Source organism: Populus trichocarpa, chromosome 15 (assembly GCF_000002775.5).
Source record: "Populus trichocarpa isolate Nisqually-1 chromosome 15, P.trichocarpa_v4.1, whole genome shotgun sequence".
In the NCBI taxonomy this organism is placed as follows: Eukaryota; Viridiplantae; Streptophyta; class Magnoliopsida; order Malpighiales; family Salicaceae; genus Populus; species Populus trichocarpa.
The window spans coordinates 12,317,780-12,387,102 of record NC_037299.2 but is presented as its reverse complement, the minus strand read 5'-3'; the positions used below and the strand labels follow the sequence as shown (position 1 = coordinate 12,387,102).

Sequence of the window (69,323 nt, the reverse complement as noted above, 5' to 3'; positions counted from 1 at the left end):
GATATTTCCAAAAAATGTGCGGTCCTACACGCTACAAGTTTCCCTTTTAAGAACCTTTATCACTCTATTTCTCTCCACAATTTACACATTTTTTTTAAGAACCTTATTTAGCTAATTAAAAAAGTTAATGAGATCTTGACTTGTAATTGTTTACCAATGTAATGTATACTCTTAATCAGAAATTAAATAATTTATTGCAAAAAAAAAAGAAATTTACCACATTACTTCAGGAATGAGAAGCTATTAAAACATCAAAGAGGTAAAGAATATTTACCAATTGTGTAATAAAATATTAAACAAGATAACGGAAAACTATATAAATATAAAAAAAGGGAAAAGAATATCAAGAGATCACTCCACGCCATTAAAAAAAGGAAAAAAAAATCAAGATATCAAGTCCCGTATGCAACTATGCTACAGTGACAGAAAAATCTAAACCAGTTTGACTTTTTGACCCTCGATAAGATTGTCTAGTACCTACTCTGACCCTCATCGACACCGATCACAACAAACCACGTGTAACCCATAGAAATAAACGGTGCAAAACCTGCAGTGAGATTAACTATCAAAAGACCGCTGTAATGTTAACTAGTCACGTAACCGAGGGGTCAAAAATCATATTCAGTCCCTCTACTTTGTGTATTTGGTTGACTTTAAAATGGATTGAATAATATCTTGTATTTTCAATTGAAGGCAACTTGAAATATCTCTATTCAACTATTTTATAAAAATACCATCTATTCAGTTATTTAATTACAAATAAAACTACATGAATAAACTAAATACCTGTTTGAAAATCAATAATTTATAGCTCTTAAAAAGTCACAATCACGAATAAAAGCTATAATTTTTTCAAATGAATACTTATTATTTGTAATTAAAAGTGTAAATAATGTTAACATTGAGTTCATCTGAATTTTAATGTTTCTATAATTAATTTATCAATTTTAAACAAGACTCAAGCTAAATCTGTAATTACAATGGATTTAAAATTAAAATGCATTCAATTGATCTAAATATAATTAGAAATCAATTTAAATTTGGGTCATTTATACTATTAGTAAGAAATATAAAATAAAATTACCAATAACATATAATTTTTACTTATTTAACTGAACTAAAATTTTAGCTTTTAAACATGATCATAGTATCGGTTTATCAATCTTAAAATCTCTAAGTTGAGCCTTTAGTGAGTGCATTTTGAAGCTCATTTCTATCTTCACAAGAGTTGAATCTAACCCAATATAAAAATAAAAGGATGTAACATGACCAAACTTAAAAATAAAGGGACCATAAGAAAATTAAAACAGTTCGATATTATTATATTATAATATAATATAATATAAAATAATATCTTATCATAAACCACATCCATCTATATTTCTATCCCCTCCTCCTCCTCCCACTTGTCGAGGGCCTTGTATCCCTCTCTTCTTCCATTTCTCTAAAGATAGACCCCTTCAGGTCTCTCTCTCTCTTCCCGTTTAATTTTGTTATCCTTCCGTTTAAGTTAATCTCGGTAAGCTTGATTGATTCTTTTGTTTCTTTGCTTGTTTGTTACATTTCAATCTGTCAAATATTAGTTTTTTTTGAGAAGTTGCTGTTCGTTGATTTTTGTTTCAATTTAACTACTTCGAATTTTTTTAGGGTTTTGCTAGATAGAGTAAATAGTTGATTGTTCTTCTATTTATTTAGTGCTTTTTGATTATATATATCTTGAATTGATCAGGTTTTAAGGTTATTATGGTTATTATTATTATAGTTAGTCTAAAACTGGTAGTTTTTTTTTTTGTAGATAGAAGAGATGCTTCGGTCTGTTTTATGGATAATTGTGCTGTTCGAGTTGATATTAGTTATTAGAAAAAAGATTGATTTTGGTAGATAGAGAGGAGAGTCTTCAGACAAGGTTTACTTACTTTTCTGGTTAGGTTCGAATGATGTTTTAATTTGTGAAATAGTAGGGAATGATGTTAGTCGCCTGTGTTTTCTGTTTTCGATGCTGGTTCTGCTAAATTTTAGTATTTTATTCTTTGTGAAATGAACTTTTTCAACAGGGGATTGCTTTATCCCTGAGAAATCTTGACCTGTTTTGATTTTCAAATCGTTACACGCTGCAGTTGCCGACAAATGATGTGGAAACAATGAATGGGTTTTTGCTTTTCATTGGATGATTTTATGATAAAATTCCTCTTTTCCTATCATTAGACTCTGGGTATTGATTTGTGATTAATTTCCTCAAGCTGGTATTAAGGAACTTTTTTTTTTGTCTCTTTGCTCCTTTGTTATAAGGTTTTCACTGACATATGCCATTGTGACTTGCAGACTCTTTCCCAAACATAACATGGCTAGGCTTCTAGTTCATTCTGCTAATATTCCTGCCGTAGCTCCTTGTCTAAGGCATTGTCAATTTGAAGAATCTAAAAAACGAAGAGATTCCTCTGCCAGAATGATGTCCAGCTCACCATCTCAGGGTTTGGTAATGAGTGGATACTCGGGATTGCGAAGTGCTAACTGTTTAGATACACTGTTGAGACATGGACAATCTTTCCATTCCAAGGTTGCAATTACAATCTCTCCCAGGCAGCAAAAGGCTAAGCGATTTGTACCTAGAGCTATGTTTGAACGTTTCACAGAAAAAGCAATCAAAGTAATCATGCTTGCCCAAGAGGAAGCGAGACGGCTTGGTCATAATTTTGTTGGAACAGAACAAATCCTGTTGGGTCTTATTGGTGAAGGGACTGGAATTGCTGCAAAGGTTCTCAAATCCATGGGAATTAATCTTAAAGATGCACGTGTAGAAGTAGAGAAGATTATTGGGAGGGGCAGTGGATTTGTTGCTGTGGAAATTCCATTCACTCCTCGTGCCAAGCGTGTCCTGGAACTATCATTGGAGGAAGCTCGCCAACTTGGTTAGATTCTTTTTCTTTCCCTTTTTCTGCCTTTGACCGGGCAAAACCTAGTTTCTGGGTATTGGCATAGGTGTATTTTGAACTAATTCCTCTTAAATTTGGGATGAATACTTTTGAAGAATACTGTAGAATTTCACATGGAACTGTTATTGCAATCATAACATAATGTGTTGTTGAGAGATACAACTCCAATGAGATATTGAACTATGCTAAATGAATGGAATCACAAGATTTGCCTTGTAATTCAAGTCCATTCCAGTTCTTGTGACTCAATTTTTTCCCTCTCAACTGGGCAGTGATTCTGTTATGTGTTTGTGTGTGATGCTTCAAGAAATGAAGCCTTCAATGTTTAACCAGATCTGACCTCCATGAATCTTTTCAGGTCATAACTACATTGGATCTGAGCACTTACTTCTCGGGCTACTTCGTGAAGGTGAGGGTGTAGCAGCCCGTGTTCTTGAGAATTTAGGCGCTGATCCTAGTAACATCCGAACTCAGGCAAGCAATGCATCTTTTGAACTTTGTCAACCTAATTTTCTGTGTCATTGAGCTACTTAATTTGTAATTTTAGAATCAATGAAGTGTTGACTGTTGTGATTAGGTCATTCGCATGGTGGGCGAGAGCACGGAGAACCTGGCTGGATCCACTGTTGGACCTGGAAGCAGTAACAACAAGATGCCTACACTTGAGGAATATGGAACTAATCTGACTAAGCTAGCAGAGGAGGTGATTTAATATTAAGGATTTTTATGGTTAATATGTTATATGTAGCTACTTCTCTTCTAGGTGCTTGTCTTAAGATGATTTCTTTCTCCTTCAGGGTAAATTGGATCCTGTTGTCGGTAGGCAGCCACAAATAGAACGTGTCATCCAAATCTTGGGCCGAAGAACTAAGAACAACCCTTGTCTTATTGGAGAACCAGGGGTTGGAAAAACAGCAATTGCTGAAGGTCTTGCTCAGAGGATAGCAAGTGGTGATGTTCCTGAGACAATTGAGGGAAAGAAGGTGCGTGTTGGTCCAGTTTCTTGACATGGTTTGGGTGGGCATCTGGGTTTTTTTCTCATCCTTTTGGCTTACTTAGTTGTGCTTATTGGTATAAATGGTTACAGCGTGGACCCTTCTGAAGCTATAAGGTTAAATTTTGACCTGAATACTTGCGCTTCTTTTTAAATAACAGATTGTGAAACGACTTTTTATTTAGGTGTTACAGGATGACTTTTGAACTTCGAAAGGTCTACTAACATTGGTATAACAATTGCACCGAATCATGTATTCTCAGGGCACACCTATTAATAAACAAAGCTTCCTCAATCATTTGTAATGTTAAAACCACAGTTTTAAATGGGAGATTCAATGATCTGATGGACATTTTTTATTTTGCTCATTCTAGTACTTATTCATAACTGTCAGAATTTGCAAGAAATTTGCATTGCTATGCTATATTTATGATAAATTTTTATAAAGGATTTCCATTTAAATTTTGAGTTGGTCAGGAGAATACTGTACTCTAGAAAGACTGATATTTTTTTTGGTGTAACCCAGGTTATCACCCTTGATATGGGCCTTCTTGTTGCTGGAACTAAATACCGTGGAGAGTTTGAGGAAAGATTAAAGAAGCTAATGGAGGAAATCAAGCAGAGTGATGAAATAATGCTCTTTATCGATGAGGTGCATACCCTGATAGGGGCAGGAGCTGCAGAAGGAGCTATTGATGCTGCTAATATCTTGAAACCAGCTCTTGCAAGAGGTGAATTGCAGGTAACTTTTTCTTGTCATGTACACATGATATTCACTGGCTATTTTTTTTTAAACCATCTGAGTTTTGGGGATAATTGGGGGTAATTGTTAAATGCTATGGCTGGAGGCCATTATCAGTTTGTTGCATGCAGTTTGAGTGTTACATCTACTATGCTGACTATTAAGCTTCACTTATTTTTTTCAAAAAAATGCTGACTATGAAAGTTGAGTTGATCATACCTTGATGAACCGTTCATTGAAGCCTATTGTGTGTTAAACTTTTGAGTTTTTTTTTTTTTAAATTTCTTTTGGTGCTTAAACTTGATTTGATCATACCTTCTCTCAATTTCTGGCTCAATTTTTTATATGGTTTGGAAACTCTGAAGCCTTTCCTGTGTTGAGTCTTCTTATTAGCTATGAATTTGTCTCTAAATTGTCATGGTTTGTGTTTCCTTGAATTATAGAGTCTTTATTGGACCTGATTATTATATGTTGTAATAACTGAAACTGTTATATCCAGCGTTTGGGGCTGGCCACTGTCCCTCTGTGTATGGTCAATATATGTTATTGTTTAGATTTGAAATTTGTGGCTCCACGTTTCAAATTCGACTTCGATTCTGATTCATCCTCCTTAATGCAGTGTATTGGAGCTACAACCCTAGATGAATACAGAAAGCACATTGAGAAGGACCCTGCTTTAGAAAGACGTTTCCAGCCAGTCAAAGTACCTGAGCCATCTGTAGATGAAACGATACAGATTTTGAAAGGACTTCGTGAGCGATATGAGATCCACCACAAGCTCCGTTACACAGATGAGTCCTTAGTAGCTGCTGCTCAGTTGTCATACCAGTACATCAGGTAAGTGAGCCATAAATAGACTCTTTTTTTTCTAGTTCACATTTCTGTTCTATAATTTCACATATCTGCGGCATTTGTCACACTTTTTGCTTCACAAATGCTTATTTATAGAGGAGAAAAGTCATTGTTTGTATATCTTAAGAAAACAAGTAATGTATTTCTGAAGTCCATTGTTAGGTCTTTTGAGCAAACCTTGAAGCTTACTTGAAACGTGAGATACCATATGATGGGCTACCCAAGATTATAAATGGAAAGAGATGAAAATACCCGGGATATCATTCCCTGTAGGGGTGCATTTTACATGCATCTTGGCAGAGCTAGTGGTAGCATTTCAAATTGCAATAGTTATTGATGCCATTTGACTACCTTGCAGACAGTCTCTGTTGGAGCTGATATTTTTGATCTGTGCATAATAAGTTTTTCCCTACTGTTTTTCTTTCCTTCCTGCTGTACCCTCCACAATACACCAGAAATGTACTTGGACCATTTCAGAAGCTTTACTCCACTTGGCTTTAATTGTATCAGATGCTCCCAAATTCACAATTTTTTCCTATGAGTTTCTGTTGTAATTCTATGAAGTACCTTTCTATAGAAGTTTTTTTTTTTTTCATTTTTTCCATGTCTGTCTGGTATAAGTAGTCCTTCAAAAGATCTACTCCCTCTCTATAATTACAGTCCTTTATAAGCTGTCCCTCCCTTGATATTTTTTTCTTGCATTCGTTTCAGTGACCGTTTTCTGCCTGATAAGGCAATTGATTTGATTGATGAAGCTGGTTCTCGGGTTCGGCTTCGTCATGCACAGGTACAGTCTTGTATCCAGTTACTCCATCATCATCCTTCAATATTCTGTCCTTTTCCCCTAACTTTATTCGTTTAGGTCCCCGAGGAAGCAAGAGAGCTTGAGAAAGAGGTCAGACAAATCACAAAGGAAAAGGATGAAGCTGTCCGTGGCCAAGACTTTGAAAAGGTACAAATTGCTTCTTTCTTTGTGCTTTCCAATTGTCTAATTGGGTTTTCTAGGACTACCCTGCTTGTTTCCATGAGATCAGACATTTTAATGAACTTCCAAAATATTGTGTTACGATTTCAAATTTTTTAGTTGTCTAATTATTGAACAGTGAAAAAGTTGTTTCAGAAGAGGTGCCACAGCCTGTGAGACTATAAGACCACCAATTGCTTGTGTCTTTTGTTTCTTAATGTTGATCTTTTTTCTCAATTTGTTGAGCTAACTCACTTCATTGGTAATCTTAAACAGGCTGGGGAATTGCGAGACAGAGAAATGGACCTTAGAGCACAGATTGCAGCTATTGTGGAGAAAGGCAAAGAGATGAGCAAAGCTGAGACAGAGGCAGGGGATGTAGGTCCCACTGTCACTGAATCAGACATTCAGCACATTGTTTCTTCTTGGACTGGAATTCCAGTAGAGAAAGTATCCACAGACGAATCTGACCGTCTCCTAAAGATGGAAGATACCCTTCACAAGCGAGTCGTTGGCCAGGATGAAGCTGTCAAGGCAATCAGCCGTGCCATCCGCCGAGCTCGTGTTGGACTCAAGAATCCCAATCGACCAATTGCTAGCTTCATATTTTCTGGTCCAACTGGTGTCGGGAAGTCAGAATTGGCAAAAGCACTAGCTGCCTATTACTTTGGCTCTGAAGAAGCCATGATCCGTCTTGATATGAGTGAGTACATGGAAAGACACACTGTTGCTAAGCTGATTGGTTCGCCTCCTGGTTATGTTGGTTACACTGAGGGTGGTCAGTTGACGGAGGCTGTTAGGCGTCGCCCTTACACTGTGGTACTCTTTGATGAGATTGAGAAGGCCCATCCTGATGTCTTTAACATTATGCTTCAAATTCTTGAAGATGGAAGGTTGACAGACAGCAAGGGCAGGACTGTAGACTTCAAAAACACCCTCCTGATAATGACTTCAAATGTTGGTAGCAGTGTTATTGAGAAGGGAGGACGCAAGATTGGATTTGATCTTGATTATGATGAGAAGGATAGCAGTTACAATCGGATTAAGAGCCTGGTGACAGAGGAGTTAAAGCAGTATTTTAGGCCGGAATTCTTAAATAGATTGGATGAGATGATTGTTTTCCGTCAACTTACCAAGCTGGAGGTCAAGGATATTGCTGATATAATGTTGAAGGAGGTCTTTGAGAGGTTGAAGGCCAAGGAAATAGAGCTTCAAGTGACAGAGAGATTTAGAGATAGGGTGGTAGATGAAGGGTATAACCCAGCCTATGGTGCAAGGCCTTTGAGAAGAGCTATAATGAGGCTTCTCGAGGACAGCATGGCTGAGAAAATGCTTTCAGCAGAGATCAAAGAAGGTGATTCTGTTATTATAGATGTTGATTCTGATGGGAATGTTATTGTTCTCAATGGTCAAAGTGGTGGTGCTCCCGACGCCTTGCCGGATGTGTTGAATGTTGCGTAGAGCTCGACTCCTTTCTCAGCAAACCTTTGCTAGTATGTTGTTTGTAACTCCGGTATTCATTCGAATTGGCAAATAGTTGTGTAGTCTGTTTTATTCGAAGGACTACTTGGCAGTGGAACTGGGAGCTGTTTCTTCATTGCTGGCAGGGTTTCAAGGCTGTATGTATTACACCATGATAGCTTGAATAGTTTAGGGGATATGGTGTTTGGTTTAGCTCTCTTAATGAAATGACCACTCGTGAAATATTGTTTTATGTAACCGTCTCGTAATACAAATTGTGATTTTACTTAGAAAATGGTGTTCATGCTCTCTATAATGGAGATTGTCCTTGCCATTAAAATTTCATGATGGCTACCCTCAAAATTGTGATCACAAGGAATCTTCAAGATTATTTTTTATTTGTGCCGCTCAGCATGCTTTATCATGAACTATCATTTTACCAGGCATACAAGAGATGGCAAGTGAAGGTTCTTCACGAAGTGTTCAATATGGAGCCTGGATACAGAAAAACCATTTATTGCAAATTTTTCCTTCGTGGAAGTGACGTTACAAACATCCCTTAGAAAAATATGAAAGGGCATGTTACACTCATTTCAGTCTTTACTTGAATCTAAAATCCAAAACGTATCAGCACTGCCGAGTCTATTTGATAACCTCTGTTGAAAATTTGCAGTGTTCAATTAATACAACAAATCATGTGGGCGGATGCAATTCATTGTCTTGATACTGCAAATTTTGCTGCTGAGTACAGATGCCGTGGTTTCACAGCTGGCCACAAGCGAAATGGGTTTGCTTCTTGATTTTCTTGCGCACTGAAATGAATTCCCTGTACCTAGTCATCTATAGCTGGTGAAGACTGCCTCAAAGTAGGGCTGACGCTGCCGCTTCTGGTCATTTTTAGTGCATCCAGAGCCTTCTGTATCTCCATGGTCATTGCACTGTCCACACTGCCTGATGATAGCTTCTTGTGTGCTTTCTGCAAGTGAAGCTTGAGCGAGCTGCTGCTCAGACCAGCATTCTTCCCACAGATGGGACAGACTTTCATTTCTGGCTTCCGCCTTTGCCATTCCATGGAAACCTTCCCATGCAGTCGCTGGTCAAGATCCAGTAAAATTCTTGCAAAACCATCATTGGGCTGAGCTCGCCGATGAACTTGTCTTAGAGCATTCCATGCTTCTAGTAGAGTGAATTTCCTGCATCAAGAAAGAAAAAGCTCAACATACAGAACTTATGATGCAGCAGTCTATCCACTGCAGAAATTCAATATCATTATGTGTGCTGATAGAGCTTCCATTGTGCAATTTTTCTACACCATGAAAAAGCTTGCGATTTTCACTTACTTCCTGAGCATTAAATAAGCAAGAACCAATGTGGCACTCCTACTTCTCCCTTCAAAGCAATGAACTAGAACCCTCCCTCCTACTGATTCAACATGATCAATAAAATCAGAGGCTTCTTCAAAGATACAGCTGATATTTGAATCCTCATCGTCAGTTATCTGTTCGAGTAGAAAGTAGTGTTATGAATATAGGACAGGTTCCAAGTATATGCTGGAAAAAGAAAAAAAAAATGACGAGCTCAAGATTGTTGATCAATAATGCTACAGAGTGTTTGCTGTTTAGAGATCAATATGTGTAAACTTGGCTAATAGAAACATCAAGAAAATCATCTCTAAATTTTATGATCATAGTATGCTGCAATATTAGGAGAAGACGACAAACAAAAACAAGTCGCAGAGAAAAACAGTTGGTTTTCTAAAATCTAATTACTTTTCTAGAAAGGAGCACACGTGAAGCTCTATCCATTGTTATAGTTGCAAACTAAAGAAGTTGCGAGACCACTGCAACTGCAACTGCTTCTACCATTATAATAAAATTTTCCTTTTTGTAGAGGTACCTTAACAAATTGATCCAGCTCTAGTCATTTGTATAAAACAAAACAGAGCATTGTTCCCAGAAGTATGGAACTAATGCAAATGGAGAAGAAAAACTCACAGAAAAATTTTTGTACTGAAATAGATCTGGGTGTTGCGACTCTGACTGTCCAATTTCATTGCCACACAAACACAAAATATGTGTGATTCCTAGATGTTGCAAAGTGTGCACAGATCTTGCAGCCAGGGCGCCACCAATAAACAGGCTATTTGTGATTGATGATGGTTTCTCTGTGTTTGCAGCTTCGGAGATCAATGATATCCTCTCAAGAATGTGCTCTAATCTTACCTGCAAGTTAAAATGGAAAAAAAAAAAACCTAAAATAAGGAAAATAGATTGTTCCATGGATCAGTCTTCTATAGTAGGAATTGATAAACAAAAATAAAAAACTTCATATTAGACATGCAACCTGAACATTGCATGGATCTATTACCTTTAACTCATATGCATCCACAACGCAGTTACTATCACTGCCCTCAAAAAACCCTGTTTGGAAATTGTTCTCCTGACAGAGTTTGATAACATCATTTCTCAGCATTTCATTCCATTGTTCAAGTTCTTTATTTGATTCATTATCCACCTGAGCATATAATTATGCATGTCAAACATTAAGATGTTAGAACAATGAAAAACATCTTTATTTTCTTCCCCTTACACAATGCAGTAACTAAAATTTTCAAACCTTTTCAAATGTATGCTTATTTGCTTGCTAATTAGCACATGTCATGGCATGCTTCTCTACATTTCTCACAAAATAGAGTTTCTAGTGAAGTAAGATGATTAAATACTAAACAGTTCCCCTGCTACATGACCTTCTATTCCAGTCAAGTTTCAGAGTTTATGATGTTTAATTATACTTCATGAGGTGGCGCCTGCTATTGATCCACATGGAAATTATGAAATCAAAGTATCAATAATTATCTATTCTCTTTTGATTCTTAACACATGAAGTTTTTTGGTTTTTTCCTCCTCACTTTAAAGGGGGCTATTTTGCAGAAGATTATTAGAAGTACGATGCATCAATGCAATAATTGTTTCTTCTTAAAACTATGTAAGAATGAGAAAAATCTGTAGAACATGAGCAAATTACTTCTCATCCAATTGATGGCTTAAAAAATTTGGACATTTTGCCTCTTGCATTCCTCGATCATGTTTCTACCCTTTTTTCACTGTGCCATCTTGTGCTATATATGCAGCGTGTCACATAAATTGGTTAAAAGAGCCAGCTACTGATTAACAACAAAGATGAGAACTTAACCAGTCCATTTTTTCAATTATGAAAATATGTCAGATATAGGAAAGTCGAGCATGGAATTGGAGAAAAAAGACATTTTTGGAACCAAGATTTTGCTTCATGGTTATTTGGTTTCCGATTTGTCATCTTTAAGCACCATAACCAGTAATCTTTGCCTAGTAAGCATGTGATTTTCATATCCATGTTAACTGACATGCTTACCTTGGCAAATTTATGAATGTCTCGGAGCTTTGTTGTCAGACGCAGGCAACGAAGGGGCTCTACACTCCCCTTGGAAAACTTTCCATGCCAGCTTTCTCTTGACATGGGAGAACTAGAATCTGAGCACTCTTTATTTCCTGAAGATGACCTTGGAGTTTGAGCAATTCGCTGCGAATCTGAATCACTAAACTCTGGATGGTTATCATTAAGAAACCGTTCCTTACTCGGTGGAGAAGGACAATGAACAACTACATGTGAAGGTGACTCAGGGACCACCAAATCATCTCTGTCACAGTCCCCTGATGTTTTATTTGTGATGTTCAAAAAAACTCGTAACACGCTATCTAGTTTTTGGTGAAGAGTGAGAAGGAATATATGGAAACCTTGCAGATCCCTGAGAGCAGCACGAAACCCACCACGAAATTCCTGAACAGCTGAAGTCATTTCGGTCACTCGTGTATCAGTGAAGTCAGTGCCTTCCAATGGAGGAGCTCCTAATTTCCCCCCAGTTATTTCATATAACAAATTAGAGGAGTAATCAGAACTGTTGATAAGCAACTCAATCAATTTAGGATAATTTGCCTGGTCATTTGTGCGTTTTCCAGCAGGAGGCCGACGAGGAACACCAGAATCAATAGCCACAGCATGAGAAATGAGGAGATCAGAAAACGATGATTCTCCTGATTTTCGAACTCTTAGCATTTTGTTAGACTTTGGAGCTTCTGTGATATCAAAAACATCTGAGCCCTGTGATTCCATTCCTGGTCCTCCTTGATTATGAGAGTTAAGCCTGCAATCCACTGAAGTTGCCCTTCTTTCTTTCTGTAGAGCTTTAATCACCCTTGGTCGGTATCGGTTAATTGCAGAGTCAAAAGCATCCTCCAAGGCATTGACATTTGACGGGGTCATTTTCTCAGCCAGCAACAGATTTGCGGGATTTCCGCGCCATCTGAGCTCACGGCAAGGTAGTCTATCTTCGTTTCTGATGACAAGGTCCAACAGGAAGACCCTACCAATTGCTGCTGCAATTCTTTCTGCAGTTTCACGTGACTCAAATGAATTTGAGCTCTCCAATAAAGGAGATCCATGAACATAGCTGCAAAAACAGGATGTTTTGGCCTTTGAAACACTAATGGAAAAGGTAATTTTGCAATGCTTGTGATATGAAAAACCGTGCATCCCCATCACTATAATATTAGAGTACAAGGAGTAGAGACCAGGGAATTGATTGAGTATCCTAGGAAAGAGGAATCAGCATATGATGATATCAAGTAATACTCTTTACTAGCTCAAACTTTTAGTTATGGTGTCCCTAAGTTTCTTGGTAAATGGGTGTGCGGTACTGCTCAGGTCAGTGTAGCCACCTCGAGATTCTAAAAAGCCAAATTTCATTACACACACGTGTGCACACACTCATGATATAGATTATAAAGAACATAAATCTCTTTTCCCAACCCTTCCCCTTTCAGCCTATTAGATAAGGAGACAGCATGAGAAGGAAGTTGAAAATTTTTATGATATCACTTTATAATATGTAATGCACAAATCAGGTTCTAGTTTCACCTCATCAGAATAAGGCATCGGCTAAGTTCAAGAGCTTCCAAAAGCTCAGAACATGTCACTTCACCTACTTCATCTCCTTCCAAAGCTGCTGCAACTCTTGCTTTCTCTCCAGCTTCCTTGATCTGGAGCCACTCTGGGCTGCAATTATGAATGACTCTAGCCTGTAACATTCCAGCAGAAATATTTACCATCATTAAGAAGGGAAGCAAAAGGCCAGGCAAGATTTTTTAAGAAGAGACTTCAATGCTGGTTGGTCTTAGAAAAATCAGTAACTACTGGGTTATAACAGTGTAACCTGAGGAGTTTGGACTCCTAACCACTTTGCAAATTCATAGCCAAGACGTTCTGATTGTGTGGCCATCCTGGAAGAAGAAAACTTTATGACAGCTGCGGCTTCCTTATGAAAAGCGTCAACATTTCCAGGTTGATTGAATAAGGCAAAGAAGACAACCCCCCCAGAATTTACAGTTACCTACATGCACACAGCTGAAGAGAATTTGAGATGGCCAATGAGAATAGAAACCGTGATGCACTGGTTTCTTCTCTAATTTCTGTTACATACAGGCAAAACTCAATATTCTTTAATGATACCCCTATAATGGAAAATATAGCAGTTCAACATTGTCTTACACAGAAATCCTAGCTTGTCAATAACCTGAGAACTCGTCTATGCTATTGAATAAATTAAACTCAGTTGGACAAATCCAAAACAACCCTTGATTCATAAGGTAGGTTAGTCAGTTACCTTGAAAAATAAGAATCAAGATGGTATTCATTTAAGAATAATGCCATCCCAAAGGCTTTGTGCTTTAGCTTTTAATAATATAAATTAGAAAGCAGATGCTGTTTAATCTATAGTAGTGTGAATTGGATACATACTTCAAGGGCTTTGCTCATTTCATCCTCGGAATTTTCATTGCTACTATTATGCTCAGTGTGGTGAAGGGAAGAAAGCATGTCCCAAGAAAAAGAGCTCAACTCGATATCCAATGCAGCAGCTTTACCAAGCCTGTCCCACAAACTGATCTCTGGAGATTGCTCAGGAGGTGGGCTTTTTGAATCAACAAGAGATTCTCCCCGACTGCATAGCAATCATGAAAACTAGGTGAAAGGAAAAATCACTCTGAGTATATATTAGAGAGAGAGAGAGAGAGCGCATGTGCATCATGCTTTAATGAACAAAAACAAAAAAACTAGTATGAAATGTTTGCAGTTTCATTTATATGATCATAGAACTACCCAAGATCTCCCCCTCATTCACTTGCTGTAATGAAACAGGCAGGTGGTTTATCACAGGCTTCTTGTCAATAGTTATAGTAGGTGCTTCTTGGCATGACAATAAGAAATGCAATTATGAGAGACAAATTTCACTTTATTTCTCTGCTGGTGATGCATTCCTATCGTTCCTAAGAGCATTTCCAATGATCATAAAATTATAAACATCTAAAGACAAAAACTAGATAACTTCTATCAACACTAGAATTACATACATGAATTAAGAAAAGTTCCCATTTGTGTTGAATGTCTAAGGTAGTTGTCCTTAAATTCCTGCACTCACATTTCTCACATCTCACTTCCCATATTATCGCAAATCTACTTCAAAGGTTCCCCTTATAAGCTCATTAACTATCTGCCTCACGAGTAAAATTAACAATAAATCATCAGCATTCAGTCTATCTGAACTAATCACCATAATTAGTTTGATGGTTGATATAAATAATGACATAGACAGAGCGAGATGGCAGACCTAGAGGGCATAGTTTCGAGCCTGTAAGGCCGGTGCGGGAACCCTGAGGCACGATACTTGCCACTTCTCTTACGAACCAACTCCAGCCATTGAGCAAACCTATACGCTGGGCCTGCTGTTATATCTCCCAACATATACAATACCTGAAATCAAATCCAAAATATTAAACTAGTCAAAATTACCTGTCTTCACATTTCCTCTCTTGGAGTAACAGAAAAAAAAAAAGGGGGGGGGGGGGGGGATCAACTACACAACAATCATTTCCCATTCCTTTATATTATCACATTCTACAATTTTCTCACGCAAATTAACAGGAAAAAGAAAAAGAAAAACTTCAATTTACCCATACAAAAATTATTTCCAATGCCTTTATACGATCACATTCTACCGCTTCCTCATTCAAAGTAACAGAAGAGATATAGAAAAAAGAACAGAAATTTCAATTTACCCTCAACAATAATTACATTGTAGCACCATTTCCACTCCCTCAAAAAACAGAAAGAAAAAAAGAACAGAAACCTAAAATGTTACCCGGGAGGTAACAGTGAGAGGTAAAGGAGGATCAAGCTCTTCGGATCCGAGGTCCAGTTCCCTCTCCTCCTCTTTCTCCTGCAATTTCCACATAAATAACCAACAAAAAAACAGGTCTTAATAGTGTTCAATATGTGATATTAATCACTGAGACAACCATGGATCCATAAAATCCATCTGAGTTCCTATCTATATTAACAACGAGAGAGAGTGAACGCATAAATCTTTATTCAATTATGTGCCCACCAATGCATATATATATAGAAAGAAAAAGAATGGTCTTTTGTTTTTTGTTTTTTTTTTTTTCCCTTTACCTGGACCTCGATTGTGTTGTTGATGACTGATAAAGAGGCTTCCTTTTCATCTTTTGACATCATTTTTTTATATTTAAATTGGCTTTGAAAATAAGATGGTGTATACACACATACACTATACTACTAGTGTAATGTAACAGTTATCAAAATTAAGAGAGAAAAATGATGAGCCAGTTGCTTTTATTGGACCAAGAAAGAGAAAAGGGAAAATATTTCCCGCCTTTTTAGGCGGGTTGGGCAGTTGACAGGTCAATGGAGAGTTGGAGGCTAGAGAGAGACAGCTACAGTAGTGTGCTGTAATGTAATGCTTTAGTTGCAAGAAAGGAAGGTGGTTTTTGATGATGACGACAACAATGTAGTTTGTCTGTAGATCATGATGACAGGATTAACACAAGATGGGACCATGGCAGCCATGGCTTCCAGCAAAGAGAGAAGAGATACCCTGTGATATGAGGTCATGGTCGGTGATGGGTCATATGTGCGGGACTTTTACTTATAATAGCGTATTTGTTTAATATAATAATGTTAAAAATAAATTTTAAAAAATAAAAAATATATTATTTTAATATATTTTCAAATAAAAAATATTTTAAAAATTAATTATTAACACAATATAAACTCCTAAAATATTTGTTTGGATTGCACTGAGTCGCTTTTCAAATGGATCCTAAAGTTAGCATCTAAATTTGAATTCTATATTTCTCCGTCAGACTCGACTTAACAGGTCATGGTTGGTTTAGGGCTGAAGTGAAGCTTTGAATTCTAGGTTTTTCGAGTGAATGCGTCAGATCAAGTTTACCAGGCCTGAACATTGTTTTTTATGTTATAAAAAATTTAGTTTGGCCAAGGCAGAACGTCAGCTATCTCTATAATTATATACTAATCAAAATTAAGTCTTTTTTAATATTATTAAAGATAAATCATCAAATTAAGATTAAAAAATTATAGAAAATTACAAGACTGGCATCTAGGAAGCATGAGTGAAACAACTCCTATAAGATGCGTCCGAGTTATGGACCTACTAGGTCCAATAAGAAAATTTTATTTAATTATATAATAGAAAAATTAACTATAAAAAATAAAACAAATTTTAAAAGAAAAAATGATAATGATAACTAGAAGAAAAAGAATACTTTTTGAAAGGGAATAAAATCACAAAGTTGAATTCCAAGATAATTCAATATTAAAGAATAAAATTAAAATAATAATAAAATAAAGCGTCTCAAGTCAACCCGAGTTAGCATGGTAAACTCATAACCCGGGTCGTAAGGCTGGACCAACCTCATAAAATGAAAATTGAGAAAAATAATGATGACTAATTCACAACAATCCAAATATGGAATGGTGAAATCGAAAAAAATGAGTTAACAAAGAGAAACTTGATAAAATAAAACACCTATAAAACCTGGTAAGGCCACTAAACCTTAAAGTCGGATCACAGGAACATAATGCCTAATAGAAGGCTAAACGGGAAAAACTAATGAAGCTTGGTTTTAAAAAGAATCTAATTTTAAAGGATGAAATAAAATATATATATAAAAAACGACCCCAAAAAATACTAGAGTTATTCGGCCAAACCTACTGTCTAAATCATGAGATCGAGATAACTTAGTTAAAAAAAATAAAAAAAATCATGAAGCCTATTTTTTCAAAATAAACGTTGAATAATGAAATTGAAGAAAAAACTAAGTAAATTTTTTTTTATGTCAATTTGTGTTAACTTTTCAAATCGTGAATTGAGTCACTAAATTGGAAGCACCCCATCTAGAAAAACCTCAAAGTCCAATCCTCAAAAAATCAAATGTTGATGAATGAAATTGAAAAAAAATTATACAAAAAGATTCAAAATAGGACCAAACTTGAAATAAAAAAATATATGAGAGGACATCATAGAATCTGAAATTGAAGGGGAAAACTGAAAAGAAAAATAAAAATCATAAAAGGATCCAAAAAAAAAAATCAAAATAAAAAGAATGAGAATCTAATTTGAAAAAAATTAACAAATCATGATTAGAAATAAGAAATTTTTTTTGACAAAAGAGCCAATAAGAAAAATTAGAAAAAAAAAATAAGGATCAAAGTTGAATTATCAATAAATAAAAAGACAATTTTGAATTTTTGAACAACCAACATGAATCTCAAGGATAAAAGAGAGAAGAGAGGGAAAAAAAAAGAGAGAAGAGATCGTCGGTGACACACTATTGTATAAATGACAACACACACTGTCATTTGGATGCTTCAACACTTCCAACATTGTCATGGAATTTGTCGTTTGAATGTCAAAAAATAAAACATGCGTTCCCAGAAGACCGTGAGTGTCTCCCATCTATTAGCGTAGCGTGTACATTATATACGCCAACCAAATTTGATTGTTAAATTATATTTTATATTTATTAAAATTCTAAATTATTCTTTAGTCAATTCCAATTTAATATATAGTAACTAAAAAACTATGATAAAAATATGAAATATATTTTAATACACTCCCTTCCTTCCCTGCAACACATTTCTTTTCATCGTTCCTTTTATTTTAACCTTCAAGTACATTGAAATTTACGAAGTGTTTCCTATAAGCCATGTAGGGAAGTAGAATTAAAAGGGGGGGAAATGGTGATGTGGGGGCCAAGGTAAAGAGAGTGGTAGTGAGCGTGAGGTATTTCTCTCCATTCATTTTTTCCATAAAATATTTGATAAGAAAATTGGCAAACATAAAAAAAATATTATAATCAATTTAAAAACTTAATTTTTTTTTAATATTCTCAACTCATAAAATTTAATAAAATATTTTACAGAATAATAAACTGACAATATCATCCAATTAATTCCTACCACCACCATGCACTCCTCTCATTACTGAATTTGAATCCTCTATGTTGTTAAAGAAACACATGACCACTAATCTTACCGTTGATTTTGAATTTAATGATTCAAATTATGTGATATATATAAATAAAATATTAAAGAATTAGGTTTTCATTTTTAATTATGCACTAAATCATGACCATTCAAATTAAATTTAATGATTTAGATTTAATAGACATGATGATTAATACCACTACTCACATTCCTCCATGATTGCCACCACCATAAGCAAAATCATTTTAATAACTACAAACATAATTGCTGTAATTAATCATTATCGTCATTTCATCACTATCATTTTCTTATCATTATTTATCAAATATTATAAAATATCATGTAAAGCAAATACCCTTAAAATATATAATTTCTTTGATTTGGAATCTTCTCCAATCTTTTCTTTGTGCAAATGATAATTTGATTATATTAGTTACCTCACCCTTAATTAATTTGTAACATATAAAAATATATATAGGCATGTTAATTTAACATTTTAACATAAAGAAATATTTGAATATGTGTTGATAAACATTAAAAATAGTTGTTAGTAATAATAGAAAATAAAATAATAAAGCTAAAAGGTAAATGCAAATTAAGATATATATATATGATATCAAGTTGTGTGGAGCTATTTAATTTTTCTCATTTTAGTTAGATATCAATATTTTTTTAACCAAAATAATAATTTATACTCTATTGAAACAAAATTTTAGCTATTTGAAATATAAAAGATGCATTTCTCCGATCTAAATTTTGTTTTTTTTATTAATGCATCTCTCAATTGTTTTAATGGAAACATGTTTTTTTAATTGCAAAACATTGTTTTCTAAACAAAAATCTATCATGGTCTTAAAAGAAAATAAAAAATATGTATATAGAAAATCTTAGTATTTTGTATATGATTAAAGACAAAAAAAATTGATAAATTTAATACAATTATGTAAAACATATATTAAAGTTTTAAAAATATAAATATAAATGTTCATGAGTTTTGTTTTTCATATTAGGTATATAATAATTGAAAAAACATATGTTAATATTTCCATAAAAACCTATAATATTATTTGAGAACCATGACAAAATTAAAATATAGTATTATGTTTTTTATATTGCATTTAAATCTAAATTCAATAAAATAAATAAATTAAAAAATAAAATAAAATACAAAGAGACTAGGGTCTGCTCGACCCAATAGACAAATGGCCAAACATGTGTGGGCTTGTGAGATCAAGTCCATATGGTTGGCCTTTATTAATTTTTAAAAGGCGAATGACGTGTAGTTCACTCTTTTTGTTGTTTTAAAAAAATGATGCATCGTTTGTTTGCTTAAATTCTGACCATTAGAGAGGTGGTTGGAAAATCAACTATGGTTTTCTTGTCTCGAAAATTCATTTTGACCTATATTGACCCTAAAACACTTAATAAACATTCTCAATAATCAATCTCTCAACTTAAAAAACTCCTAAATCAGTCCAAAAATACAATCAATTCAGGAAACAAAAATCTCTCTTAACCCTGATCTATTTTTTTGGGCAAGATAAAAATTAAAAAAACACATCAATAGAACTTCTCTTGTTGATTGGAATTCATTGACACCAACATTGACCTTTTTTGCCATTGAAATGTGATCAACCAATGATTTTCTTTTACTTTCATCATTTTCTAACGAGTCTTTCTCTTGTTTTTTAAACTCATATTGAAAAATAAATAAAATAAAATTTTGAATTAAAATTTGAAAAACTAAAGGGACTGCAATGGAAGAAAAAAAGAAAGTGAGTGGACCAAAAATAATTTTTTTGCGAGAATTTGAGTTTGGCCATGCAATTTATTTTTATTTTACACTTTGGTAATCTTTTGTTAAATTATATCTTTCTGCAATAAATTATAACATATTGGTCATAAAAGACTTCAATTGAACCAAAAAAAAAAAATTGAGAGAAAAGAAAAACTTACAGGTATAGTGGATTGCTGCAGCAAGAAACCTAATCATTTTATTATATTTTGTAATTGATTAAATTTAAATTATAGGTTTAAAAATGATGGATCCGTGAATTTATGATCATAGCACATATTAAAAAATTATCATTAAGAAACCCTAATATTATGGTAAAATCCACTCTAATATTATGCTCTTAGCACATATAACAACCTGTAGATATTTCAGAAGTTCTGGTAAGCCCTAACCTGTTTGATAATTTTAAATAATGTTTTACATACACGATAGCTTGGCTATTTTCTTATTTATAATAACCTAGATGGGGCACAATTACAATGAGTTTGTTTTTATATTTTAAAAGTATTTTTTTTAAATTATTTTTTTTATAATTTTAGATTATTTTAATGGGTTGATATTAAAAATAAATTTAAAAAAATAAAAAAATATTATTTTAATATTATTTTTAAATAAAAAAACTTTAAAAAATAACCAATTGCTTGAAACAAAAATATATGTGCAGAAAATAATTCAAATCCCAATGCTTGCAGGGATCATGTTTCTATCTACACTATTATTTCATTTATCACTTGGTGGTGTTCAAGACATTATAACGTAAAACGACAAACACCGACGAAGTTCAAGACAAGGTTGCCATCGTCACCGGAGGTGCAAGTGGCATTGGCGAGGCTACAGTGCTTGCCTTTGTTGAGAATGGCGCACTAGGAGTGGTGATCGCCGATATCCAAGATGAAATAGGCCAGAAGCTCGCGAATCCATCGGAACCATCAGATCCATATACATCCACTGCGACGCAACCGATGAAAACCAATATTTCAAATCCCTTGTGGAATCAACTGTTCAACTTTATGGTCATCTTGACATCATATTCTGCAGTGCGCGCAGGCATCCCGAGCTTTGGTAAGCAAACTGTTCTAGATTTCGACGACGTGCAAGGACTCATACGACAAACTCTTCTCAATAAACGTTCGTGGTGTAGCAGCATGCCTAATTAAAGCACTCGACACACTTGCCATGGTGAAAGGAGGTATAAAGGGATGCATCATGTACACAGCAAACACCGCTGCGAATCTTGTAGGGGACATGCTTACAGATTATATCATGTCTAAATGTGGGGTGTTGGCGCTGATGAAATGTGCAAGTTATCAGTTGGGTAAGCATGGAATACGAGTTCATTGTGTGTCGCCAGGGCCGGTGGCAACACCTATGGTGTGTAAGACATACGACATGGGAGTAGAGGAGGTAGAGAAGCTTTTTGAGTCGAGTTATTGCTTGAAAGGTGTGTTGAAAGCGAAGCATATAGCTGATGCTGTGTTGTTTGGGAATGAAAACAAATAAAAAGTTACAAATAAAAATACTGTTTTTAAGATATATATTTTTTTATATAGAAATAATATCCCTCAGCACAGGTTTCTGTTTATAGAATGAATAAAAAAAAATAGCGTTCTTGTTGCCTGCCTTTTGTATTCCCACAGCTACCAAGTGACCATTTTCGTTTTTTTAAACACCGCTTAACATATGATTTTAACATATATTAAAAAAAGTATCATTAAAAAACTCTAATACGGTAAAATTCATGATTTTTTTTTTAAATACAATAGTCAACAAAAATATTTTATAAAATAGCATAGCAGGGATAAAATTTTCAGGATATAGTACAATTTTATTGGTTGTGCTATCCCGCAACTTGTTAAAATAAAATACAAATTAAGGATTATGTTGATCTCATCAACATAACTACAAGAAAGTCATTAACATTGAATGTTATCATCAGAATAATTTAGATGTAATTTTAATAATAAATTAATAACAGATTATATATATATATATATATATATATATATTAATTTTTTAATATTAGCAACAAATTTAGTAATGCAAAATTAAATACTAAAAAATAAATTAATATATTAAGAATTAGTAACGGATTTACCGTTGCTAATATGGTTGTTGATAAAAAAAATTAAATTTTAATTTTTATAAAAAAATAATAAATAATAATTACGTGCTAATTATTTATTGGTCCATCTATACCTTGAAAATAAAAGAAAATCTCACACACACAAAATTCCTTCATTCTCCGGAAGAATCCATATGTCCTTTTCAATTCCCTCTCTAGAAACCTATCTCTGTCACGCATCATTTTTCAAAAACATAATTTTTATTTTCTTAACTTCTTCTCCAGTTAATCTACGCTTCCAAGAATTCCATCTTGCAGGGAACAAACATGGTGTGAAAAATTAAGATAGCAGGTATAATAAAAAAAACCCATATTTGAGAGATTATGTTTGTAATTTAGAGAGAATATATATTGTTTTATTAACTAATTTTATAGAATAATTTTGTAGATCTATTGCAAATTATTTATTAAATATGGCTGTCATCACATGCTAATGTTTCTAATTCTTAATGTAGTGTTCTTGATCTTCATAGTTCTATAATGATTCCATTGTTGCTTGGTTAAGTAGTGAGACTTTTTCCAGGGTTTTTGTTTTTTGTTTTGTTTTACTAGGTGTATGTATCTTGTTTTTCAGAGGAGAAATATGAGTAATGTGTCATAGAAAGGATGGTAGAGTTTGTGCATGATCCATGGTAAAAACTATGACAGCCGGCTTCCCAGCAAAGCTTCCCAACTTCTTCCATACAAAGTTTGGAAAGTTTACTTTTGCATGCCAAACTTCTTCTATACAAGTGGTTGAGAGAGATTGGGGATGTTTTTGGCTTTGATTTGGGATTATAATAGAAATCGATGAGAGATAAGAACAAAGTTTTCCTGGGACAGATTGTGGGAATGTAGGTTTGATTTTGGATTAATAAAAATATTAATATTTTAACTATTTTTTTATATTAGATTTAATTTTGGCTGAATCAATTTTAAAATTTTGAAATTGAAATTGAACTGGATAAGAATTTTTTTAGATTTTATAATCAGTTAATTTGATTTTTTTTTTTGTTTAATTAATTTTTGAAGGTTTTTTTTTAACCGGTACGTAGTTATGTTGATTTTCATCATTTGAAACAAATGGAGACAAGAACGATGCATTTTAATATTTTGTTTCTTCATGGTGCATTATCTGAGCAATTTTACCAATTATGAAGGCAATTTGAGAAGTGAAAGAAAACATGACCTGTAGGGTTTTACTTGATCCAAGTAAGCCTATGGCTGGTAAATTATACGACACATTATAAATTATATTAAAAAAACTAAAACAACTGGGTGTTTCATGGTATACCCATATTGTACACACGCTCAAAAACATTATTCAATACACTATACATTTTTTTTTTCATTGTTCAGGAGGCATGTCATTGTACGCTTTGGTCCTTGTAATTTTAGGTACTTATATTTAAGTCATGAAACTTTATTTTCTTATGTTTAAATCCTAGTAATAAGCCCATGAAACATTATTGATCAATGCTATTCTTGCTAATTACATGCTAATTTACTTTTTTAATTTCTTAACACTATTATTCTTACTCATTTTATTTTTATTTTTCTAATTTCAGATTGTTGAACCCATCATCATCACATTACTTATTTGCATTTGGAGTTGCCAAGTTTTTGAGTTATGCATATTGGTCCTCCAGGTTTGTCAATGAAGCTTAAAACTTTTTATTAATTTTAGAAGATAACTTGATTTGTAGAAAATTACATGGTAATTAAATCTTAGCCTCTGTTTGCTAATAATGGTGTAATTTGTCTCTAAAGTGTTTTTAGTTTGTCAATATTTCTTTGTTTAATGTGACGATCTTAAGTAATAAATTATTGATGAAATAAATATTTAATAGTTGGTTAAAAAAAATAATTGTGGCATATGTTTGCATGCAAACTTCATTTCTACAATATTACTTGACAATGCAAACGATTATATTTTTTTTTTCAATAGAATAGTCTAGATTACTAAAGTTGAAGAAAAAAAATGATGGTGAGAAATAATAAATCGATCAATTGCTTGGTGTATCCTATTTAGCTAGCTATTTCTGCCTACATCATTTTACTAATCTAATGGACAATCAAAACAACGTATGATCTTTCCCTTTGATAACTTATAAGGTAGTTATTAATGAAGTTATTTTGATAATTTATTATATAAAGTTTTAAATATAGATTAAGAAATATATTAAATAATATTCTAATTTTTTTCAGTTTCAATTATGTTAATTAATTAGATTAATATGGATGATTGATTATGGATGTATCGTCGTTGTAGGGATGATCATATTTGTCTGGAATTTATTATTTTTTGTTTGTTGATAGCAAGAAAAAGCAAGTGGAAAAGAACCTCTATAAGATGATGTGTTTTCGGTGTTGCATCAGAGTGCCAAGCAACCTGAAACCCTCATAGATAACAAATCTAAAAAAGTTGTTGTAAGTATTTTTTTTATGTAATTTAATTATTATTTAAAATTAAAATGAATTTATTATTATATTTAATTTTATTGTAGGAGAATTACAAAAAAAAAGTGATTTCAAGATATGGAACTGATTAGAAAAACCATCATTCATTTGATAGAGCAGCTTGGTGTGTGGCTATATAAGAAGTTACAAAGGGTAGAATATATGGTGCACTTGGTATGTCGAAATCCATGGTTAGGATGAGTGCTTCATCACAATCCTATACGATGGAGTCAACACCTCCTAGCTCATCAATTCATGCATTGAAAGAGCCAATAAAGGAAAAAGATGGTCATATTTTATCACTACAACAGAAGAAGACTTCAATAAAAAAATTTCTTAGTAATATGGGATACCAAGCTTAGGCATCAAATATGTACCAAGGTATGCCGACACCTATGGCTTCATCTATGCCGTTACATGTGGCTCCACAGATGACGACATCTATGTATCCCATGTCTACTCCAGTATATTGACCTAGGTCTCGACCACCATATACCAGTCCCACCTTATGATGGTCAGCATTGCTTTGGTTCATTTCCACCACCACCCCCAACACCACTTTTATGATAGAACATATTTATTAAATTGTGACTTATCTATTTTGACGTAAGTTTGATGAGATTTAGAAATTTATTGTGAAATTTATTTTTATTTGACTTATTATTTTTGATAAAATAATTTCTACTATTAATTTATGTTCTTTATATATTTATCTATAATTTTTGAAATATCCACAAATAATTAAAAAAATGCAATAGATGGGAAAAATAATTTAAAAAATTCATGTTTTAAAAAATAGTCATTGGATAAATCAGCAACGGATTAGCAATAAAGTTTCCATTGCTAATCAACAACGAATTAGCAACGCAATATCCGTTGCTGAGATCCGTTACTGATCAGCAATGATGATTAGCAATGGAATATCAGTTGCTGATTTACACATTCAGCAACGAATAATTTGTTACTAAACAAATCAGCAATTGATAATCCGTTGCTAAAAAATTAGCATTTATTATTTGCATATGAAATTATCTGCTGCTAATTTCATTGTTGAGTTTTATCATTAACAGATTGTAATATTATTTGCAACGAACTAGTTAGTTACTAATATGCTACTTTTTTAGTAGACCTATATAAAAAAAAGGAGAGATTTAAAGGGTTGCATTTTTTAATTTTGAAAGGTTGTGTTATTGAGAGTTGCATAACCAACAACAAAAAAAAAAACTATGTTATATCTCAAAATGTTTTATTAATTCTACTAGTTTGAAAATATTTTTACTGATTGTGGCATTTGAAAAAAAAAAACTCTAAAATTCACCCTCAAAATTTAAATGATCAAATGACAACGACTTCCTCCAACTAAAATAAAAGGAATCTTGTTTTTCCAAAAGAGAAACTAGTAAAAAGAAAAGGTAGAGTAGAAAAAAAATAAAAAAATAAAGCGCATTTTTTCAATGACTTGAAGTGAATATTATTTTAGTCAAATTTATTTTATTTTTTATAATTGAATTATGTAAACCTTTATTTATTTATTTTTACAAGGAAAATAAAAATAACTAATAATTTAATCATAACAGTAAAAACAGATACCAGTATAAGAAGGAAAAAACCTCTAGCTTGACTATTTTTATTTAAAATTTAACAAAATATATAGGGTAGGGTAGTAGTAAACACAAATTATTGTAGATTGCTTTAATAAAATAATTATTTTCCCCTTGGGTGGAAAAATAAAAATAAAAGCCTCGGTTGTGGGGGTGCTTTGGTCTTTGGCATTGGCTCATTAGTTATTAAAATATTGTTCAAGGGTTTATAAGTTTTTTTTATTTTTTGCACAGTAAAAATATACTTTATCCCCGAAGTCAATGAAATTTAAAGTTGTTGAATAAGGATTTTTTTTACTTTTTATAAATGTTTTTTTTACTTTTTATAAATGTTTAAACAATAAAAATACTTCTTTACTCCAGGATTTAAAAAAAAAATGGACAAGAGTTTTTTTGGTTTTTAACTTCTTCATGTACAATTAAAATATGAATTTCACTTTAGAAAAGACAAAAAAATAAGGCTTGCTTTCTAGGGTATTTTTGTACTTTCACACAAGTTTTTGGGTAATTACTAAGGTTATAGGGGTGTTTTGATATTTTCATGTTGACCTTTTAATTTTCTAATCAAGAAAGCTGTTGGCGCGTGTTAATCACTCATCTACGTAGTGGGTGGCGTCTGTGCTATTTAGACAGTGCGTTCGATGTCACCTGATGACAAAACCTGGCCTTCTGTAAGCTCTTTGGAATGAACTATTGTGTCCTCTTCTACATGGTGTCGCACGCAACGATATATGGTAGTCAGATTGTTATTTTTTTTCCTTTTCTTTTCTCTCTCTCCTGCAATATAAAGTAAATGGTTGTCCTCTATTTTTTATGTTTTTTTTTATTTTTAATTTTTTTCTTTGGCCTTTTTGTTAAAGTTTTTTTAACTTTCATTTTCATCTTCATTCAAAGTTTTTGTTGCTCTATTTTTTACAATTTGACCATCATTCTTTTGAATTATTTTTTCTTTTGTTAAAGATATTTTTCAATTCAATTTAACCCTCCAACTGAAAATTTTTGTTTTCCCTCTAATTATTTTTTTTATTTTTCACCCTCATTTTTTAATTAAATTTTTTAGATCTTTTGTGTAATTAATTTTTTTTTCCTGGTTTCATCTTTCAATATTTGATTTGTTGGGGAATCAACTTCGTACGATCTTATCGTTCTGCATTAGTTTTTTTTTAATATTGGTTTTATAATTATCTTCAATTTATTTTTTATAGGTTTATCTTGGTCTCATGATTCAGGTCACGAGTTTGTATGCCTTTTTTGAATACATATATTTTTAAATTTTTTTTTTTGTGTTTTATTTTTCAAGATATTATTCTAATTCATCTATAATTTTTTTTATACAAATAAACTTTATTTCTTAAAATAAAAAATATTTATTTTTAAATAATATTTCTGATATGTTCAGCCTTACGTAATATTTTTTGGGGTGTGAGTTTATTCAATCAGTTTCATTTGCATTTCTATTATTTTTTATTGATTTAAATAGACAAGTTCAGTAAACATAATTAATTAAATATCTCATTTTGTGTGATTGAATATCTTGATACACATTCATCTCTTAATTTTTTCGATTTCTTTTTTTTGTTATTGTTAACAAATGTTTTTTCATTTATTTACATAGATTGTTATCAATTTATTAAATGAAATGCTTGTATAGACTTTTTAATTCACAATTTGAATTTTTTATATATAAAAACACATTAAAATAGTCTTTATATATCCAGTATTGTTTTGAATTTTTTTTTATAACCATGATAGAGCAGACAAGTAAGAATAAATAGGGTATATATAAATCAAAATAAATTGGGTGCAAAAATAAGACAAAACTCAATAGGGTTAATAAATATACTGGTCCCAATGGTAGCTAGTGTTAGAATACTGGTATGCAAACCCAACAAGATAAAAGGCAAGGGATATGATAAAATAAAAAATGAGATATATAAGAATTTACGTGATTCGTCCAATTTGGCTATGTTCACAGGCAAGTATAGAAGTATTTTAACAAGTAATGTGAAAATGACAACCTCTCTCTATTAATAGAAAAAAACTAAAATCTCTCTGTTATAAAAAAAAACATCTCACTTATTCTTTTCTTGTATTTTTATGGATTACTTTTCTTCTCTTACTCTTTTTTTTTTTCCTATCTTGTGGTGGTGTGTATTAAGACTTGAATGCATTGAATATTTAATTGGCAAGCACCTTGCCTTTGTCTTGCAAAAGACAAGTGGGACTAATTAATGCTGCACGTGGCACTAAAAGACACCAATTAGTGCTGCAACTGCTGCAAGTGTCACTAATTAACACCAATTTATGTTGGAAGTGGCACTAATTGACACCAATTAGCTGCAAGTTGGACCAAATTATTGCTTGCCTAGCTGGTTTCACAGCTGGGAGTCATCTATATTCTATCTACACTTTTCTCGAGATAAACAGACTTAATTTGGAGCTCTCGTGTTCAAGATATTATTGCAACGGTCAGTTTCATTTTGGCTACAATGGCGAACGCCAAACCTTGCAAGAGCAAAGTTCAAGATAAGGTTGCCATCGTCACCGGAGGTGCCAGTGGCATTGGCGAGGCTACAGTGCTTGCCTTTGTTGAGAATGGCGCCCGAGGAGTGGTGATCGCTGATATCCAAGATGAAAAAGGCCAGAAGCTCGCAGAATCCATCGGAACCAACAGATCCACTTACATCCACTGCGACGTAACCGATGAAAACCAGGTCAAATCCCTTGTAGAATCTACTGTTCAACTATATGGTCAGCTTGATATCGTATTCTGCAATGCAGGCATCATGAGCTTTGGTAAGCAAACTGTTCTAGACTTCGACCTGGACTCATACGACAAACTCTTCGTAATAAACGTTCGTGGCGTAGCAGCATGCCTAAAGCACGCGGCGCGTGCTATGGTGGAAGGAGGTATAAAGGGCAGCATCATTTGCACAGCAAGTGTCATTGCAAATCTTGCAAGGGGCATGCATACAGACTATATCATGTCCAAGAGTGGGGTGCTAGCGTTGATGAAATGCGCAAGTTATCAATTGAGTGAGCATGGGATACGTGTGAATTGTGTGTCTCCAGGGCCGGTGGCAACACCTCTGGCGTGCAAGAAAATGAACATGGGAGTGGAGGAGGCGGAGAAGGCTTTTGAGCCGCATTACTGCTTGAAAGGGGTGTTGAAAGCGAAGCATGTAGCGGATGCTGTGTTGTTTCTTGCTTCTGAGGATTCTGAGTTCGTGACTGGCCATAATCTGGTGGTAGATGGTGGGTATAATTTTCGAGGTATTGTCAAAATATGATCATGGAGGAGAGATCACAAACACTTGAGCAATCGCGTTCCGAATCTGGTGGAAGCTTCGGTCATGTCAGATTTAGTTTTCTGGGAAAAATCAAATGTACCTCCTAATTGATGTGGGATTTGTACTAGCTCTTAATTATGTGTATGACCCCGTATTGTTGGAATGGTTGGTATTCGATCAGGAGGTAGATATTGTTAAGCTTCCAATCGAGATTTAATAACATGTTATTTAATTATGGTTAGAATGTTTGAAATCTTTTTTGAATTTAAAATTTAATACATAAAAAATGATAAAAAGGAGAGATTTTCAATCTTAATTGGTATTGAGAATTATTTTCTAAAAGCGACCAAACCCTAACTTATGTCGCTTCTTTTCCTCCCTGTCTCTTCTTCTTCAACCAAAAAGTTTTGGCCTAAGAATATCTAAAATGGAAAAGTGTTGGCAAGGTTGTCTTCTTCGCCTACAAAGGCTTATGGGCATGGCCATATACATGTGGTCAGGATATATGGCTTCCTTTAGTTGTTTCCAGTGTATTAGTAGAGGAGCTTCATCTGAAAACAACAGGCTACATGCAAGTGCATCAGTTTTATCCATTGGCATGCCGTAAGTGATGAGCTTCTTTCCCTTGTTGCCCCCTTTTTGACCTGGACAACATCCATGAATGGCATCTGGATAACAAAATTGCATTTGCCGATTGCAGCATTACCTGCGTTTGAATGCTTGATCACCAGAACTGTCATTGTGTTCAAAACAGTTGCATAATGTTTGTAAACAGGCAGGTTAGCAACTAAAGGTTGTGTTGTAAAGACAACAATTTAATTTTGTTCGTCATAAAGTCTTTTTAATCACTAACTGATCTTCAACTTCTACTCAACGAAAGACACACTATTGTATTTAGGATTCCATCTGCAATGAAGCTCTCGAACAGGATAATCTCGAGTCTGTGAGCGTTCAATTGAGGAGCCCCAATTGATAACAAGTTAAAACAAATTAAAGATACACCATCTTGCAATTGGAAAACAATTGTTTTTTTACTGAGAGTAAGGAGGTCCTGATTTGAATACAGGGCGAAAATTGTGAAGAAAAGAAAATGAAAGAAAGGCAATTTTTATTCTTGTGAGGAAAAAAACACAGAAGTAAACAAATTTAGGTGGAGATAATTACTTTCGCTTCCAGTTCAGAACTTAATTTTCACTCCTTTTTTCTCCACTCACATATGGTTTTTTGTTGGCATTCAAGAACAAAAGGGAACAATTATTCTTGAAATGGCAGCAAGAACCTCTGTTGCTCTTCTGAATTAATTAGTGATCATAACAGAAGATTAAGATTGCAGTGGTATTTTTTTTTTTTTTGTCTAAATGAATAATGACTAGCAACACTGCAAATACTCAAAATGCTTGTGCATATTGATAGGATTTGAACCCATGTATTTCTCAAGATATACATATCTTTTTTATCACAAGAAAGATAAATAAACTGTACTTTGTCCATATGACTGTTAACAGCACCTCACTTCTTCAAAATCCTTGAGAAATACTGAGGTAGGAGATTTCTCTGTCTCACATCAGATTCAAACTCATGTTACACGAATTTTTTCAGTAAAATATTTTATGTTTTTGTATACATCAATGGAATTTGAATCCAAAATCTCCCTTTCATTGCCGTTGAACATTGCTATGCAACAACTGATATGAATGATCATTCATATCAATTTACAGAAGAATTGTTCAAATTACTTTGAAGTTTCTTCCGTTGCCAGTTTACAGCAGAATGATTCATGCAAGCAAGGCTGGTTAGTGGTTATTACTCAGTATACTCCGTCGCAGCCAACTCTGATCATCCATGGTGAGAATGGGAAGGTATTCACGTTCTTTCTCTGAACACACTTCTTACAAAATTTCTCCAACAAAGATATTTTGCATTGAGAAAACCAGATTTACAAACTAATGGATGCTTAAGTTTCTTTGGCAGGAACAAACAATGCTGCCGTGAATTAATAGTCACATCACATGTATACATGCAATCTCAATATTATCACTTTGGAGTCTGAACATTTAGTACCTTAATTAGTAGCTCATCAGAAAACTTCAGGTAAGTGTTTACCTTCCAGGAACGACTTAAATAACATCAGTGATCTTTCAGGCTGTGAGAATGGAGCTTCATGAGAAGCGCCTCTGATGGTAGCAAATGAGAGGATGTTACCATAAACCTGAGTCAAACCACCAACTGAAAGGAAGTATGAAATAAGTATTCTGATATGATTGCTCAAAGAAAGTAAATAACATCAGTGATCTTTCAGGCTGTGAGAATGGAGCTTCATGAGAAGCGCCTCTGATGGTAGCAAATGAGAGGATGTTACCATAAACCTGAGTCCAACCACCAACCTGAAAGGAAGTATGAAATAAGTATTCTGATATGATTGCTCAAAGAAAGCTCACTTAGCAAGCTGCCTATTGACAAGAATTTACCTGCTTTCCTGCAAACCAAACTCTGTAAGGGACGGTCGTGTTGAGTCCCAGCTCTTTTGCTACCCTATGGACAAGCGTGCGGCTACCGGTCAACGGAATAACAGAATCTTGATCTCCACTGTAAGATTTAAATGCTTATTATAAACTTGAACACTCACTAATCTTATTCAAGAACTTTTTAGTGTTCTTTTACCTGTAAACGAGAACTGGAATTTCAGCCTTGATAAGTGATCCAACAATATTGAATGTTGGTTTCTCTATGTTAAGAAACTCATAATCTAGAATGCTGCATTTGAAAAAGTAGTGATTTCAGTTGAAGACAAAGAAAGATTTATAGGACCATATTTGCAATATATGGAATGTGAATAATTCAAGGCATGGCTATTGCAAACCATATTTGCAATTACTTGCTGCAAACTTCCCATCTGCGAACTCCAATAAGCCGAGCATGGAGAGCCCTCCGGACATCCTTCCGATTCAGATAATTCACGGTTTCGTCTTCTATACAAACATCAATCCTCTCAGATACTTGCTATCAAAGGAAAATTAGGAGCAGAAATTTTCAGGCACACCTGACAATAATGCAGGCAAGGGGAAATAGGAGATTGATTTTGCTGAGAAGACTTACCTTAGGACTTATAAACTTTGATTGTGAGAAGACTGATGAAACACAAACATCAAGGGTAACATCATATTTGTCCACAAACCTACTGGTTTCTGTGTTAACCTGTTTCATAACTATTGAACAAATAGATGAAACCGAGTCTCTATAATATTCGCTCACATATCTTGAATAGTTACAAGCTGAAGTGAACATTTTATATGTTGAGTCTGATATCAATCCATGAGACCAGAAGTACTCAGCCCTTGAATTCAAGTCTGTAGCAAAATCTAGAACAGGATTACCTAGCTGCAATGGAAAAAAAAAAAATTCTGTCACAGAAAGGACTTATCACATGTGCAATCCTACTTGATTGGCTCAATTGTCAACACTTTTCAACTAGTTCAATTCTGGAAAAAGGTTACAATCTCTTTGTCACACAAATGTGATGTAAGAGTCCTTACTGCAATTCCTTTCAAATTGAATAACTTCTCCTTCTTGTTAACTTCAATCATAAGCTTTGCAAGTTGAGGAATATAGTGGCCTGGAATCGATGAGAAAGATGAGGCGCAGTAATAGTAAAAATGTTTGCTGTTTATAGTTGAATTAAAAGAGATGGAAATTGGTGCACACAAGAGCATATAGTACCTGCATAACTTTCCCCTGCTATAAACAAATCTGTGCTCCTGTATCGAGGGAACTTGTGGAACCAGCCTTGCAAGAACAAAAGATTGTCCCTGGCTTAAGAAAGCAAAAGTAAAAGCAGCTTCAGAAGATAGCACCATAGTTATCAGACCCGGAGGTTGACCCGATCAAGAAGGCGGGTCCGGGATTGTATAGATCAGGGTCAATCCGGAAAAATTAAAAAAAATATTTGAAATTTTAATATTTCATATGAAAAAAAATTAAGAAACAATCCATATGAATATAGGCTATACATGTTATAAATAATGGAGTTTAAAAGATTATTTCAAAAGGTTTTGTATTCCACATTGAAAAAATACTATGTTAATATGTTATTCTTTTAAGTTGAAGTATTTAAACCAAAAATGTTTTTTATTCTACATTGAAAAAACATAACTTTTTTTCCTGTGAATATAGAGTATATATACTAAAGGGTTTCAAATTTCACATCGAAAAAATAATTTTTTTTCCTGTGAACATAGAGTATATATACTAAAGGGCTTCAAATCCAACATTTAAAAAATAAAACTAGTATTTATATAGTAAACTTTGAAAATGGTTAATAACCAACTAAAAAATATAAAAAAAGAGGGGTCTCTAGCTAGGAGAAAAACACATTTTAAAAAAAAAGATCTCAATCAGGTTTTGCCTGGTTTTTTATCTTACCCGGACCAATCCAACCACCAAATCAACCTACTAAGAGCGTGTTTGGCAGTGTGGTTGCGGGTGCTTTTCAAATAACTTTTCATGCCAAAATGCATGCCAATGATGTTTTTTTATTTTTTAAAAATCATTTTTGACATCAGCACATCAAAACGATCCAAAACATACAAATCATATTAAATTTTAGTAAAAAAAAAATTTCAAAATTTTTGGGAACGCAGCCGCAGCCGTGTTCCCAAACGTTCCCTAAACCGGTCCAAGTCTAATAACTATGGATAGCACAACACTATAGAGTGCTTTATAAAGCTAATAATAATACTTCAAGGAGATTAATAATGCATCTCAACAAACTAAAGCCAAAAAACCTATCATTACCAGTAATGATAAAAAATATATATTTTTTATTTTCATTTTTTTTTCCAGTTTTTTCTTTTAAGTGAAAAATAAAAAATGTATTAACTCATTTCTTAAAATTTCAGAACGTATCACATAAATCTTGAATAACATGTTGCTTCATACAAAAACTCTTATTACATCTAGTTGGATTTTCAACCAATACTTCCAAGTATATATTACTTTCCATTAAACATGGATGTCCTAAAAGGAATTTTTTGTGCATATTGTCCTAAGTTTGGTTAATTTATATGTACGGTATCATCTTAATGAATTTTGTACTCGGAGTGGAAGAATAAGAAGTAAGTATGAATCTTTTACCTACGGACATTCATCATTATGATAATTAAAATGTGTTTAATTTGGTGTATTGAATGCTAGGTTTAATATCTTAAATGTTATTCTAAGTTTTCCACTACGGAAATAAAAATTAATTTCAATTGCTTGTTACAATTTTAAATAATTTTATTTTAATACAACATAGAGTTGATCGATTATTTATAAAATATGATAAAAAAAAGATTGGAATTTCTCATTGTTTATAATACTAATGCGGTGCAAGAAGATATTCAAACAAATATGTCTCAACAACAACAAATGAGTTTGGTTATAGAAATCAACTTTGAAAGGATTATAATAATTGTTAAATTAAAAATTTATTGTATCTTAATTAATATTATTAATGGGTGTCAAACTTTATTATTAATAGATATGAAAATAGTGAAAATTAATATTTTATTTTAATTAATTCAATTTAAATGTGCCATATCCTTAAGATGAGGAAAAAAATATTTATGTAAGTCAAAATGTAAAGAATATCATAGAAAATAGGTTTGATTTCAACATGATTTTCATTTTATCTAAATGAAAAATGGTTTAATACTAACACATTTTTTTAGTTTTTTGATTTGGAAAAATGTTATGATAATAGATATATTTTCTGGTTTTTTATTAAAAATTAAGAAAAACTTGGAAAAGAGAAAAAAAACTGAAAATAAAAAGGAGGAAAATTGTTTTTTCTGTTAAGAGATGCGGCCTATACTTCTATCTTAGAGATTGATACTCTAGGCTACAGTTTGGCGATAAAGCTTCCGTGACAATGAGTTCATTCGTGCCACTCAACAAAAGGAATGAGAGAAATTTTGAAGTTAAAGTTGATGGACTGTACCTGTTGCCTCATCATCTACTGCTACAAAAGAGGAGCTATTTGTAGCATAAGAAAACCCCACGCCTACTGGTGTCTCCAAATATAACATATTTGCTTCTGCAATACATTTTGGACATGAAAATGTTCTTCAACTCTATGATCATGTTTGAATTTTCAAGAGAGAGAACCAAAGAGGAGACTGTGTTAGTGTACCTCTATTCCAGCTATGCTCATTTCTAATCAGAACTCTTCCCTCTGGCCTAAAAGGTCCATTCTCAGAGAATGCCCCTAATCCCAGAGAAGAACAGCCAGGCCCTACAAAATACAGATATGGCACATCAATTTACAACTCCCATTTTCAAATCAAAGAATGTAGCTCAATTTTCTTTCTAAACATTGCACATTAGTCATTTGATTCATTTGTCTAGCCTTGAATGTGAAGCAAAGTGAGTAGCAACAAACCTCCGTTCAACCAGAGAACCAAGGGCTTGGATTCTGGATCTATTTCTGCTTCAACAAAGTAATAGAAAAGAGCTCTATGCTTGTTATTATCCACAGTGACATAACCTGAAAATTGTTGGAACCCCACATGGGGTTGTCCGGGAAGCCTGGCAATCTTATCAGGATGAGGTAAAGAAGAATCTACACCCATGGAAATGCTCAGCTGAACCACTAGTGCAGCCATTGCCATGGATTTCCATGTTTGAGAGTGCATAATTTCAGAAAGTGAAAATGACTTGGAGACAAAGTGTTCCAAGAGAATGGCCTGTTTAAAATGCTGTCCAGTGTAGGACATAGAGTCGAGGGTGGGGTATTAAATAATAAATAACTAGGCTTGTTTTATAGTATCATTACGTCTCTAGCTTTTTGCCTGCAGGCCTGAAAATGGTGTGGTTGAAAGAGATGTGAGAGAGACTCAAATAACTAGAGAGAGTTGTACTAGTGCTTACTACTAGGGCTGAGTCAGTACATATGGTTGGCATTTTGAAAAGGAAAAGAGAGTATGGAATCTCTTCTGCTTTAAAGATTGGATCCTTGAACTCTCTCACACAAATTACAGTCAACTTTGTTTTGGTTTCGTTTTTCATCAGTGCTATACTGACCAGGCAAGTAGGCATCCACAAAAGTATCCTGTATCCTTCTAAACTATCGTAAAAAGATAGGGTATGTTCCCTTAGAAAGTGGCTTTCCTGGATTACTTTTCGATTCTCAGAAAATAAGTGGAACTGAACAATATTTACCACTTTCTCAAGAAAGTCCAGAGAGAATAGTATGGCAGTATTTTCAAGGCATTGGCAGGACTTATCAGCCTTGACAGTTTCTTTTTTGTTTTTCCAGAAAATGGCTCGATCGATCTACTTTTCTTGAGCTACAAGTACAATACTAAATCTAGTTCTCTAGTGTTGAGAAGACTTAGGAGATGTTCACATGCATGATCCTGTTTTGGTATTTCAAAAAATTGATACATTCCCCGTAAGTAAAAGCATCTTGGTGGTAGCACTTCATCAAACCAGAACCATTGGTTGTTTCAAAGTCCTGCATTTTCTTAGATTATATAATCTCAATGTCTAAAAACTCATGGATCTCAATGATGAGAGTGATTTGTGAAGATGGGAACTGGTCCTTTAACATGATGTTTCTTCCAAAAAGTTCAGTTAGCACAAGCATACACTCCCCAGTCCCCAGTCTTTGCTTTCTCCTACTGCTATTTTCACATGTTCTTTTTGTACTTGTACACGATTAGGACTTTATATTAATGAGGTCTCCATCCTTTTTGTTTTTTTAGGAGAAAAAAAGAAGTTTTCTTCTTAGATACAAAGGTTGGTCGACTCCAAACACACCACATGTTCATCATCATAGCTCCAAAACATGTCATTATAGCTTCTAATGGGTCCTCACTCTCTTAATTATATCAATAAATGAGTTTAGCCTATGGTCTAAAATTCACCACCACACCAGTACTGTTATGTGTCGCATATCATGGCTATAGAGAAGGGTAATCGATGCTAGTCATGGAGTGCCTACAATAATGGGCAAAAGACCAGTGCTTTATGCAACTTGTGTACCAATCGCAACTACACAAACAAGATAACCTAGGGAAGATGAGACTGGCTGGCATTGAGAAATCTCGAACACAAATACTATGATGCCTGGAGTTTGGACCCCTCTTAGGAAAAGCTATAGAGCGTGGGGCACTACTGGAGATAAGAAGGGAAGGAAACTCGTTTTGGAGACAAACAAACAGAAACATGACAAAATCCCATCCCTTGTATGATGGCTGGCATTGCTATGTTGCTGTCCAGTTTGAAAGAAATGGACCCAAGTTAATGAGATTTTAACCAGAGCATCATCATTTCTATCGGTGATTTATAGGAATTTTTCTTCATCATCCCCACCCCAAATGTGTTTGTTTAAGACGCAATTTCAAGAGAAAATCCTACCACAGTAATCGACACCAACAATCAGAGGTTGGCTAAAACAGAGTTGGAAAGTGTGACTGCGAAGAGTGGTTACGTTGACCCTCAAACTCTTGCAATGAAAGCAGCGAAGGGTCACCTTTTCCCTTTCTTTCTTTGCTTCCTCTTTTCACTGTGCAGCAAAGGTTCACCTTTTCCCTTTCTTTCTTTGCTTCCTCTTTTCACTGAGCTCCTTTCCGTGTTAATTTATTGTTACGCAGCGACGAAAAGCTCATCAACTTCTTTTTTATTTCTTTTTTTTTTTTAAGTCTTCTGCCCATTAATTTATAGGAGTGTAAGGTAAGTTTCGATTCTGCCCTTGTCTTATTAAATGAATACTACTTGCCCTATATTAAGAGTTTAAGACAATTTTAGGTTTTTAAAAAACATTAGCTCATGCATTATCTTCCTGATAAAACTTAGATAATATTGATATTATAGTGGATCAAAAAATCTATAAAACAGATATTATGAGTCAGTTAACGAGTTAAGATTTTTAAGACTCAATCAACCCAACCCATATAGCCTATACTCTTTTTATCTTTAGTTTTGATAATTTATAAATTAAGTTTTTGTTTCTATTTATGTTTCAACTCCAAAGTTTTTGTTAATAGATTTCTTATTAAAAAAATTTAACATAACAAAATAAAAACTTGTCTTTTATTTAAAGAGAAAAAGAACATGACTAGAATTTAATAATGATGCAAGATAAATATCATTATAGCTACAGTCCATGCTGTAAATTCATCTTTAAATATAAACCCATGAAAATAAACCAACTCATGAATATTTGTAATATTCACGAAAAACTTAGCTAAACTTTGAGTCTCAAAAAAATTAAATAAATCAGATTTACAATTTGTAAAAATATTAAAAATTAAATTAGATACAATTACAAACCCAAACTTGACCAACTATATATATTTTTATGAACACCCCTCGACAATATATACAAAAGGTCTTGTGGCAACGTGGGAGCCATTAGGCCCGTTATAGACCTTGGGCTGACAAAGTAGAAAAAGAAAAGAAACTGAAAAGGTCACCACAAACAATTTTGATGCCAAATCATATTTAATCGGCAGGAAACTTGCTGATTTTTTAGGACCGGCACCTTGTTTCATCTTGGGCCAAAATAAAATTGGCAGAATAAATGGAAGAACCTGCCCAGTAAAATACAAGCCTACTCTCTATTACACTCGCAAAGTTGCTGCCCTATGCTCTACATAAGGAGAAAAATCAGCGGGGACCCATGGGCAAGATCTATGCCTTTGTAGAGGGAAACCCTGCAGGTAAAGGCCTCGTGAAATTTGAAGATGATACATTCTGAAAATTTTCAAACGAATTAGATGAACAGGGAAAAAAATTTAATTACCGTATACTGAACAGTTTATTGAATTAATATTTCCATGTAGATGCGCAAAGTGACATTAAACAACGGTTTTTGCCTTTTTCATATGAATGGCATAAATACAAAATTTAAGTAGTAAAGGAATCCCTAATTTCACACACTTGACTCATCTACACAAATTCTGTTGTGTAAGAGTTTGAAGGGGATTTGTAGCGATAATTGAATGTGGAGAAGAAAAATATATACAAAAATGAAAATTGCATGTATTAAAATTGACACCAACAACTTACAAGAGAGAATGGAAGGAAAGAATGTGGCTATTTAAACTGCAAACCGTTACGAAGAGAGCTCTGAATCTGTGCGTTTATGGTTAGCAACTGGGGCAAAAGAAGACTGGTCAATTTCTCTCCGAGATGCTTCCCATAGCTGTTGCTCTATGCTCAACTTCCTTAGCTCCACTACGCCTCGCTCAACTGCCACAAGGACACCATGTGAAAACATCATTGAGGCAAAATGTAGATAAGATTGCACTACCAAGTCTTCCAACATAAGATATATATATATATATATATATATATATATATATATAACATAATTTAACAAAAAAATTTATTTCACATCATTTTACAATTTCATAACAACCATTAACACAAGGATTTCCAAGTCATTCAGGATGGTGGAGGGACTTTATGACTGACTATTTGAACAATAGGTAAGCTGGCCCAATCAATATTGGATCTGAAATACCTACAAGTTATCAACTCAAGCAATATTGGATCTGAAATACCAACAAGTTACCAACTCAAGCAACCACGTGCATAATGTAAAGCACTTTTACTTTAATTAATCCCCATCAATAGTCCTATTGTAAATGAGATTGAAGCAAAAAGAAAAGAAAAACATTCTTGGATATAGATATGTCATCAATGGACCACAAGGACTGTTTTTTAAATAGGTTTTTGCAAATGATACCTTGGACCATAAATAACTAAATAAAGCATAAAGGAAAAGAAAGAGGCACATAATTAGTGCCTGTTTACTAGAATTTTTGCTATATTTTGTTATAAGAGCATTTAAATTACCATCCACAGCATCATGTGAAGTTGGTGCCTGCTCACTACGGCTAATCCAAAACTGAAGCCGGTCTTCTGCAATATCCTCTTCCACACCATGAACCAAGGCTCTTCTCCAATAATAAGTTAGCCAAGCCTGCACATAAAAATTGAAGCATTCTTTAATCAACATAAAAATAAATTCTGGTACTAACCAAATGTCACAATAAGCAGATAACTAGAAGCTAGCCATGCTCATTATGAACCACATATTTGCAAACTCGATCATTTCAAATGCTATGAGCACATAATATTAAAAAAGTTCAGAATGAACAAACAAACAAGGCAGCCTTCCATGAAATGAAAACATGAGAAATAAGAGAGACTTAAGAGAATTTAGGTAAATGGTTTTGATGGTTATCAAATTCAAGTGTGCCCAAGACCATAATTTATTAGCTCACCCCATGCATGGAAGAGCAAATAGAAAGTTAAAATGTAGGGAAACACGTCTAGAAAGGCCTAATCCCAAAGGGTAATATTGAGTGTCCAAATAGGTTATGGAAAGTTTGGTATGGCCTTGTGGAAGAAAACGACCTGAGAGCACAACATTGTTTCGTAGGTATTGTTGTTGTTGTTGTTGTTGTTATCCCAACATATAAAACCGGTCAGTGGTGGTTATAGAGTACATCATATTTATTTAGAATTCTTTTAGGCTTAGGTTAAACTTTCAAGTTTGGATGCTTTAACAGTTGGAAGACATAAATACATTGATGGATTGAGGTCTAGGATTCCACTCTAGCCTGAAATAATTTATCCGAACTAATAAAAGTATAATACAGACCTCATGCATGCGGACCTACAATGGCGTTGCAATACTAAACTAGATGTAGAAGATGAGATCATGAAAAGGTACAGTATACGAGAGAAGGAACATCTTTCCTCTCTATGCACATGATGACAGAAGAAAATATATGATGGCTTTGTATTGTAACAAAGACCTGTAGCATGACTAAAATTGTAAAAATGAAATACAGCAACGACAAATAAAAGGACAAATAAGACAGCAGCTGACCTCTTTGAAAAGAACATCGTCTGCCTCTGCTTCACTTAATTCTGCAGTGAAAACAAGGGGGGGCTTGTAAATTTTATTTCACGAAACACAACTTATTTGACAGATGAGTTACACCACTTACCAATGGCCTCAGTAAACTTGGGATCACCTGGTGGTCTCGAATCTGGAATCCAAGAAAAAAAGAGAGGAGAGATAAACGCCAGGATATCATTTTTTTTTTATAAGAATTGCTTCAAAAGGTAACATACATTAACAAACATGAGTCCAAAAATTAGATCTAGGATGGGTAAAAACTTTCAGCAAACTCAGAGCAACTTTTATTGGATACCGGATCTTTGTATTCCAAATCAAAAGACTATCATAACACTCATCACAAAGACTAAAAAAAAATGCTAGGAAAATTCATACCACACAAAGGAAATGCACTATATTGAAATGCCATACACATGCCATTAGCAGAGAAATTCAACCAACACAATTGATTAGTACACAAACTAATCTGCAGAAGACAGAGGAAAATATACCTGAGAAGGTTTGTCGAACCGTACTTGGTCGTCTGTGTTGAGCCAGAGCAAGTACAACTGCATCCTCAACCTTAAAACAGGGTGAGGTGGGACATTAACAGAATAAAAAAAAATTAATTCAATAAATTGCACATTATTTCAAAAGTACTAGAGGTAAAAGATATCATTACAAGCAATTCTTAAAATTCACGTCCAACTGATGAAAATGCAAGCAAAAAATATGCACATAAAAGAAAATGAAGCTAAAATAACTGACAATAAGGTTCAAGAATTATTCAATGAGCAAATTTGGTACGTGAACACTATTTCATAAGTGCATGACAGTAAAAAAAATTACCACAAACAATTCTTGAAATTCATGTCAAATGAAGAAACAAACACATCGTAAACTACAAAATATATAGTTTTACAAAATGCAATTGACAAACAAGTACATCAAGGAAAATAAAACTAAGTAACTGACAATGAGGTTAAAGAATAGTTTGTTTGTGAAAAATACCTTTAAAGAAGCTAATTCCCGCAATCCCATTTCAACTGAAAGCATACTCTCAATATTTCCTTCTCCAGTAAGATCACTCAAATCACGAACTATTTTACTCCTATCTGAATCACGACCACCTGTTCCGTTTATACAACATAATAGATTATAGGACTAATGAATGGCAAGTGATGAAAATATTAAACAAAGAGAACTGCAAATAAGCTAATAAGCAAACTAACCTCTATCTGACTCCTCCTTAGCCTTTTGTCCAGCAGAAATGACAACTTCAAATGGAAGAGGAGCTAGAGCAGACCAATGCTCGTGCTTAGACACTGCTACATCTGCACAAATCCCTGAAGGAATAGAACAAACAGAAGAAAAGGCAGTTCAGCAGTAACCAAAGGACTCGGTTCAAAGCTTGGGCATGTGTAGGAAACAATAATGTTAATGTTTTTGCTCTTAGTCAAGCCTGAAGAATGAAGAGATGGATAGTGCCCGGGATAGAAAGCATAACCATCAAGTGACTAACAGGTCTGTCATGGTGTATAGATCACAGATGAACACCAAATAGACCCAAAATAACAATAATGTACATATTAGGAGTGTTTAAAGCATCTGATCCATCTACATCATCTGACCCAACCTGACCTACCTATGATTATTGAAAGGTTATCCAACCTGTCTCATCCAACCCATTCAGGTTTTGTATGGATTATAATCTTGGAGAAAATCGAGAAGTCAGCTTGTATACAAAATATGGCCAAACCCAACAAGACAGATGCACACCCCTAGTACATACCAAAGATGTGGGCAATAGAGTGATGACAACCACAATCCACTAACAAAGAAAGGTTTAAGAAAGGTCTTGTATGATTGCTATCCAGTGTTAAACTAACTAGCTTAATGCAACGCCATCTGGATATGCCCTTACAAACAAATACATGTAATTCAAAGCATGCAACCATTTTGCCTTTTAAGCAGGAAAAGATTATATCAAGTTGATTACCATGTTGTACAGCTAAACCCCAGTAACGCGCAAGCCAACATCTCTTCAAGACAACCTCCTCCTAAATGATATGTGCAGCAAACAGTTAACGTCTATAAGGCTAAATATAAACATCAACCTCAATTTAATGTACACACCATCTCTTCCTGAGTCAAAATCATTCTTTGTGTCATCGTGCGAAGAGATTTCGTTTCAGATTCAGCTTCTTGGAGCTGTTCAGCAGCTGCTGCAGCCTCATCTTTCAAGTTCTGGTTTGAAAAACAAGGTTATGCTTTACAACTCAAGGTAACCGATGACAACAAACACCAAATAGCAGAATTATCATACCCTACCTCAAGTTCTGTACGAAGGGTTGCAATTTCTGCATCTCTCCCATCTGTCGATTGTTTGGCAGCTTTAAGAGCAGCCTGCAGCAAGAAATTTCTCAGTAATAAAACAGAAACTGTGGAAAGAAAAAGATTCAGCAGCCCTCAAAAAAAGACAAGAAAAGCAGGAGAGCACTTCAATAAAAGCAGTAGGTTTAATTGATACTGTTATCCCAATCCCAAAAAAAAGATCAAAATAGGTATTCAAAAAAGGCTCAATGGACCAGCGACAGGTTTACATTCCTGAAGAACATGGGAAATCAAAAATCAAGTAAAACTACTCCACTGTCAAAATCATATCTGCTCCACTGGCATGTAGTACCCAAACTCACCTCTCTTTGACGCAATGCAGCTTCCTTCCTAAAGATTAAAAGGGGAAAAAAAAATCAGAAACAGGAAATTAAATAAACCGCAGAACAGACAAAACCAACCAGGCTTACCGGCTCAACAGTTTAGCTTCTAAGGATACACCTTCACCAAGAGCAGCAACCTATTAATAGAGAATCAGAAAGGGAATGATCTCCAAATCATTGGCAAAAACACAACCAAGCAGGAAAATTTAGGGTGCTTTCAACCACCAAACTGGTTTAAGCTATAATACCAACCAAATTTGAGCATTTGCAGCAACCAAAGGAATCAAGTGGTGAATTACAAACATGCTGAGGCATGTTAAACAGTGTCACATGAATATTGAATTTGAGAACAAATGAAGAATAACCTTCACATGAATTTATGGCAAATAACCTAGAGCGGCCAGACATGAGAAGGCAATTGGATCAACAACCATAGCCATATAAATGACTACATAAAGAGTTGTATACAAGCATATAACTGGATATTGCAAGATAAAAACCATGCAGATCTTAAAGCACTCAATTACATGCTCAGAAAAAAAGCAGTATACACTGGTTCACAATTGTTACGCGATTAACAGAAGTTTCAGACATGAGGAAAAAGGAAATACAGTCAAAAAATCAAAGTCATGCAGTACATATGAGATTTTGAATGTTAGATATGTTTCCTAAAAGCTGCACAGCCCTCGTTCCACAGATAAGCCCAATCCACATGTCATCTGAAATAAAATATCCATGCTTCATAGAAACTTCCTGAAACATATTCTAGACTTCTTAATTGTAACGAGTACCAGCAATGAAATAGTAGTATATTATCTTGTGAGTTACTGAACAGAAAGAGCACAGCTCAGCTTGCTTGCTTTCCTAGCACACACACCAATTAGATAATAGACACAGTCCCCTAGGAACTCATCAAACTGAACTGGTAGAGTGAGACCTTCACTCAATATGGCTTTTTTCAGTGCTCTTCTCTAGGTGTGCTTCAAAACACCCCTTTGTACTGTAGAGCCATTTCTTTTTTTCTTCTTTTTTCCCTTTTCCCATCAAAGGGTACTGTCTTTTTCTCCAGTCAACCAAGCATATAAACAATTTTGTAAACTGGTCCAGAAAAAGACAAAAGCAAGAACATATGCTTGACACTGATAAGAGACTAAGACTGCTTTGCAACTTAAATCAAAGTCAACATACTGAACAAGAGATTACAAATAAAAAAGCAAAAGGCTAAAATGATAAAACTTGCCTGTTTCTCGAGCTCCCTAGCTCTAGCCTCTGCCTCCTCACGTTTTTCTTCAGCACTCCGAAGCTGCATTGAAAACTCAGGTATAAATGTTAAAACATCAAAGGACAAGGGCATAACAAAAATTTAATTTTTGGGGGGTGATTGCAGACCTTGTCATGTATAACTTCATTTTCTTCTTGTAGCATATCAAGCTGCAAAATTTAACTCATTTTAGCTTCAAAACAACTTGGTTCAAACTATTCTATAGCTTCGTTCAAAAAATAAAAGACATTGTATGTCTGTTATCAACTATTGGTCAGAATGACATACTTCATCACGAAGTGCTGATGCTTCACGCTGATCTCCTGCATCAGTCTTAAGCTGTCCCATATCTGATGTGAACCTGCAGTAATTGGCAGCGATGATATTCAAGTAATCAGATGCAAAGCATTAATTCAGTGCAAACAAATAGAAGTCCACACTCAAGTTGCCAATTGATAAATGGATGAACTTATACACCCATAAGCTCTTCATTAAGCAGATCCATAGTCTTCACACAAAATATTAAAAGCTAAGCCTATAGCTTACAGGTGCCAAAAAGCAAGAAAAAGAAAACGAAAAATTACATTAAGAGCCAATAAGTTCACTGACCTCTTATTATCTCTACTCCTACTGGATGGAGGATCGATGGGAGGTATAGAAATGGGAGTTCTTAGTGACTGTTTGCTAGGTGGCACTACTGTCACTGTACGAACTGACATTGATGACCTTCCAGCTGATGTAGACCGAGCTGAAGGCACATTCTCCATAAAGTTCCGACCTAGCTAATTAAAGTTACCAATCTCCAATTAGACTAAATCATTCAAACCCTAACACACATGCGTGCGCGTATAAATACATATATAACCTAAAAAACCAAAAATGATCTCCAAACTCAACTTTAACAGAATTGAAATCTGATAATTGAAATTAAAAATGAGCGTAATTGACACTTAATTATCCATATAAAAGCATTAAATATCGAAATTGCCACTACAAGCAGAGATCTGTATATCAATATAGCAACTACAACTAGCACTAGTTCTCATAAACACTTTCAATCAAGAAATTCAAATTCAAATCGAATTATTGTTTTAAATTTTGAAAACGCATCTTGCAAGCCATTAAGCGCTCGAAATTACCGCAGGAGACGGAGATCTATTAGGTCTTATAACCGAAACACCATTATTACTCCCTCTATGGTTTACACTACTAAACCCCGACGAAGCAGAAACCGGATTCGGTGGAGCAGGGAATCGGAACCCTAGATCGTCGTCGTCTTCGTCGTCATCCGCCGTCTGCGATGACGCCATCACCTGAGCTAGCCGCTGTGCAGCGGCCTTAGCTGCAACGTTTTGTGTGCGCTTGATTGTTGACATGCTTGAACCTAGCCGTGAGTTCGGGTGTGCCGGTGACATCCGCGCCGGCGATGACGATCCCGTACCGCTTGAACCACGAGAATCGCTGCTCCACTGCCGTGCATACACCGGACTTTCAGTCCTCCTCCGATCCATTTGCGTGCAAGGAATCTCTTTTTGTATTTATATGTATTCGTATGTTTATAGGTGTAAGTATTTTTTTGTGTCTGTTAGAGAAGTGAGGAATTTGAGAGAGCTGGATTTTTTGTCGAGGAAATCGAGGGTGAGAGAGAGAGCTAGAGGAGGAGGAGGAGGCGGCGGTTGCATGATTTCGGAGCTGAGTCCATTAGTTGTTGCTTGAAAATGAAAACGAAATAATTGTGTTTTCATTTTAATGAAACAAGAAATCAGTACCTTAAGTATCAAAATATTTCAATTGGAGTATCCAAAATTCAAATTTAAGAAAATCCTATATATATGTGTGTGTGTATTTTAATAAATTGTTTTTGATTATGCATAATGATAAGTAGAAACTAGAGGTGTTTGGGGGGTAATTTTACTTCAATTGAAACTTTAGTAACCTATTTGAAACTACATATTAACTGAGAAAATTATAGTTTTATCGAATTTAGGCTAAAACGACGTGCCGTTTGAACTTCGAAGGGGGTTGTCGCTGTTGCGAGTTTCGTGGGAGACGATTTGTTGTGGATTGTGAGTGGAATCCAATATAATTGATGGATCTTGAAGCGATAAGCGCGGGGGTGACTTGTCCGATATTTTTACTCTCTACTCGTATATCGGTGATCTGTCAGTGGGTTTCGGACAGAGTATGTTTTGGCGGCGCAGTAGATTTTTCTTTATTCGGTCAAGTTTTTCTTTATTCGGTCAACTTTGTCTCTGTTTTTTTTTAAATCAGAAACGGAAAGGTGCACGCTATGTATTTAAATCAGTATAGTGTCTCTATTTTTACACCGTGCATTCGCATCTTGTTTTTCTTTCCTTTTTTGATCTTTCATTTTTTAATTGGTTAATAAATTTTATTTTCTATTTTATTCTTTTTTAAATCAGAAAAAGATTTGTAGCTGGAATTTTATTGACAAAAATAACACAATTTGATATCAAAGAGTTTCTCTGTATGAGAGAGTGTCTCTCAAGTGTTTTTAAGCTTTTATGTGACTAGAAAAACGTACTTAGGGAATGTTTGGGAACGTGGCTGAGGCTGCGTTCTTAAAAAATTTGAAAATTTATTTTTTTATTAAAATTTAATATGATTTGTATGTTTTGGATTGTTTTGATGTGCTGATGTCAAAAATAATTTTTAAAAAATAAAAAAAATCATTAGCATGTATTTTGACATAAAAAACTATTTAAAAAACACTCATAATCACACTGTCAAACACGCTCTTAATGTTATGCCAAAGTGCTAATTGAGCTTGCAAGAACGGGAAAGACGAGAGAAGAAAGGAAGTGGTGGGCGGCTAGTGCATCGCATTGCGATTATGGGTTCATAGTAAAGAAATGAAAGCCGAGTGACTCATCGGTTGTTATGCCCCTGTTCGTTTACTACAAAATATTCTTTTTTTTTGGAAAATAATTTTTTTAAAAGTAAATTTATGGAAAGTAAATAATTTTGTAATATTTGATATGTCATGAAAAATAATTTAAAAAATATTTTTCAGTATTAAAAATAAGTTGAAAAATAACTTATTAATATTTTATTTTTAAAAAAATTTATTAAAAGAAAGAAGAAACAAATTTAAAAAAAAAATTAAATGAGAATGAAATTTTTTAAAAAAAAAACTAATTTCATAAATTATCTCAAATAAAATGATTAACAATCAAAATAATGAACATTAAATTTGATATATAAAAAGTTGAAAGATAAATGAAATTAAAAAAAAATAATTTCAATTTTATAAATTATTTTAAATAAAATAAATATCAATCAAAATAATAAGGATCAAATTTGATAAATAAAAAATTTTGATTAAAAAAAGATAAGAGAAAAAAAATAATAATTAAAAAAAATAAGGACCAAAGTTGATACATAAATCAAATTCTAAGGGATGAAATTGAAAAACAAATTCAAAACAAAATATATAACAATCAAAAGTTTGAGAATCAAATTTGATATAATCAATAAATAACATGATATTTCTATGTTTTTTTATAACTTCTAAAAAATATTTTCTGCCCAAAATAAAAGAAAAATACGAATCAATATTTTTCATTGACTTATTTTTTTTAATAACAAACATACATGAAAATTTTAAAAAATTATTTTAAAAAAATTATTTTTCATGAATGGCTAAATCTTATCTGTGGCAATCACACTCTAATCTATCACGGGCCAAAAACATGTGTTTGCATCACAAAAATATAATATGGCATGGAAGCTTATCAAGAAAATCCTAACACTATCAATCCTGGCAAACTGATGATTCTTGGGCTCAGCTTTCACCTTCAGCTTTCTTCTGAACAAGTTTCTCAATCATGTCAGCTACTTCCTGGACTGTTGTTATATTTTGAGAGCTCTCCTCTTCTACATTAATGTCAAATTCTTCTTCCAATGTCATTACTATCTCCACCTGCAATAACATTGTATGATCACATCTCTCTTTAAATTGCTCGATCAAGAAGTAAATCCCCTTGATTTTATTTAAATGGTTTTGATCAAGTGAATGACACAACAGAACCTATAGTATAGCAGGCAGCAAAAAATGGCTTACCGTGTCAAGAGAATCAGCACCAAGCTCAACGAACTCTGTTTCATTGGTGAGCACTGTCTCAGGTTTTAAAGCCAGTTGTTTCTTCACAATCTCAATAACTTTCTCCACTGTCTCTGGCTTTGCCTATCAAACCATGAACATTATTAAGTTATAGCCTCACATTTTTGTATTTGTTAGGTTCCGTAGCAAAATGAAAAGAATAGCTAGGTGCTGAAGCCTAATCCACAAGGTAAAGGATGGTGGAGTTACCGAACAAGAGACACGAAATCGAGAGGCCTTCAAGGGAGGGAAGCCGGTACACTTTGCCCAACCTACTGAATCCAGCTTTAAACCAGCTGCCTGCACCAGTAAAGAACCACAACAATGGTGGAGACACGAAATCGAGAGGCCTTGTAGGAGAATGTCACGTCAAACTACTTCTTTCTTACCATTAATTAGATGGGCTTATGAAGGAGGGAACGTGTTTAAAGCACGGTATCCCCTCCAAATATATACGTTGAAGAAAACCAGGAAAGAAGCATAGAAACATAGTTTTCAAGAATTAATATCAGCGAGATCGAGCAACAACAAGAACAAATAAGTGACGCGCAAACTTTTTCAAGAGATGCAATATTGAAAAGCTGGTGTTAAGTAATTGTAATTAATCAAACGAGCAAGAGAAATTGTGAAAGCTTTAATTACCCGACTAGTCTTGTTGGACTGGCTAAACAGAGGTTGGAACCTAGGACAAGTAGCTGAGACTGAGGCCATTAGAGGAGAAGCACCAAATAACCTGTGATAAAATTGAAGGAATCCCGAAAGGAATTTGCCCTAAGTAAGGAATTGATAATGGCAGGTAGTAGAGAAAGAGCTGTTATCAACTTTTGCTATTGAAAAATGTTAGAAAGGATTAATGCAAAGTGAGAAGCAGAGATGAGAGTGGAGAAGATTCACTCTCATCGTTATCCAAGCCCTATCTGCTACTTGCGTGTCATTCATTGGATTGCTTCCTGTCTTGTGGGCTCTCTCGAGATTCAAGAATTGCAAGTTGAACGAGAAACTTAGTTTTTAGAATTTGTTTGATTTTACGTTTTAATCACTGCTTTTGAGCTGCAAAATCACATCCGATTTTTTTTATAAGAGAAATATTAATATAAATAATTTATTATCCAAAACTAAATTACATCCAAATCTTTTACTACAAAGAACGACTACATAAATTCTTTTCAGCAAGAAAAATCCTCAGAGTCTACACGAAATACATGGCTGTCGGTTCACTCCAACACACCTTAAAAGTATATTGTCGTGGCCCAAAAAATATGTGGCTGCTATGTTAATTAACGCACCAAGTTGCACCTCCGAACGTCAGTGTCATATCTGTTATCTTGCTCCTATGAGACTGGACACCCATGGATGTCGAGGAGTATTTTTAGTTTTTTTTTTTTATATATATTTTAAAAATATTTTTGAAAAATTTAAATTTTTTTATTTTTATTTTAAATTAATATTTTTTGATATTTTTAAATTATTTTGATGCGCTGATATTAAAAATAATTTTTTTTAAAAAAATAAAAAAACATTATTTTAATACTTTTAATTATAATTGAAAAATAATTTAAAAAGTACTTTAATATTTCGGATCATCTTTTGTTTTTTATTTTAATAGTTTTAAATTATTTTAATATTAAAAAATAAAAAAATATTTATTATATATCTAAATAAACAAATAAACATTTTAAAACGCAATATTATGACATTCACGAAGCTACTCTATTTCTTGATCAGAGTCCAGCCTTAGATATGCTGAATTGCGTGGAGGCTTCTCTTGATTCATATTCTCTTCTGATAAGGTAAAGCACATCTCCTGCTATACAAAAATCATCTCTATATTATTTCCCTTATTAAATACTTATAATTAACTAATGATATTGCAATAGAATTTTAAATTTAAACTTTAGGTTTTACTTTCTAAAATCATATATTAAAAATATGTTAAGAAATAATTAGAACTTCCAGATTTTGTTGATATTGAATCATTAAGCTCAAGTTTTGCCCAAAAGCTATAGAAAAAGGATTAAATCAAAACACTAAAAGCATAGTAATTAAACTCGGCTTGATTCAATACTCTACACTGGTTAAGGAAGTTGACTTGGTTCAATTAAATTAAGATTGTATTGTTTTACAATAAAAATTTAAAAATCAAAACAGGTAAATCAAGCCTCAGGTTGAACTATTGAGAGACCGATTATCTTTGGATTGAGTTTTTTTTTTTTTTACATTTGACCAGGAGAAATGCCGAGCCGAACCGAACCTAACCAAGTTTAGTAACTGCAATGGAATGCCGAGCCATTGTGTTGGGTTACATGGCAATTTTTGTTTTGAGGGCACTCTTAACTTGTGGACTTCAGTTTTCCACGTTGTCTCCAATTAAACTCTGCACTTTAAAATAGATAGATGGTCAATATATATTTTGCTTCTACTTCTATAGGCTTTCGAGGATGCAGCCATAATTCACACGTGATTCAAAAAGAAATTGTTTCTTGATCGATCACCGCTCTTTTGCACGGATTCTCTAGCTTCACTTCCGAGGAAAAATAATTCAAATCCAGGCTAGCCATCAGAGATTTTCATGCATCGGCCTGCATAACGCTATGTGTTTTTTTGTCTCTGCATGGATATCCTTGGAGATCATGGGAAAAAAAAACTAATGGTGTTTTTCTCTGTGCCCTTTTCATAATTATTATCATTACATCAATCGAATAGTTTTTTTTTTTTTTTTTTGCCATAACAATGTTATATATTAGATGTTTTATGCCACTATTTTTCTCATTGAAGTAAACATTATTTGCATTTGGTTCCTGCCACCTCAACTTTGGAAGCAGGTCAAACCTTTATCGATTATTACTTGTCAAAGATGAACTCAAGGAAAAGACTGCCATGAACCAATTGTTGAAGAGCCTATTAATCTGTCCCAAACTGAGTCAACGACGCCGAACAAGAAGGAAAGAACCACTTAGATGGTGGCCGTGGCCCATGGGGCAGCACTCTTGACTCTTTGCTTGCCAAAAGAGCAGGAGCCTTGGGGTTTCTCTGAAAAGTCTTGCTCCATAACGTGAATCCATGGTGGTCTTTAATTGTATTTGTTTTTGTCTAGAAGTTATTAGATATGTTAAGATTTTATTGAATGCACGTATAAATAATTATAAAAATACGGATGATGTTAATTTTTATTGGTAAAATTTCGTGTTTTTTAATACGGACAACTATCTAAAAAATAAAGAACAACTAGTTCATAATTTGTTTCCACATACGTTGGAGCTAAAATCCGACCATACTATTACAAATTAAAAAAATAAAATAAAATAAAAGTCGAATAATTTATAAACCATGAAAGATCTTGATGAAGGGAAAAGAAGAAGAAGAAGCCCTATAAATTAATGACCGCGCCAAGGAAGGCCAGCCCTTTGAAAAACTTTCTTGCGCTCCAAACATTTCTCGTTTCTCTCCGGCACATTCTCTCCTTGTTTCCTTCCTTCGAAAAAGAACAGTAGCTCCACTTCTCCTCGAAGCCAAAGGCCGGGGGAGAAACAAAAATCCAACAAAGAAAAAACACGAAAAGATTCAACAAAAAGATCTGTTTCAAATGGCCAAGAACGAGAATTCTTGTCAATCTTTGATCCCAAGCTTTCTCTACTCCTCTTCAGTTGGCTCTAGAAATGGAGGAGTACTGCAACAACCTAAGCTTTGGCCATCGTCTGATAGTGGTGATCATGGAGTGCTGTCAAAGAACTTTGTGATACCAGCACCTACGGAAAAGTTAGAGATGTACTCACCAACTTTTTATATGGCTTGTACTGCTGGTGGGATTCTTAGCTGCGGAATCACTCACACGGCTCTCACTCCTCTTGATGTTGTCAAGTGCAACATGCAGGTATAATACTAAAGCTTTTCTCTCTTTTTTTCCTTTTCTCCTTTTGTTTTCTATTTGATGATTCTTTTTTAACTAACTCTTTGCCCATGATCTTACACTCTTTTTATGGATATTGTAAATTTCTTGCATTTTTATAAATGATTTTAATTTATTATTGAGTTTTAAGGGTTTTTGCTGTTACACACACACACACACACAAAGAGATCATAAAAATGGAATTTCTTACTTTTCCTAATGGTTGGCTATTTGAGAGTTGATAAGTTGGACCCTCAACCTGTGAGGCAAAATTAATTTTAGTTGTGGACTTCAAACTGTTTGATTCTTTCTTCCATGAACTTTCTAAAGGCGCGCATGATCTTGTTTCTTGTATGGTCAACTATTTTAAATCTGCAGAAATTAGGACCCTTGATGTTTTTGTGGATTAATTACTTATTTCAGTGATAAGAAATTATTGTTATGGATTTTATATTGTCTCCAACTTTTGATAGCCACATACTGTTGTAGTTATTAATGAATACCCCACAATTAGTACGTCATCTGCGGAAATTTTACTGTAATTTATATCTCAGATTGACCCATCAAAGTACAAGAGCATTTCATCAGGATTTGGGGTATTGCTCAGGGAGCAGGGAGTTAAAGGTTTCTTTAGAGGATGGGTGCCTACCTTGCTTGGCTACAGTGCTCAGGGTGCTTGCAAGTATGGATTCTATGAGTTCTTTAAGAAGTACTACTCAGATATTGCTGGCCCTGAGTATGCAGCCAAGTACAAGACCTTGATTTATCTTGCTGGCTCAGCATCTGCTGAAATAATTGCTGATGTTGCTCTCTGCCCTATGGAGGCACTGAAAGTTCGCGTCCAAACTCAGCCTGGTTTTGCTAGGGGCTTGGCAGATGGTATGCCTAAGTTTATCAGAGCTCAAGGCTATTCTGGGTATGATTTTGTCACAAAAAATCTTTTGTTTTGTGATTATACATTAACTTTTAGGGCACAATATAAATGACTGAATTCCGATTTGATGAGTGTGTTTAAAATGCTCTCAGGTTATACAAAGGGATTGTTCCTCTTTGGGGGCGTCAGATTCCATGTAAGCCAAAACATTTTAATTATTTCACGTTTCCACCTTAGATGTGGTTGCTAGAAGAATTCCGTCTTTCCTACATTTGTTAAGAATATTACTGATCATCAGAATTTGTATCTTGCAGATACAATGATGAAATTTGCATCCTTTGAGACTATTGTGGAGTACCTATACAAGAATGTCATCCCAACACCCAAAGAACAGTGCAGCAAAACCTTGCAGCTTGGAGTCAGCTTTGGTGGTGGATACGTTGCTGGTATACTCTGTACTATTGTCTCACAGCCTGCTGACAACCTGGTGTCTTTCCTCAACAATGCCAAGGGGGCAACTGCTGGTGATGTAAGTGAATTTTAGCCACCCTCCTCTTTGTTTGTAATGTATGCACAAGTGTTTTACTCCCACATTGTTTCTGCATTTGTTCACCTGCAATGTTTTGTCATGGTGTCTTCTATTGCAGGCTGTCAGGCAGCTCGGTTTATGGGGGCTCTTTACCCGCGGGCTTCCTCTCCGACTTGCCATGATAGGAACGCTTACAGGAGCTCAATGGGTTATCTATGATGCTTTTAAAGTGTTTGTTGGGCTGTAAGTTTCTTTTCCTTGAGCTTTGTATTGTCTCATGCTTTGTTATCTTCCTTCTTACATCCTTGGAGATATTGCATTCCATTCAAATGACTTTGTAATTGTTCTTTTTCACAGACCAACTACTGGTGGTGCTGCTCCAGCTCCAGTTGCAGAAGCTTAAATTTTAAGCTTATCTGTGAACAAGATATTACTCTTCTACGTTGAAGAGAAGGGATTTCTTTTTGATGGACAAATAATAGAAGGTTAGCTGATGCCATTCTCATGGGCAGTATTCTTTTAAAACATGATTTGCATATCATTGTTCTATTGTTGTTGCTTGATTCATAAGAGAATATTAATTTCATCATCTATTGAGATTTGTTCAAGTTAGTACAATGTAACAAGTTATGTTGCATCTCAGTTTCCACACGAAGAATATGATGCGATAGAAATACCAGTTTCTTCGATCACTGAGTTCATATGTTGTTGTCCATATATACATGTCCAGATGATATTGATTCGCGATGACAATGCTCATCATCTGGTGAATCTGGCTTCTGTGATGACAGTGTTTAAAGAAGCGTTACCTGCTTGAATATGCAACACTGCTTTCTTGATTTACTATTATAGCTTTGCTTAGAAAACATTACATCATACTACCCAATTCAGATCTATAACATTCTAGTATAAGTTGTTCGAGAAACTGTCCGCATGGATTCGGATTTTTTGGAGCCCAGCAGCACTCAAGCTGGTTACTTAAGCTCAACAGGAAATTTACAAGAAACAATATGCCAAATACTGAATTCTACAACAAAGCACTACACCAAACCGGCAAGAAAGAAGCCTTGACCTTTGATACCAAACTTGAGCCAATTTGTAAGCTTGGTGTGAGGCAGGCACTTCAGTTCCAATATAAAAAAAATCTCGGCTTCGCCAATTCATGAGAGCGAGAGCTTATGTACAAAGAACATGGAAATCAATCCTTTCCTGTAATTGAGTGTACTTTATGTACATGAGTAAACAAATCAAGGAAAAAATTACATGTAGAATAAGACTCATCCAAATTAGGAAGCAGGTCGAATAATTGAGGCTTTCCCATGATATCTTCATTTCATATTGCAGGCCTTTGCAGTTCAACTTTCGTGTCTTAGTTTAGGATTTTGAGGTCCAGGTTTAGGTTAAATTGAGCGGGAACACAGTATCAAAGACAACCCTCGCAAAAGTATGCCGAACTTCTTGCAGGCTTCCCAAAGCCAACATCTCATAATTAATCTTTCTACCTTGCTTTGGCATAAATACTTTCTGTGAGCCCTCTCTTGAACACTCAAAAATCCTGCACACTTTTAAATACACTGCCAATGGAAAGAATACCTGCACATTGGAGATTATACCAGGCATGTCCCACATGACTAAGTATATACTATGAATGCAGAAAACATTGAAGCAGCAAAAAAATGAAACACTGAAAAGCATGATACTCTCCACACAACTGTCATCTTCATTCTCAAACCTACGTTTAGAAATCACATCGACTGCTAATCAGCTAATAGATTGCATGGATCTGAAGGCACTGATCCTACGTTGTATAAAAAGTGGACAAGTCCTGTTTCTGTCATCAATACTTCCACTTCTGGTGAAAATAGCTGATACCAGAGATATTTCCCACTACCAATATTATTTGAAGCACTCCTTTAATAAATGTCCATTAAATCTGTTGTAGGCTGAAAAAATAGCTGGATCTGGCATTTCAGAATGGAATTATATTTAATAAAATGGAATGCAGACTTTTGCAGAGATAATTTCCTCTAAAATGACACTATCTAGTTATGGACCTGATGAAGTATGGGAGTATGGACTAGGAGAGATGATTTCACGATTGTTCATTTAGTATTTTCAGATGTGGTTGTTCTCAAGACTTGAACCTCCATTTTCCTGGTTGCTAGCCCAAGAAAAATTTAACCATTGCAAGAAAGCAATGGCCAATTTTATCCCCTCATAAAAGTTGACTGAACATTTTGAAACCACCTGCTGCCAAGAAGAAAAATGGACAAGTAGCCAGCATAAAGAGCATTTGGTTCAAGTCCATAGTCGAGACCCCTATTGTTGCATGTATTAGAATGTGGACGTCAAACTCAAACCATTGCCTCGAACTTGGAAAAGAAAAAAGGAAAAGAAAAGGAAGTGCTCACCAAATCTGAACATGGTGCTTGAGGGTACTCTGCCATTGCCTGTGAAACACAATACTCATCGGTCATCCAATATAGAACTTGTTTAACAGACGCTGCGAAATCCACAACCTCATCAACCAGTGCTTCAGAGTTAAGATTCTGAGGTTCGGATAACTCATGGAAGCTAACATCATGGGGCTTGGTGAACTTCTTCACCATTTTTACCCCTCCTAAAATATCTCCACCATTGTGGACAGCAAGACAAAATGCTGCAACCACCATAGGATCCCTTGGTTGGTCAGATAATGCTTTATGAAACGCTAAGATTCCAACCCTGGAAAAAAAAGAAAAGAAAAGCTGTGATGAGTCTTGGCTTCCTGGTCCAATATATTAGCAGCAGTACTAGGTGAATTTTCATTTACTTGAAATAGTACTTGTATTCCAAAGGCATACAAAATGGCCAATGTGATCATGAACCAACCACACACCTTACAAACACCAGACTTCAAATGAAACAACATATAAAAAAAGAAAAAAAAACCCAAAGCATGCATTAAATTCATTTTTGAAGCATATGAAATACTCAGTCATGGCAAAACAAATTGTGTGTGCCAGGTTTCACTGAAGAAGATTCGACTTTGAATTACCTAAGAAATGTGTCACTCTCCAACAATCTCCTAAATTGATTAAGTCATCCATTGGTGGATGACGTTTACAAATTATAATTCAATTAGCTAAATGGGTTCACATTCATTGCAGACAGTGCACCAAATAGTGAAAGATGATACATTGATAATATATCAACTTTAAAATATTTTTATCATGATGTCTGGTTTATTATAGCATCTTAAAAAGGAACAATTAAAATTTTAAGATAAAGAAAAATATTACCATAAGCTGTTGTGGCATGGCCTATCAGGTGCAAGATGTTTATCCAAGTTAGAAAACAGACACTGCGGATGAAATAACAAACACTTCAATCATTTAAAAAGCCACTAAACCACCCATGTTTTTGAAATATAAGAACTCAAATATGCTTAGTTCCAAACCTGTTAAAATACACTCAGAAACAAATACCAGAATAATGATATAATTCAAGAGTGATTATTAAACTTTTTGGGCCTCATATACCCTCATGGGGACTTGAAAATACTTCTTAAAGTTGATATCTGAAGAGAACAGCACATTCGTATCCAGAAGGCATTGCTATTATTGGTTGCAAGTATAACCGTATAAAATAAGCAGGCAACTTCAGGAATCCAATCACAGTGGTACCCATAGCACCTAACTGTTAGGAATTTTGAAGAGTCTTCTCATAAAAACTGGCTATTAGGGAGGTATACCCTTGTTGGATTATTAGTTTAGAAAATTGGTAACAATGAAAAGTAGGAAATGGTAAAATTTCAAGAAACGCTGTTTCTAGAGATTTTTCCCAACCAAAAACAGGATCAGAAGTTATTTGAGATTAGACAGAAATTATCCTCTAATCTATAATTGAACCTCAATTAAAATCAAACCAGTATTTGAAAATCACAAAAGTATTCAAAACAATAAGATTACCAAAAGCATGTTAGATCTCTTGTCCTGTCTCTTAAATCCATCACGAACAAAGTATGCTGCCTGCAAGAAGAATCCATATTAGACTAGCAACAGAAATGTCATATAGAAATTAAACATCAAATACAAACCTGGAAGGGCAGAAGAAGTTCAAGAAGTCCAAATTTCCATAATATCCTCAAAGAAGCTTCAGCAGAACCATATGCTAGCATGTAGTTCATCTCCATCATGATCCTTTGCTAGAACATTTTGATATTAGAGTTAAGTCAGTTAGGAACATTCTTGTATAAAGTTAAATGTACGGGAAACAATAAAGAAGCAAGGAAGAGCTACTTTAATACATTGTCAAGTCTTAATAACGAGCGAGAAAGGTTTTTGATAAAGTGAGCTGTTTCCCTTGTAAAACGGAATCCTAAACGAGCAGCAATTCTTACTGCACGCAGAATGCGAGCTGCAAATAGAAAGGAGTCACATGCAAGCCTAATTATGAACAAGACAAAAAAAAAGAATTTTCTATGGGTATGGTGCTTGCGAATGAACTATTTAAAAACATGTGCATGCTACATAGGGAAAAGATAAAGAAGATGAATTGAAGACAAAGACTCACCACAGTCCTCTTGAAAGGAAGTACTAGCTGGGACCACAGTCCGCACCTATGTCCACAGAAGCAGATGTGAGGACAGTATACATTGTGGCATATTGAAAGAAATTCAGAAACCAACAAAGTTATGAAATACATTCACACTTTAGCCTTTTTAATATCTTCCAGACCTCCCACATAGTCATACACTATTCTTTTATATGGATCAAACATCAACCTGCATGCAAAGACAAATGCATGCTAAAACAATGCTTCCAAAACAAATTATATACAAGAAAAAAAAAAGAATAAAAACATATATGTCAAAACATTTTAAAGAATGTGAAGAGCTGCAAACTCGAGATCCAAATTTCAATAACTAGAAAATTGTAATTTGTATCTTCAAGAACTAACCCATTTATTGTTAAGTCTCGCCGCAAACAATTCTTCCAACGAACATAATCCTTCTCATCGCAATCAATGGGAGGACTGATGCCATTGCTCAAATCCAACCTGAACTTCGGTCCCGTGGTGCTAAAACTCGAAACCTGCCATTGAAGAGAGTAAGAACTATGAAAAATGAAAACAAAAGAAAGTAGATCATTTAGTCCTAAATCCAAGAGAAAAATGCTATAGCAATTATGTGCGAAGAGGAATAAAACTGGAAGTGGCTTGCTTCAACAGGCACAACAACGTGTACTGATTGAGGAATAAGAAAAATTTGAATGCGCTATCTGATGTAACGATCAGAGAGTGAGAGAGAAAGAGAACATCATACCTCAACAATAGTATCCCCAACGTGCACGTGACATATGGGAAACCGCTTGCCAACTATTATACACTGCGGAAATGTCCTTACTACCTGCACACATGATTAAATTTTACCAAGCATGTTTAATAGCTCAAACAGAACATTTTATCATGATGTTGCATTGAAACACGGATTCTAAAGCTGTTTTAGACATCACAAATGTTTAACAACATGAAAAAGAAACCAACAACAATTCTACAGGCTTAGTACGAAATTAAAGTTTAAATTAACCTCTTTAAGCTCAGCTGATGTGATTATATCAAAATCCTTCGGTGTTCTCTTTAAAATAAGGTCCCGGACACAGCCTCCCACCAGATAAACCTCATATCCTACAACAAACAACAGAAAGACACAATCTTTTAACAACAAAAGACTATAACAAACATCATAAGAATTAGTAACAAACAACAACTTTTCCTAATATAAACATAAGTATCACCAACAACAAATGTTTAAGTCATTGCCACCAAAAAAAATCCACGGATATAAAACAATCCACCACGGACAAAAGAACTACCATTTTTCTTAAGTCCATCAAGAACCTTCTTTGTAGGCCTTGAAATCGTTGAATTACTGATTCCAAGTTCCTTGGAATTCCATTTCTTCCACTCCAGCGCCTTAGGATCCCCTGAAAAAGAAAACTCCAATCTAAATCTTATATATATATAAACCCCCGAAACTCACAAGCAGGGAACTTTAAAACAGCCCAACAAAAAAGTAAAAAGTACCCAAATTTTGATTTTTGTCTTTAATAACATTATCTTGATCAAAAAGGGTTTCAATTGCTGCAAATGAGCTGAATCTAACCTGCAAGAAAACAATGAAACAAAAACCATCTACAAAGAAAAGATCTAAATTCACTTGGCTAATATAAACATTGATAGAAATGTGAGATTTACGTACTTTTTGAAAGCAGTGAAAAAAAGATGGACTATAATGGAAGCCGTGTCTACAAGCAAAGCTTAGTCTTGAAATTGCCATGGATTGAATGATAGTGAAGTGCGTGCTTAAACCCTGGTGAAAGGGGGGATTTAAGGATTTTTAGGGTTTTAGAGATACCGGTAATAAAATTGTATGCATAAGAAATCTGACGTGACGTGGCTTTTGTAAATGACCAGAGGTTCCAGATTAGATCAGCCCACGGGCTTTGTAGGTTAAATTAATAATAGATGGTCTAATTCTGAGAAGGCCCCATGGATATTGACGATGCTCTACCATGAAAGATAAGGTCCAAGATGGGCAAAATCAATTTGGAAAATAAATTTTAATCAAGATCAACACTATGGCTAATTAAGGTTTTTATGAAGAAAAACATTTTGGTAATTGGATTCTTGCAATATGGTCAAATTTGGCGTGATTTATATAGCCTCATTTTGGCTAATTTCTTGAAAAACAAGTTTCAAAATACTATTTTCTTAAGAAGAATATTGCTATTTTATGGAAACATTCTTCTCATTGCTATAATGTAAATCAAAGTGATTACATTGTAAAATCCAGAGTTTTTAAACTCGGTCCGGTCCAAGGTCCAGGTTTTGACCGGGTCGTCCGGGATCAATTCTGATTTTTTTAAAAAATCAAAACGATGTCGTTTTAGTTAAAAAAAAAACAAAAGTTAACGGATTACAACTGGGTTTTTGATCGGGTCTTGCCGAGTCAACCGGGTTGCGGGGTCACCTTGGATTTTGATTTTTCTTATTTTTTTTAAACTCGTCCCGGTTCCAGCCTCAGGTCGACCCACCGGCCCTAGCCAGGTTTCAAAACTATGGTAAAATCATAATTATCGAAAATCAGGTCAGTTTGGTAATTAAATTCGTGATCTCCATTACTTTAATAGTAAATTATGTTTAACTTTAAACTAATTTTAATATTAAAATAAACGATATTATTTTAAACAAAACAAAAATTCAGGGTTGATATAATCATCCGTGAATTAATCCATTAACCCAATGATTAAAATCCCTTTCAAATTAGACCTTGAAACAACTATAGGTAAAATTGTATTTACTGTTTAGAATTAGATTTTTCAATAATCATCCCATTAAGCTAAGCTTCCAACAGTAGGATGTTGGGCCATCCCATCACGTGAGTTTCTAGCTTAGTTCCCATTTCATGCCCGAAGATGCTTCGTCAAAATATATATGACAATTTAGGAAGCTCATTACCTGGGCTTGGTATCAAACATGGGAGTTGCCGGGAATCACCAAGGCCCATAAAAACCTAAATAAGGCCCATATTGCAGAAATTTTATATGACAAGGTACAAAACAGGCAATATGTTTAAGGTGTTTTTTTTTTTTTTTTTGAGATTAAGGTTTGTGCATGGACTCACTCAAAAAATTAGAAAAAATACAAAAAAATAGCTTTTATAATTAAATTTTATATATAATTAGATTGCATTCAACTTTAACCACAAAAATAAACACATTTTAACTCGTTATCCTTGACTTTTTGGGATGAATCATGAATGGGAAGAAATTATGAAAATTGAAATGTACCTTCTACTATGAGTCAGAAGTATAATTGACCATCCTTTTTTTATTTTTTTATAAATAGACGTTTTCTGCATTTTCCATGTGATTATTTTATTTTACCTAACTCGTATAAGGTATTTATAATTTTACCAAAAACATGGTACTATATGTAAATGAGGAAACAAATAACAGCAGTCGTGGGTGCATGAACTTCAACGACCGTAACCTTAAACCTGTTAAGCATGTGCCCCGTGGGGTATATATACATGTGATGTTCCTCCGGGAAGGCAGAGAGGGCCATGCCCCCACCACCCCCCCCCCCCCCCCCCCTCCCCCCCCGCCCGTTTAATTCCCTTTTCTTTCTCCTTTGTAATATTTAGTGTTTTCATGGTATTTATTATACCATAAAAGTTCCTCGAAAAATGTCTATGAATTCTCCCCATCAATTTGATGCTCCCGTTTCAAAATTGGATTTTTGTCTTCTTCCACTAGGGTAAACTTAATTGAAAGCCTGAAATTCCTGATCCTTGTCAAGATTTTGAAATTCCTTGCCTTTTCAAGCATTATTTGATTTGAACCATGTTTCTATAAATTTAGTATGAAAAAACATTAAATCAGTACATCCTTTTAGTATTTTATAATGATTTTGATGTGATGATATTTTTTTTTAAAAAAAACAATAATTTTAATATATTTTTAAGTAAAAAATACATTTTAAAAGTATAACACACCGCAATATCAAACACATACTTCGATGTCAAAGGCATATAAAAATGAAAACAGCCATGGTAACCTTTGATAAATTTTATAGTGTCAAAATGAATAAAAAAAAAGATAGAAGATAAAAAATATATCATGTGCAGGACATTTTTATTATTTATTTTATGAATTCTAGATTTGATTTTCTCAGTGTAACATATATATCTTTTTTTAAAAAATAAATTCAATAATTAACTACTCATATTTAGTTTTTTCAAGAGAAGATAAACCTAAAACCTCTTAGGTGTAGCTTAACTGATCAGGTTTTAGATTTGCTCTGCAATGATCACGAGTTTGAGTTTCTTCAGGGCCACTAGAGACTTACAGCCTTACATGGTTATTAATTTCAGGGCTCGTAAAATTAGTTGAGGTACGCACAAGCTGGTCCAGATATCCATATTAATAAAAAATAAATAAACAAAGGAAGAAGAAGAAACATTGTGTACGAGCTACATTAAAAATGACAGGGAAATTTGCTTATGCTTTCAATGTTTCTAGGAAACGCGTATGGCTGTTCTTCTCCACATATTGTCGTCATGGATCATCTCGCCATCTGCAGTATGGACCAAAGTCATTTTTGTTCGTTTGAATTTTTACAGTTATCTGAGAGAAATTTCTTAATGAAAGAAACATTTATCGTCTTTCAAGGATCGTGTTGGTTGCATTTGTAGGCAATTTCGTGGACAATCCATGCTTGAACTTGGAAACATCAAAATCTCTGGTGGGAATGCTTCGAAATTCCACAGTAAGAGAGAAAGACTCACAGATGGTATTACTGACCCTGATTGATGTATATTGATGGTGAACTTTTTCCCCTCTGTGTAGCCATTAAATCAATTAATTGTCATTTTCGAGCTACAATTTTTAAAAATATATATATATATATATATATATATATATCATGTTTAATTGAATTGCTGCGAAACCTAAACTCAGATTCGTCGACCTAATCTCACCTTTTGCTTTTCCAGCAACATCCCAATCTTGTTGGAGTAAGGCATAAATATATGTCCTAGATCTAAGTATTAAACTTTAAAATAGGAAGTTAGACAATTAATTAAGTACTGCTTGATTATTATTTTGGATAAATAAATAGAAATAAAAGGATATGTTTTTTTTATAAAAAAAATATAGATATTCATTTAAAGACTCTCTTGGAAACACGTTTATTTATGTTTTTTATTTTTATTTATAAATTAAAAATATTTCATCACTTTTATATTTGTTGTTTTTGTCTTAAAACACTAATCATATAAAGGGTGTTTAAAAATATAGTAATTATTGTTTTTTAAAGTGTTTTTTTAAATACATCAAAATAATATTGTTTTTTAAAAAAAATTATTTTTGATATTAGTACATCAAAATAATAATAAAAATTTAATTTAAATAAAAAAATAAAATTTAAATTTTTATAAAACACTATTTAAATTAAATACAATTCCAAACTTTAGCGACAATCTAAGATGATATTGTTAATATACGAGAATGACCACATATTCACCTTTTATGTTGTCTCTATCAACAAGTAATTCTACGACTTATATAGCATACATTTGGTATTATTGTATTTTTAAAGTATAATCATTTTTAAATGTTTTTTGTATCTAAAAATACTATTTTTTTAGTATTTGTTTTTCTTTAATTATTTTTTTTTCTTTTTTGTATTTGTCTTTTCTATTCTAAAGTACTAATAAAACACGTATAAAAAAATACCATATTTACCTCTTATATAAATATAAAGTTCTGAAAATTTTAATTTAAAAAACAAATACTAGAAATTAAACTCATGAATATTGCCAATGACCGGAAGGCCTCATTCATAATTAATGCAAGTTGAGAATGAAAAAGTCTTACAAAGAGCTGTAGGTCTTTAATTAGCAGCATAATCTCTATATATATATTAAGTGATTTCTATGACTTAATTGTATTTTAAAGTATAACTGTTTTTAAATATTTTTTTAGCTTTAAATATTATTTGGTTAGTATTGTTTTTCTTTAAAACTAAAATTAATAGGTGTTGGAAATTACTTTGATTTTGAAATAAAGGAGGGCATGCCATGTTTTTAACCAAAAACATATATAGTTGTTTATTATGAGGTCCATTTTTTTAAATTAAAATAACAACTTTTTCTATAATTTATATAAAAAATTACACATATCAAAGATGCTAGTTTTCCTTATTCAAATTTTTCTCGGTTTTTTTTATAAATTAATAATTATTCTTATAAAAAAATATATATGCACACATGTCGTATGAGTTTAAGAAGTCATAATTAAAAATTAATTTTTTGTGTTAAAATATTTTTAGCATATTATATTACTTGTTGGTCATTTTATATATATAAAAAACATAGCAAAACAACTTACTCGAATATTATTTAACGGTTTTAAATATTTATAAGCATAACACAGTAATTAGTTATCTATTTTTACCTCACAATACAATATCAAAGGGTAAACAAATACACCTCAAATATACAATATCAACATTACTGATCAGTTAATTTTCAACTTGTTTTACACCTCTTGACATTATGGTTGAAGACTAATAATTTCAATTTGAATTATACATACATCAATTTGTACGAAGGCTCAAAGAGTATTCTATTGTGATCCAATTACATGATATTTACTTTTGTTTTCTCATTTATTTTGTACTGAACTCTTTCTTTCTAGTAATATTATCGCAATGACTCTAGCTTTCATATTAATATATATTATCTCGATTATAAAAAAAATAATTAACATTACAATACTAAATAGGTCCTTTTAAAAGGTAAAATAGTAGTTTTAATCTAGATTTAAAGGAAACTTATTGGTGATTCGAAAAATCGTTTTCTTGTCCCTAGATCAATTACTTCAATGCTACTTCGATTATTAAAATAAAAATGATATTCGATAGTACGAATTTTGTCAAGTTATTTTAGAGAGTTAAAGATGAGAAAAGAGAAAAAAAAAACTATTTTCTTTTAAAGTAAAACTATATATATAGAGGAAGTAGTTGAACATTAAATCAGGCCTATTTTTATAAGTGGATTAAGCCTACTCCAATAACCCACACTTAAATTGCTTCATTGGGAGCGTAGCAATTGATTCATTCACTTTAATACACCTCTAATTTTAAATTCCTTCCCACTCCTCTCAAATAATGGATGTATACGATCAAACTGTACTTTAAATCCCAGGTATTAAGCAACGGGGAGTCCTTTATGAACATCTAGCTAGCTAGTTTCAATTGACAAAATTTGATATGTGTGCTCCAAGCTAGATGCGGTAAGTTTATCATTCATATAAGATTATTGTCTTTCGTTTATTTACTACCAATACGTACTTTTAAATTCAATCGCCTTCATTAAACACTTGATCAATTCAAGAGCAGCTAATAAGTTATGGGAAATAATGAAGATACCCCGAATCAATTATTAGCATAACTATGAGAACGAACGTACTTAAGCCCAACTCCTCTTTCAAGATGCAAGACAGCAAGAGGCACCTCCACGCCAGGCCTCGATAAACTCCATTGGCAAGAATGGCAATTTGACAGTATTGCTTTATTCAAACCATGTACGACACATACACTTGTATACGTATCTACGGTGTATCTGGTTGTGAGTATGGATTTCAGGCACTGGAGACTGAAGAACTGATAGTCGAGCGTATTTTAATTTATTGCAACACAGTTCACTATCATTCCTAATATCTCCAAACGGGGTCCGAAGATATTGTGTAAAAATGGGGTCCAAAGCCGTCCATTTTGAGATGTGGGTACGCGTTAAAGATTTCAAGAATCAGTGACAACGCGTTGCACGAACAATGACATGAAAATTCCAGTCAATTACCATGCAACATCACAATTTGTCTCTCCTAATTAAAATATTTGATAGCTAACTAGCATAGCTGGTCGTCAGCTTCCTCTTTTCCCCAGTCAGATTTACGTCCTTTTAATTTGATTCTGCAACTAGCTAGTGTCATTTTTAAGCCATGGCATCTTTTATCCATTTGGTTCTTACCCTTGCAGTGATAGACGTGGAACATTTCTTCCTCGAGAAACAGCGGGCGGTATTTGAACGTCCAATCTTATACGTGTTTTTTCCTTTGCCGTTTTAAATTGAACACCACTTAATGTCTAATCAAGAGAATACTGAATGTCTAAATACACAACTATAACCATCTACTAAATCATCTAATAAGTAATCTAGTAGTGATAAAAATTCAGAATGAAAGGAGTTGTTATCCTTGTAATTTCTAATTTCAGATCCAAGCCTTATGGTTGCTAATATGATGATTACTGAAAGCTTACACGGCTGTTAACTTCAGGGCCCGTAGAATTAGTCGAGATGCGCGCAAGCTGGCCCGGACACCCACGTTAATTAAATAAATAAATAAATTCACAACACTCATTTTAATAAAAAAAAAGAAAAAAAAAAGAAAAAAGAAGAAATAGAATACACAACACTCATTTTATGCATTCTTTATCTCGCAAAGAAGTTCTTATTAGCTACAAAGATAGTTATCATCTCAAGATCCTCAAATCAGGACTGTTGTTGTTTTCTTTCTGCTTTACTGATATGTAAAGCTCTCAGTGTCAAGCTGCCACTGACCGTTTATGTGGAGATAACGAGACCATGCATGCATGATTGAATTCTTTCAAAGATAGCTTTGCTAACCAAATCTCACCAGGATAAACTAATGAAGTGGTCCACGAAAAGTAAACACAGTACTTGTTTGTACATGTGTATCGTAATCATGTCTTTTCATTACAAATTAACGGTTGAATGCAAATTGATCTACGTTCCTGTCATTTTCCCTTATGCTATTTCCTTAAATTTTCCAACTGTATTTTTCTTGGATGTTTGTGCAACTTGTGGACAACAGATTTAATTAAGGATTCGAGGATTTGGAAGAACTAAAGCAATCCTATTTAGAGTAGCTCACTGAACATTAAGTGTTTGTTTTTGGATTACACCCTTGACAAGCTTCCTGACGGTACAGCGTCGTCCTTGCTATATTTTGTGTGAAGTGCTATAATTAAGTACTCTAGTCTCTACAAGCGTACCAGTGCAACGTGGCTGCGTATGCAATTGCCGCTCTAGTTAGTGATTGTTTTGGTATTGATGTACTGTATATATATACTTGTGTTCTTTAGCAAAAATACTTGTCTGTTGTTAAAAAGAAAAAAAATATTAATGCAGGTAACTTGCGAGGCATCTAAGTAAGCTTCTCGAGAGAACTGTGCTAAAGGTTTCGATCAAATTAATTAGCTAGTTCTCTTAACGATCATTTGATGTCATCAAGCGTCGAGAATATTCAAGGGACTTTGATTACAATAGAGAACAAGATATTGAATCATCTCCATGCACAACTTTTACTTTCCTTTTCTTTTAAAATACTGTTGTGTTTGTTCAAAAGATAAACTTTAAACCAACACCATATATATATGTAATGGGTGGAGTTCAGCTTTATACATGCATGCAGGATACGACTCGATATATCTATTTATCTAATCAAAGACTTAATGCTTGTCTTGGGAAGAATGGAGGTAGCTAGCTAAAACCAAAGGCAATGAACCTGACTTCTGAAATAGGGCCAAAAGAGAAACAACCCTAGCAATAGCATCACGCGTATTGCCGTCTCGTCGCTTTCATAAGGTACTCACGGCCCACAAAAACCTTTATGATATGTTAAACGAACAATTCAAGATTTCTATGCACCCACCAAACTGTACACAGATAAAGTTGGTTAGCTAGGCACTCCAATCTCTGATCCCTTTGATCTCTAGTTTCTTCAGACGTTTTGAGGATCGACAAATCTAACAAGAACAATTTAAACGTGAGTTTAAATTCTGTATACAAGTATCAGGTCTTGATTACAATTAG

General features: G+C 33.9%; 8 protein-coding genes and 1 pseudogene across 17 annotated transcripts; 4 read left to right on the top strand and 5 right to left on the bottom strand.

The window, feature by feature from the left end:
• The first annotated feature begins 1,363 nt into the window (after positions 1–1,363).
• On the top strand, positions 1,364–8,241 carry LOC7456642 (chaperone protein ClpC, chloroplastic). 3 transcript variants are annotated; one of them, XM_052447631.1, is made up of 11 exons: positions 1,398–1,519; positions 1,796–1,906; positions 2,323–2,909; positions 3,292–3,407; positions 3,511–3,636; positions 3,731–3,916; positions 4,454–4,669; positions 5,289–5,506; positions 6,233–6,308; positions 6,384–6,473; positions 6,762–8,241. In XM_052447631.1, exons 3-11 carry the CDS (start codon positions 2,342–2,344, stop codon positions 7,944–7,946), a joined length of 2,781 nt encoding a protein of 926 aa, XP_052303591.1. In that variant the 5' UTR covers positions 1,398–1,519; positions 1,796–1,906; positions 2,323–2,341; the 3' UTR covers positions 7,947–8,241. The 3 variants fall into 3 exon arrangements, with proteins under 3 accessions (XP_024442111.1, XP_006374569.2, XP_052303591.1); XM_024586343.2 differs by lacking the exon at positions 1,796–1,906 and having other exon boundaries at positions 1,364–1,464; XM_006374507.3 differs by lacking the exon at positions 1,796–1,906 and having other exon boundaries at positions 1,364–1,519.
• A 205-nt stretch (positions 8,242–8,446) lies between these two features.
• Positions 8,447–15,849, bottom strand: LOC7457575 (dual specificity protein phosphatase PHS1). Of its 2 annotated transcripts, XM_002321710.4 has the most exons (11): positions 15,492–15,849; positions 15,178–15,255; positions 14,647–14,789; positions 13,779–13,980; positions 13,195–13,371; positions 12,900–13,060; positions 11,337–12,432; positions 10,314–10,460; positions 9,941–10,168; positions 9,287–9,444; positions 8,447–9,139 (listed from the first exon to the last, which is right to left on the bottom strand). In XM_002321710.4, the coding sequence occupies exons 1-11, from the start codon at positions 15,552–15,554 to the stop codon at positions 8,779–8,781; spliced, it is 2,814 nt and encodes a 937-aa protein (XP_002321746.4). In that variant the 5' UTR covers positions 15,555–15,849; the 3' UTR covers positions 8,447–8,778. The 2 variants fall into 2 exon arrangements, with proteins under 2 accessions (XP_002321746.4, XP_024442109.2); XM_024586341.2 differs by lacking the exon at positions 15,492–15,849 and having other exon boundaries at positions 15,166–15,271.
• Positions 15,850–20,909: 5,060 nt separating this feature from the next.
• LOC18105864 ((-)-isopiperitenol/(-)-carveol dehydrogenase, mitochondrial-like) lies at positions 20,910–21,642 on the top strand (annotated as a pseudogene).
• Positions 21,643–28,657: 7,015 nt separating this feature from the next.
• On the top strand, positions 28,658–29,838 carry LOC7456641 ((-)-isopiperitenol/(-)-carveol dehydrogenase, mitochondrial). Its single transcript, XM_002322262.4, has one exon. It carries the CDS (start codon positions 28,794–28,796, stop codon positions 29,592–29,594), a length of 801 nt encoding a protein of 266 aa, XP_002322298.1. The 5' UTR covers positions 28,658–28,793; the 3' UTR covers positions 29,595–29,838.
• Positions 29,839–31,491: 1,653 nt separating this feature from the next.
• On the bottom strand, positions 31,492–36,467 carry LOC7456640 (serine carboxypeptidase-like 45). The gene is made up of 11 exons (XM_052447422.1): positions 36,013–36,467; positions 35,764–35,865; positions 35,572–35,667; positions 33,312–33,404; positions 33,128–33,207; positions 32,691–32,972; positions 32,470–32,594; positions 32,256–32,348; positions 32,063–32,180; positions 31,961–31,978; positions 31,492–31,803 (listed from the first exon to the last, which is right to left on the bottom strand). Exons 1-11 carry the CDS (start codon positions 36,344–36,346, stop codon positions 31,672–31,674), a joined length of 1,473 nt encoding a protein of 490 aa, XP_052303382.1. The 5' UTR covers positions 36,347–36,467; the 3' UTR covers positions 31,492–31,671.
• A 2,310-nt stretch (positions 36,468–38,777) lies between these two features.
• Positions 38,778–47,217, bottom strand: LOC7456638 (coiled-coil domain-containing protein SCD2). 4 transcript variants are annotated; one of them, XM_024586745.2, is made up of 18 exons: positions 46,608–47,217; positions 46,078–46,250; positions 45,757–45,829; positions 45,597–45,638; positions 45,448–45,510; positions 44,295–44,344; positions 44,187–44,214; positions 43,822–43,896; positions 43,627–43,737; positions 43,490–43,550; positions 42,723–42,836; positions 42,502–42,620; positions 42,003–42,072; positions 41,600–41,641; positions 41,479–41,519; positions 40,437–40,563; positions 39,645–39,827; positions 38,778–39,329 (listed from the first exon to the last, which is right to left on the bottom strand). In XM_024586745.2, exons 1-17 carry the CDS (start codon positions 46,977–46,979, stop codon positions 39,691–39,693), a joined length of 1,698 nt encoding a protein of 565 aa, XP_024442513.2. In that variant the 5' UTR covers positions 46,980–47,217; the 3' UTR covers positions 38,778–39,329; positions 39,645–39,690. The 4 variants fall into 4 exon arrangements, with proteins under 4 accessions (XP_024442513.2, XP_024442514.2, XP_052303575.1 ...); XM_024586746.2 differs by having other exon boundaries at positions 38,778–39,289; XM_052447615.1 differs by having other exon boundaries at positions 38,778–39,827; positions 46,608–47,216.
• A 1,947-nt stretch (positions 47,218–49,164) lies between these two features.
• On the bottom strand, positions 49,165–50,599 carry LOC7457573 (acyl carrier protein 1, chloroplastic). The gene is made up of 4 exons (XM_002321706.4): positions 50,234–50,599; positions 49,802–49,891; positions 49,553–49,675; positions 49,165–49,411 (listed from the first exon to the last, which is right to left on the bottom strand). The coding sequence occupies exons 1-4, from the start codon at positions 50,300–50,302 to the stop codon at positions 49,274–49,276; spliced, it is 420 nt and encodes a 139-aa protein (XP_002321742.1). The 5' UTR covers positions 50,303–50,599; the 3' UTR covers positions 49,165–49,273.
• Positions 50,600–52,969: 2,370 nt separating this feature from the next.
• LOC7456637 (mitochondrial phosphate carrier protein 3, mitochondrial) lies at positions 52,970–55,581 on the top strand. Its single transcript, XM_002322261.4, has 6 exons — positions 52,970–53,462; positions 54,032–54,393; positions 54,504–54,547; positions 54,666–54,880; positions 54,999–55,123; positions 55,238–55,581. Exons 1-6 carry the CDS (start codon positions 53,175–53,177, stop codon positions 55,281–55,283), a joined length of 1,080 nt encoding a protein of 359 aa, XP_002322297.3. The 5' UTR covers positions 52,970–53,174; the 3' UTR covers positions 55,284–55,581.
• A 212-nt stretch (positions 55,582–55,793) lies between these two features.
• Positions 55,794–61,308, bottom strand: LOC7457572 (uncharacterized). Of its 4 annotated transcripts, none has more exons than XM_024586778.2 (14): positions 61,122–61,306; positions 60,947–61,025; positions 60,736–60,846; positions 60,450–60,547; positions 60,186–60,269; positions 59,822–59,955; positions 59,573–59,645; positions 59,435–59,480; positions 59,169–59,278; positions 58,959–59,066; positions 58,831–58,890; positions 58,162–58,223; positions 57,292–57,604; positions 55,794–56,473 (listed from the first exon to the last, which is right to left on the bottom strand). In XM_024586778.2, the coding sequence occupies exons 1-14, from the start codon at positions 61,197–61,199 to the stop codon at positions 56,276–56,278; spliced, it is 1,554 nt and encodes a 517-aa protein (XP_024442546.2). In that variant the 5' UTR covers positions 61,200–61,306; the 3' UTR covers positions 55,794–56,275. The 4 variants fall into 4 exon arrangements, 3 of the variants coding, with proteins under 3 accessions (XP_024442546.2, XP_024442548.2, XP_024442547.2); XM_024586779.2 differs by having other exon boundaries at positions 55,876–57,199; positions 61,122–61,308; XR_008057496.1 differs by having other exon boundaries at positions 56,330–56,841; positions 56,935–57,604; positions 61,122–61,308.
• Between the last annotated feature and the right edge of the window lie 8,015 nt (positions 61,309–69,323).

Bases quoted from the DNA above. Each gene is read 5' to 3' on its own strand.
- LOC7456642 (XM_024586343.2), top strand. From the start codon at position 2,342: ATGGCTAGGCTTCTAGTTCATTCTGCTAATATTCCTGCCGTAGCTCCT. The intron at 2,910-3,291 runs GTTAGATTCTTT...GAATCTTTTCAG, and splicing joins GGAGGAAGCTCGCCAACTTG to GTCATAACTACATTGGATCT. The intron at 3,917-4,453 runs GTGCGTGTTGGT...GGTGTAACCCAG, and splicing joins AGACAATTGAGGGAAAGAAG to GTTATCACCCTTGATATGGG.
- LOC7457575 (XM_002321710.4), bottom strand. From the start codon at position 15,554: ATGATGTCAAAAGATGAAAAGGAAGCCTCTTTATCAGTCATCAACAAC. The intron at 15,256-15,491 runs GTAAAGGGAAAA...TGGAAATTGCAG, and splicing joins ACAACACAATCGAGGTCCAG to GAGAAAGAGGAGGAGAGGGA. The intron at 13,372-13,778 runs GTATGTATCCAA...GTGTGCATGTAG, and splicing joins AAATGAGCAAAGCCCTTGAA to GTAACTGTAAATTCTGGGGG.
- LOC7456641 (XM_002322262.4), top strand. From the start codon at position 28,794: ATGGCGAACGCCAAACCTTGCAAGAGCAAAGTTCAAGATAAGGTTGCC.
- LOC7456640 (XM_052447422.1), bottom strand. From the start codon at position 36,346: ATGTCCTACACTGGACAGCATTTTAAACAGGCCATTCTCTTGGAACAC. The intron at 35,668-35,763 runs GTACACTAACAC...AATGTATTGCAG, and splicing joins TGAGCATAGCTGGAATAGAG to AAGCAAATATGTTATATTTG. The intron at 32,349-32,469 runs GTAATTGCAAAT...TTTCAAATGCAG, and splicing joins AGATGGGAAGTTTGCAGCAA to CATTCTAGATTATGAGTTTC.
- LOC7456638 (XM_024586745.2), bottom strand. From the start codon at position 46,979: ATGGATCGGAGGAGGACTGAAAGTCCGGTGTATGCACGGCAGTGGAGC. The intron at 45,511-45,596 runs GTCTGCAATCAC...TTTTCAATGCAG, and splicing joins ATGAAGTTATACATGACAAG to CTTCGGAGTGCTGAAGAAAA. The intron at 39,828-40,436 runs GTAATTTAAATG...TCCTTGTGGCAG, and splicing joins TTCACATGATGCTGTGGATG to TTGAGCGAGGCGTAGTGGAG.
- LOC7457573 (XM_002321706.4), bottom strand. From the start codon at position 50,302: ATGGCCTCAGTCTCAGCTACTTGTCCTAGGTTCCAACCTCTGTTTAGC. The intron at 49,892-50,233 runs GTAATTAAAGCT...TTACTGGTGCAG, and splicing joins AGTCCAACAAGACTAGTCGG to GCAGCTGGTTTAAAGCTGGA. The intron at 49,676-49,801 runs GTAACTCCACCA...ATGGTTTGATAG, and splicing joins GATTTCGTGTCTCTTGTTCG to GCAAAGCCAGAGACAGTGGA.
- LOC7456637 (XM_002322261.4), top strand. From the start codon at position 53,175: ATGGCCAAGAACGAGAATTCTTGTCAATCTTTGATCCCAAGCTTTCTC. The intron at 53,463-54,031 runs GTATAATACTAA...TTTATATCTCAG, and splicing joins TTGTCAAGTGCAACATGCAG to ATTGACCCATCAAAGTACAA. The intron at 55,124-55,237 runs GTAAGTTTCTTT...TCTTTTTCACAG, and splicing joins TTTAAAGTGTTTGTTGGGCT to ACCAACTACTGGTGGTGCTG.
- LOC7457572 (XM_024586778.2), bottom strand. From the start codon at position 61,199: ATGGCAATTTCAAGACTAAGCTTTGCTTGTAGACACGGCTTCCATTAT. The intron at 60,270-60,449 runs GTTAATTTAAAC...TCATGTGTGCAG, and splicing joins CATCAGCTGAGCTTAAAGAG to GTAGTAAGGACATTTCCGCA. The intron at 59,481-59,572 runs GTGTGAATGTAT...CTGTGGACATAG, and splicing joins AAGATATTAAAAAGGCTAAA to GTGCGGACTGTGGTCCCAGC.